This window comes from Camellia sinensis, chromosome 1 (assembly GCF_055761805.1).
Source record: "Camellia sinensis isolate YWXY chromosome 1, ASM5576180v1, whole genome shotgun sequence".
In the NCBI taxonomy this organism is placed as follows: domain Eukaryota; kingdom Viridiplantae; phylum Streptophyta; class Magnoliopsida; order Ericales; family Theaceae; genus Camellia; species Camellia sinensis.
In genome coordinates, this window is record NC_138961.1 from 23,656,003 (window position 1) to 23,716,950 (window position 60,948).

At 33.7% G+C, this 60,948-nt stretch overlaps 1 protein-coding gene, 1 long non-coding RNA gene and 1 other non-coding gene across 3 annotated transcripts; 1 reads left to right on the forward strand and 2 right to left on the reverse strand.

The window, feature by feature from the left end:
* Nucleotides 1–37,999: 37,999 nt before the first annotated feature.
* LOC114323570 (uncharacterized) lies at nucleotides 38,000–40,572 on the reverse strand. Its single transcript, XR_003651262.2, has 3 exons — nucleotides 40,115–40,572; nucleotides 38,606–38,740; nucleotides 38,000–38,253 (listed from the first exon to the last, which is right to left on the reverse strand). It is a non-coding gene; the product is annotated as an uncharacterized LOC114323570 (long non-coding RNA).
* Nucleotides 40,573–45,774: 5,202 nt separating this feature from the next.
* On the reverse strand, nucleotides 45,775–45,846 carry TRNAP-AGG (transfer RNA proline (anticodon AGG)). The gene has a single exon. It is a non-coding gene; the product is annotated as a tRNA-Pro (tRNA).
* Nucleotides 45,792–51,368, forward strand: LOC114312197 (uncharacterized). Its single transcript, XM_028258403.2, has 2 exons — nucleotides 45,792–46,057; nucleotides 50,513–51,368. Exons 1-2 carry the CDS (start codon nucleotides 45,982–45,984, stop codon nucleotides 51,160–51,162), a joined length of 726 nt encoding a protein of 241 aa, XP_028114204.2. The 5' UTR covers nucleotides 45,792–45,981; the 3' UTR covers nucleotides 51,163–51,368.
* Nucleotides 51,369–60,948: the final 9,580 nt, after the last annotated feature.

Here is a 60,948-nt window from a genome sequence, read left to right on the forward strand (position 1 = left end):
TTAGTGAGTTTTGGAGTTATGAAATTACTAAGCCCTCAATAGATCTGTACATGATCTTGACTATTGAGCTGGGCGGATTGACTTTGTAAATTGACTTGTAATAATGTTGCATCATTGGATGAAGTAGCATTTAAGAGTCACATCATCCAAGAAATGCGAGCTTAAATGAATTAGTCATTAAGTGTAAGATGAGTAGCTAGTATGAGCAGTGTTTAGCTCTCTACCCAACTATTGGGAATGGATGGAGCAAAATTTCATGCACTATAATAGTGTGCATTGAAGTATCACTTGAAGTTAAAAGATTAGTGCTTAGTAGCAACAAAATTTATTAACACTAAGTGAAAAGATTAGTGCAAAGTGGCTACAAAATCTATTAGCATTGCCAACTTGTCTAAGCCTAAACACTTACTGTTTCCCCAGTTAAGTGTGAGACATGATGATGTGCTTCTTTACATGATTCCTTAGCTAGGCTAACGTTTTTGAATAACGTTTACCACTAAGCGTAAACGTTGCAGCATAATAATGAAAAGGTCAAGGCTGACAAGGTTGTTATGACTCTAAGAATTTGACGCATCGTTTGTGAGAGCATTGTGCTGAATTAGACTCTTTAGCCTAATTTACGCTTAAGTTACTTCAGGAGCTGTCATAGATTGATAGCTTATTCTCTCCTTCTTGTGGATAGCAGAATTAATTGCAAGTAACTATGAAGTGAGAAATAGAGATGGCAAGAGGAGTATCGTCATCTTTCAACTAGATGCAGTAAAGTGTATGGAGAATAAAATTGACTTGAAGGTGCAGGGGATTAGCACTTACTAGTTAAATTTGCGACTTAGGCGCACTTGATATCTCTATGACATCCTTTTATGATCTAGTGAATATGAATTAGTCATGAGTCATTACTTAGTTGGGTCTAAACCTTTAAAACTTGTCTTCGAGAACTCACACATTAGGATGATTGGAATTAGTTTATGACGTTGGTCATGAACCGGTGGCTTATTATACTTAATCACATTAATGAGATGATGACAGGATGGTTTGAGTAGGCCTTCTCGGGCCCACTCGCTTGTGACATCCTGCTCTTATGTAAATGTATAACTTTGTTCGCAATGGTTGCGAACAAGTAAGTAAGAAAGCCATAGAAGGTCATTTGTATTGGCGCATTTAGTCCACTATGATATTTGTGACTGGATATGTGTAAGGGTATGATAGCTAGCCCCAAATCTCGACACATTTATAGATTACAACACGCATCTTAGTCAAGACTATTTGATCTTCCATAAGTCAAAAAGTTTTAAAATGATTTTTGACATTGCACATATAAGGTCGAGATCAATTAGATAACAGCTTTTATGCTTTTAGTTTTGACAAATGTGGTGAGTATCTATTTGAGTTATTTTTTAGAAAGTTCTGTGAAGAGAAATGGATGCTTGGAAAATTGATTATTCCTAGTACTCAACAACACAATGGAATAGTAGAGATAAGGAATTAAGTATTGTTAATGATAGGTGGATGATGGCGCAAAATGTTTCCCAATTGGGAATTGCACTAGTTTGTTGCCTATATCCTTAACTAAGTGCCCTCCATATCAGATTTTACACTCTATTTGAGTAATAGGTTAGAGAAGAGCCATCTATGGGCGATCTGTAACTGTTAAGCAGCTTATCTTTATTTTACTTCTCATAAGGTTGCGAAGTTAAGACCTAGGATTCTATGGCGCATTATTGTATGCTGTCATGTAAACCCTCCGGGTCATGTGCATATAGGTAAGCAGCTTTGTGGAAGTATAACTAAGTCACATAAAGTTTTCTTAGTAAAGGTGACGTGAATAGAGTTTTGGAACTCTATAAGATAGAGAATTCTAAGCATAGCGCTCTATGTAGCCTAGTTGAGAATGGAAAGAAATTTCCAATATCCTAGAGACAGTGAGAGCGATATGCCTACTAATGGATTACTCCATTAGAGAAGAATACTCTACATTCTTAGTTGCGTGGTAGCGAATGTGAAAACTTTCCACGTCATCACTGGGTGATTGAGAGGGAAACATTCATAATTGCTCTGCAAGATGATAAAAAGCCTAGGATAATGCTGAAGGCTCTAGTCCTCTGTTTTTAGAAAGTGGATCAATGTTGCGCAGTTTAAGACAAAGTCTTTGAGGATTAACCATTTCTATAATTTGGTTGACTTTTCATTATGACGCGAAACTGTTATAAAGTTATACGTAATTTGGATAGTCATTGTTGAGGCATAAGGCTCGCTAAATACCGAAAAGTCGCACCACTGAGGAAGGTGTAGACCATGAGAAGACTTTCTCTTGAGGAGTGAGGTTATTTCGACTTAGGCTATGATTGACATAAGTTTGAAACATTGATTTGTGGACATTGTGACCCAACTTCTCGTTGGAGAATTGGATAAGTAGATTCGTAGAGATTTACCTCCTGCTTTTATGGTGAAAAGTTAGGAGCGCAAAAAGGTTGCTAGTTCCAATAAATCTTTTACAGCCTAAAACAGTTATCCAAATAGTGGTTCTTAGATTTCGTCAAGCCATGATAGGCCAACGATGATCAATGAAGACCACTGAGGCATGATCAATGATCCAAAAGAAGTTTTTCCTTTCTTAGTCATAATGAGCCAGGAATTTATAAGGTTGTCGCCACATAGGGTGCGCAGTCCTCTGTTTTAGATATGATCGACATGGGTGATGTAATTTATATGCTCGGATGTACGATCCTTAGGGATTGTTTTGGTAGAATTCTCGGTTTGTCTTTGATGACTTACATAAGGAATATCCCAGAATGATTCTAGATACAAAATTACAAACGCATTGACTTACCTATTGGTAAAAGTCAGAGCCTTAGCTATTGAGTGAATCCTCAGATTGTCTTTGGGAGAAACAGATGATCTATATTCCTTGATATTTTTTGTTGTGGGAGCCTAAAGTACGCTATGTGGCCATATTCTGCATGATAAGTGTTATCTTTGGTAAATGGTCAACTGAGTAGTTTAGACATTGACCTTGCTCATTAGACTATGGATAGAATGCTTTACTTGTAGTATATTAATTTGCTCCCTGTAAGATTCAATGCGCTAGTTGCGTGCATCTTGAATGAACGCAAATTGGTCACCAAAATATCTTTAGAGAGGTAATTGCGCAAGAAGTAGTGATCTTGAACCACTTCATGTGAGGCGCAAATGGTAGATTCTATTGTATATACTTGTCGCAAGAGGTGCCGATAAAGCTTATGCTTGGAATCTAGAATTGCGTAGATTGTGGTCGTGTTTTTTTTTTTTAAATCGATCACTTATTTATTGTGAGATGATGAGATGTTGACATTATTATGGTTTGTGTCATAATGATTAGTAGATGATGATGTCAGTAGGCAAGATTGGCTCACTCACACGAGCAATCGCCCTTCGCGCTTGGGAGCGAGCAAGGACGAGACTAGTGATTTATCTTTATTTGGAGCCAAGAGAGGCTTAAATTATCTATTATGTATGTCGCCTTGGTTACAACCAAGATGTGGTCGTGATAAGGACCAAACATAGATGTTAGTACCCAGTTTCCATGTTGTGTCTGTTATGATTAGCCAGATGCGAGATCTCATTTGGCGCCTAGAAGGCGAGCAAATAGAGAGTTCGGGTTAGGCGCTAGAAAGCGATTAGACTAATATCTGTACGGTGTATCGAGTATGACGTTACTCTTTTTGGGAAGAGTTACTCCACCGTAACATGTATTCATACTACATGTGCTTGGCGACTGAATAATGAGGTGAGAGAATGGATCCCCGTTTCCTCATCGTATGAGTCTTACGTGTCATTATTGATATGACTTTCATTTATGTACTTTTTTGTGACTTTTGACTATGTCATAAGGTAAGAGGTTGATGTTCTGCTAGTTTGGTATGTTGTCTGCGGTCATGTATGATTCGGCCTTAAGGGACATCACTCGGAAAGCAGTCAATCCTAAACTAAATGGCATGAGGGCAAAGGGAAGATCATCAAGTATTACACCACTGTTGTATATTCATTGCCGGCTACTCACATTGCTCTGTATGAGAGGCGGATTGAGTGTGAATATATTGCAAGAATTGAGAGGGTCAAACATACTCTTTTTGAGGGATTAGAGATGTTTTTTAGACCAGTGTAATTAGATGGGTCTGGGGTATATGTGATACTATTTCTATTCTTTTTGGGTTGATGTCTTTATGCTGACTCATTTTTTAGTTTCTAGTATACAGCTCCCACATGCAGGTGTTCTTAGCGGTCGGACGGTGGATTGGCTAGTATGAGATTGTTCATTTTTTTGGGGAGATTGAGATAGAGATGTGGCAGTGTCATGCCAACTCATGTGCGAGTGGGAGATGTTAGAAATTGGGTGCCCATGTAGCATGACCCATGACCCTTTTGAACCTTATCCATATAAGTTTGAATTTAAATTCAAAACCTATTTGGATAACCCACTCATGATATCTATCTATCATATCAACTGATATGGATAGATGATATACTTAGCCTATATATCTGATACGATATATGGGATATGGGATGAATCAAAGAATGTATGTTTTTTCCTATACTGACTCTCTCCCATTAAAATAACGATTGAGTTTTTTGCACTGTGACTTGTGTGGGTGATACTCATATTGTGGTATCACTCCACTATTGGGTGTTCATTATTCGCATTTTTAAAGCACATGATTTATCCACAAGATTCTTCGCTTCTATCACCTAAGGTATAACTTGAATTCTTTTACCTGGTGCATTTGATATATCTTAGACTCTATTTAGCACCCTTTCTCAAAATGTGCGTGGTTTTGAGAATGCCCTCCAAATATGAGATGCATTATTATTATTATTATTATTATTATTATTATTATTTATTTTTATTTTTTTTAGGAATAATCAAGAAGTTTTTCCTTACAGAGATACGTCTCCTTTAGCACTCCAACCCAAATCCTCGTATTGTAACTTAAGACTTTCCAATTTATGAGTGTTTTGAAAAGTTGGTAAAAAATTAATTTTTTAACTTTTTTAGTTTATTTTATCTTTTTGTGAATAGGTTATGTGAGAAATAATCTAATCCAAAATAAGTAAAAAATTAAAAACTTATTTTTTACTAACTTTCCAAAAAACTCCTTAGACAAAAGGACAAAAGATTTTGGGTTTTGAGTTTTGTCAAATCAAGCCTACCCATGTTCTTCTTGCTTTTAACGTTATATTTGGTTGAAAGATTTAAGAAAAAAATTTAGAAATGAAAAAAAAAATGTATGAAATCAAATGAAATGTAAGTATATTTTATTTATTTATTTATTTATTTATTTCAAATTCATTCTTAAATCTCCCAACCAAACATATCCTAAATAAACTTTTTTACTGTTGACAGTATTTCCCCAAAGAAAATTGTGATTGAGTTTATCAATACTCTTGCAAATGTCTATGGAACATCCAAGGTTTGCATAGCAGAAGAAGGCAACGCAGAAGTGACTGATTGAACAGTAGTAGTTCTACCAGCCAGAGATAGGAGATTAGTTTTCCAACCTGTTAGTCTGTTTTGAATTTTCTTCTATCTAACTTATTTAGTTATTGTGTAATGTTAAGATTGAGTGAAATAATGTGCTTCTCTAATGTAGTGTGCCTTTCATGTTGTCCTGTAGACTATACTATAGTAATGATGATGGGAAATATTTAAACATTTTTGTTATACGTATATAATAAAAAATGAATAAATTATAAATACATTTCAAGTTCAAATTGTAATCCAAAATTATCTGTTCACATCTAATCCGAATTAAACTTGAATCATTAGAATTTTACTACATACTCCTTTATTTTTTTTCTTTCTTTCTTAGTGTAGCTAAATTAATTAAAGGAAAATGCCTGGTAGCTTCGAGCTACCAGGCTCGAAATGGCTCGAGAGGAAGAGAGGGAGAGGGAGAGGGAGAGGGAGAGAAAGAGAGGGAGAGGAGAAAGAGAAGGGAGGGAGAGGAAGAAGGTCGGCGTCGCAGCTCCCCGCCCCGCCGTCGTCGCAGCTCCCGCCGCCGCCTCTGCTTCCTCCTCCGTCGCAGCCCTGCCGACGTCTGCCCAGCCTCCCCTCCTCCTCAAACCGGTTTTTATGGCCCCTTCCCCTCCCTCCTCCTCCTCCTCCCTTCTCTTCTTCTCCCTTCTTCTTCTTCTTCGTTCTGCAAAACCAGGGAAAAAAAAAAAAAAAAAAAAAACAAAATCGACACCAAAACGACGTCGTTTTGGTGTCGAGCCGCGTTTCGAACCGCGACATTCGAGCTACGTAGCATGATCGTTAATTAAAATTAGACTGTACATTTTTTTTCTTTATATGAGTTGTGTTGCGTTACTTTCTTGTGTATATAATAAATTATAGGGTATGGCTTCTGTCCAGTTCGGGATCAGACTGGACCGTGCTGTTGGGTCCGTGGAGATTTACCACGGGTCCCGTTTTGATAATCTGAACCGTTCAATATGTAGAAATCGTCGAGTACTATATGCCTGTAAAAAATCACGTTGATCGAATATCGATAGCTATGTGAAAATAGTTTTTTGTCAACCGTTAATTTGTTTACCGTCTAATTTTTTAATACGAAACTGATTTGATCATATAGCTATCGATATCCGATTAACGTGATTTTTTACAGGCATATAGTACTCGACGATTTCTACACTTTGAACGGTTCATATTATCAAAAAGGGACCCGTGGTGGCCCCCACGGGCCCAACAACACAGTCCAGTCCGATCCCAGACTGGACAGAAGCCATATCCTAAATTATAAATACATTTTTCCTAGGCCTTATTTGGAAATTTAGCTACTTTAGTTGATTTTTTTGGCTTATTTACTATTTTTTTATGAGATGAAAAAGAAGTTGTGTTTTGAATGATTTGTAATTTTTTTGTAGTTGAAGTAGATGATTGTGAGAAATTTTTTTTTTTATTAATTGATGTGTAAGATATAACACTTTATTTTTATCGACTACTTTAGCCCCAATTTAAATTCCCAAACACTACTCTAATATCTCTTTAGTTCTAATGTAGCATATAATATGCTGTAGTGGATGAACTAGACTTTGATTTTTGTCATTGTTAATGATTTGAGTGTACAAAAGAGAAATTATTGAGAATTTGAGACCATCGGGGCGAATGATTTGGTCTTAATTTACATTTAAGTTATTGATTTCGTTTTTTAGACCAATCATCAAACATGTTTCTCAAAAGTGTAGGTAAACGATAAGAGGTTTGGAATTGTAATGGCAAGATTTGAGAGGTTTGAGCTGTGACTTCAGTAAGAGAAAATTGTTAGGTAGGAAGGTAAGAATTGGGGTGGCAATGGAGCAACAAAATGATGGGGAAAGGATTGGGAGCGTGAGAGATGGGCCAAAATGGGTATTGGGGATTGTTTGAAAGGAAAGCATAGAGCACGGAAGAAGATTAATGTTATGGATATCTTGGTAAATTCACAAATATATATATATATATACACTAGTATATCACTCGTGTTATGTACAGAATAAAATAATATATTATTTATTAAAAATATGATAATTATATTTAATTTTTTAATATTTTGTCTCCCGTAAATAAAATTTTATATACAAGTTTAAAGGTTTTGTTTTAAATGTTCATTTACTATGACATATAGTATACATAGATTAAAATTATTGTATTGACAATTAATAATTAAAATTATGCTTTGTTAAAAAGAATGACATAGTTCTAATATTTCATTATTTTAGATTAAAAATATAAGAATTTAAAAAAATTGTCATATTGGTTTTTGAAAGAGAAATAATCAAAAAAAATTAAAAACTTAATGAGTAAGAAAGAATTATCGTAACATGTAAAACCGCTTAAATCACGGTTAAACCAACAAATTCAAACAGAAAATGGTTTAGCTTAATCATTTAGGTCAAAAGACCAACTAGCTTATGCAAAAATTAATTAATTAAAATTTTTTAATTTTATTTTATTAAAATTTAAAATGTCACTAAATATGGAAAGTAATCTATTAATTTCAATTTAAATTTGACACAATATAAATTTAAAATTATAATAATCTATCCCATAATTTATAAGTTTTAAATACAAATTTAAAATTATCATAATTATCTTATAATTTTTGTATTAAGAAGAGATATTATGAGAGTTTTAAAATCTCATACTAAATTATTTTTAAAATCAAAACCTCTATGTGGGATTGTAAAATAAAAGTTAAATAGAAACTAGTCAATCAAAATTTTTTTAATTGTTTAAAATTAAGAAAATCAAAAAAATTAGTATGAGATATTGATTATGGGGTTTCTCACTAAAAATCTCATTTTACTTATATAAATGGGAGCATAAGATTCACTTTATGTAAGTAAAACTATTCACTTTTTCCTTCTTTTTTCTGGTGTGGGATTGTAAAATAAAAGTTAAATGGAAGATAACCAATGGAGATTTTCTTAATTGTTTAAAATTAAGAAAATTCAATAATTTATATAAATGGGAGTATAAAATTCACTTTATATAAGTGAAACAATTCACTTTTTTTTTTTCCCTACATCTCTCGATGTGGGATTGTAAAATAAAAGATAAATTAAAACTAACTAATGAAAATTTTCTTAATTTTTTAAAATTAAGAAAATTTAATAGTTTTAGAATAAGGGTTTGGAATTCCTAGAAATCTTCTCTCTAAAAATTCCCTTTTCCTTATATAATATAAGTGAAATAACTCATTTTTTTCTTTTTTTTCCTGATGTGAGATTGTGTAAAATAAAAGTTAACAATTGTTTGGGTGAGAAATTTATTTCGAATCAAGTAATTTTAGCCATTTACTCTTTAATTAGATCAATCTTTAATTTATTTCGAATCAAACAAATCTATCCAATATATTTTGATAAGACTACTAAAATTGTGGTTAAACTAGCGAATCTGTCAAACCGAAAACTGTTCACCCTATCAGCTAGGTCAAAGGACCAATCAACTTATACAAAAATTAATAAATTAAAACTTTTAAATTTTATTTTAATTTTAAAATTTAAACTGTTTTAAACTGAAACATACACAATACTACAATATTAAAGGGGAACATAAGATTTATATAGTGAAACAACTCATTTTTTTTTTTATTTTTTTCTCCGATGCGGGATTGTAAAATAAAAGGTAAATGGAAGTTAACCAATCAAAATTTTCTTAATTATCTAAAATTAAGAAAGTTCAATAATTTTAAAATGAGGGTTTGAAGCTTCCAAAAGACTTCTCCCTCAAAACCCCCTTTATAAGATTCACTTTATAAAGTGAAATAACTCACTTTTTATTTCTTTCTCCGATGTATGATTGTAAAATAAAAATTAACAATTGTTTGGGCGAGAAGTTTATTTCTAATCAAGCAATTTTAGTTCTTTAATTTATTTCGAATCAAACAAATCTAACCAATATATTTTGATAAAATCGCTAAAATCACGGTTAAACTAGCAAATCATTCAAACAAAAAATAACTTATCTTAATCAGTTAGGTCAAAATACCAACCAACTTACACAAAAATTAATTAATTAAAACTTTTAAACTTTATTTTATTAAAATTTAAATTGTCACTAAATATGAAAAGTAATCTACTAATTTAAATTTTAAATTGACACAATATAAATTTAAAATTATAATTGTTGGACTTATTTATTTTGATGATTTATTTGATTCTGTTTTTGATTTATTTGGAAGAGAAAAGTAGATTGAAAACTTAATTTTTTATTCCATTATTGTTCACCTAATTTCTTATTCTAAATACATTTTTGGAGTATTTAAATTTGCTTAATTAGGTGATAATTTTAGCCCATAGCTGAGTCCAAGTTAGTGCCCAAAACAGCCCAGCACAACAGCAGTTCAAACAGTCTAGCCCAATAGGGACCGGACGTCCGGGTGGACATCCAGCCAACGGCTTTTGACCTAGTTTTGCTCCAGTTCAAATTTGCTTCTCACCGGCTGTCAACCCAACAATATCCTCAACAACCGCGGAAGTCATCCTTGACGACCAAGACCCCACCGGACATCTGGGAGGACATTCGGGCGGACGTCCCTTAAGAACAAAATTTTTTTTTGGACATCTGGGTGGACGACTACTCTGCACAACAACGACTCTTTTTCAAAAGTAGTTGTTATCAATTAGACCATCTTTCAACTCCTGAATATCTGAAGATCTAATCATGTATAGGGAATACAAATTTGAGTAGAATAGATCTTACTCAATCTTCTCCACACGCGTAACAGTCAACGTTCGATGATCTTCCCTTATTAAATAACAGAGCTTCTACTGAACAAATCAAAAAAAGCAAGAACTCAAGCAAGAAAAACTTTTTCTAATCAATCAGCACTCTCATCTTGCTCTATTCTCTGAAGTGTTCTTCATCTGGGTTTCATTTTTCCCTTCAGAAATTTAAGTGAGCTTTCGCTTTAAACATATATACCTTTTAGAATTTTACTGATATAAACTTAGAGCCTCAATATTTGTAATATTTCTTGAGAGAGCGTCATTTAAAGCTTTTTGTGAAAGCAAAACCTATCATTCAAACATTGTAAAGAGTTTAGTACACTCAGATTTCTTGACTCTTTGAGTGTGATTGAGAATCAGCTAAAGAAAGCAAGGTTTTAGACTTGGTATAGTCTTTGTAAAATCTGTGGAGGATTGCTCCATTTGTGAAGAGGTTGCTAGTACCCAGTGAAGCTAGAAGATAATGAAAAATCTCAAGTGAAACTTGAGGAGTGGATATAGCCTTTGTTGAAGCTGAACCACTATAAATCTGTTTGTCTCTTTTTCTTTAATCTTTTTACTTAACTGTTATAACTATTTACTGTGAGTTCATATCTTACTGTTAAATTTCTTTATTAAGCATTGTTATCAACATATATTCTTCTACTACTTGAAATTAATTATCTATTGTGCTAGTTGTAATGTTAATTGGGGTATTATTACTTTCATTTGTAAAAACCTAATTCACCCCCCCTCTTAGGTTGTCTTTTGGATAACAATTAGTATCAGAGCTTAGACTCTTACTTTAGATTTAACCATCTGAGTGTTTTGATCCATGTCAACCTTAGCTAGCATTGGTACTGCTGAAGGACAAGCCACCAATAGACCACCCTTGTTTGATGGAAGCAACTACAACCATTGGAAAGATAAAATGATTCTATACCTTCAAGCCACTGATTATGCCTTGTGGATTATTGTCACCAACGACCCACAAATCCCTACCAAATTAGTAGATAATATTAGTGTACTTAAAACTAAAGATGAATGTGGTGAGAGGGATTACAGATTATTGTAAGCCAATGCTAAAGCCAAACTCACTCTTGTTTGTGGATTAGGCTTTAAAGAGTATAACAGGATTTCGAGCTGTGATTCGACAAAGAAAATTTGGGACAAACTTGAGGTAATGTATGAAGGCACCAACCAAGTGAAGGAATCTCGTAATTATATACTTGTTCACAGTTATAAATTGTTTAAAATGAACTCTGATGAATCTATTTCAAGCATGTTTACTAGATTTACTGAAATTGTAAATTCTTTGAAATCTCTTGGCAAAATTTATACTAACAGTGAATTGGCGGGAAAAATTTTTAGTTGTTTAGCAAAGAATTGGGAAGCAAAGGTCACTGCTATTATAGAATCCAAGAATCTCTCCACACTTGGATTGGATGAGCTCATGGGCTCCCTTATGACTCATGAGATCACTATGAAAGGACATGAGGATGTATTGCATTCAAAGCTTCATCCCATGAAGAAGAAAATGAAAAACTCTAGTGAGGATGAAAGCTATGCCATGTTTAGTAGAAATCTTAAAAAGTACTTCAAGAAAAACTATTATGAAGAAGAAGATCTTTCAAGAAAGAGTACAACAAAGATAACAAGAAAGAACCTATCATTTGCTATGAGTGCAAAAATCCAAGACATATGAAGATGAATTGTCCAAAATTGAAAAATCATGAAAAAAACTACAAAAGGAACAAAAAGGCCATGGTAGCAGCTCGGGGAAAAAGTGAAGATGAAAGCTCAAGTGATGAAGTTGAAAATGAAGTAGCCAACTTGTGTCTCATGGCTCTGGAAGATGAAGACTCTAGTCAAGATGAGGTAACTACTCTTTATGAAGAACTTGATAGTGCATTTCATGAATTACAAGATGAATTTAAAAAAGTTGTGCTAAAAATAATATATTAAAGAAATCTGTTACATCTTTATCCAGTAATATAGAAGAATTAAAGAGAGAAAATTGTTTTGAAAAATGATTTTGACACCATCTTTAATGAGAAAACTGTTTTGAAAAACAATGTTGATGATTTAACGAAAACACTTGAAAATTTTGTAAAAGGTAGAGATAATCTCAACATGCTTTTTGGAAATAAAAAATGTGTTTTCGATAAGGCGGGCATTGGATATGACCTATTAAGAAAAAAAAGAATCTCAATACAATTTTTGAAAAGGCACCTCTCATGACGCACCCTCATATTACTTGTCATTGTTGTAGAAAGAAAAGCCATTATATATCTTCTTGTCCATTCAAAAAGAATATAAACATAGGAATTAAAAAGATTTGGATTGTTAAGGGAACTAACAAAACTAACCAAGAAGGACCTAAGAAATTATGGGTACCAAAATCCAACATTTGCTTGTCATTTTGTAGGTTTGCCTTAAGTCCAAAGCTAAAGAATAGAAGTGGTACCTTGATAGTGGATGTTCTAGACACATGATCGGAGATAAATCTTTCTTCACTACATTATCATCCAAAGATGGAGGATTTGTCACTTTTGGAGACAACAAGAAAGGAAAAATCATTGGTATTGGTAGCATCGGTATCTCTCCTAACCCTTCCATTGAAAATGTTTTACTTGTTAATGAGCTTAAGCATAATCTACTTAGTGTTAGTCAATTATGTGATAAGGGTCATCATGTTATTTTTGATAAATCACATTGCACAATTGATCACAATGCTTTATTTGTTGGTAATCGCCATGATAATGTTTATGTTTTTCATCTTAATGATCTCTATACTAGTGATGTTAAATGTTTTATATGCTAATAGTAATAATAGTTGTTTATGGCATAGAAGACTTGGTCATGCTCATGCTCATGCTCATATAGATTTAATTGCTAAACTTTTGAGAAAGGATTTGGTCATTGGACTTCCAAAAATCAAATTTGAAAAAGATCGACTTTGTGGTGCTTGTCAATAAGGAAAACAAACCAAAATATCTTTTAAATCAAAATCTCATATTTCCACAACTAGACCTTTACAATTATTGCATATGGATTTATTTAGTCCCTCAAGGACATCTAGTCTTGGTGATAAACATTATTGTCTTGCTGTTGTTGATGATTATTCAAGATTTACATGGGTTATGTTTTTAGCACACAAAAATGAAACATTTTATTCCTTTACAAAACTCTGCCATAGAATTCAAAATGAAAAAAGGTTTTCGTATTACTAATATTCGAACCGACCATAGTAGAGAACTTGAAAATGAAAATTTTGAATTGTTTTGTGATGAACATGGTATTGGACATAATTTTTCAGCACCTAGAACCCCTCAACAAAATGGTATAGTAGAAAGGAGGAATAGAACTTTAGAAATACTTTGTGAAAATAATCTTTCAAAATATTTTTGGGCCGAGACCGTTCATATCGCATGCTATATTTTAAATCGTGCATTGATTAGATCTATTCTCAAAAAGACTCATTCTGAACTTTTTCATGATAGAAAACCTAACATTAGTCACTTACATATTTTTGGTTGTAAATGTTATGTGCATAATAATGGTAAGGACAACTTAGGTAAATTTGATTCAAAATCTGATGAAGTAATTTTTCTTGACTATTCGTTAACTAGCAAAGTTTATCGTGTTTCTAATAAAAGAACTCTTGTTATTGAAGAATCTATACATGTGGCATTTGATGAAACTAACATTTTTTCTCAAAAGCAAGTTGCTAGTAATGATATAGATTTGGAACCAAATGTGGAGGATTCAAGTATCTACAAAGAAGGGACCAATCGTGTGAGTTAAACAAAGAGGTTGAACAACCTATTCTCCTACCTCAAGAACAAAGAGGAAACAATGACGATTTGCCAAGAGAATGGCAGTTTGTTCACAATCACCCTAAGGATTTAATCTTAGGTGATCCCACCAAAAGTGTTGCCACTCGCTCTTCATTTAGAAACATTTGTGGTAACTTAGCTTTTCTTTCACAGATTGAGCCTAAGAACTGTTAAGATGCTGAATTCGATGAACACTGGATGATGGCCATGCATGAAGAGCTTAATCAATTTGAGAGAAACAAAGTGTGGGAACTAGTGCCAAAGCCTAAAGATCATACCATTATGGGCACCAAATGGATCTTTCGAAACAAGCTTGATAAATCTGGCACAATTGTAAGAAACAAGGCTAGACTAGTCGTACAAGGATACAATTAAGAAGAAGGTATTGATTTCGATGAAACCTTTGCTCCGATTACTAGATTAGAAGCCATTCGCATGTTACTTGCATTTGCATGTTATAAAGATTTCAAATTTTATCAAATGGATGTAAAAAGTGTTTTTCTAAATGGTTTCATAAATAAGGAAGTTTATGTAAAACAACCCCTAGGTTTTGAAGATCATGTTTTTCCAAATCATGTATTTAAACTCTCAAAAGCTTTGTATGGTTTGAAACAAGCACCCCGTGCATGGTATGAACATTTGAGTAAAATCTTGATTGAAAACGGTTTTACTAGAGAAAAGATTGACACAACACTTTTTGTTAAAACCAAAAATGATGATTTACTTATTGTGCAAATATATGTGGATGACATTATATTTGGTGCTACTAATGAAACCTTGTGTAAGAGATTTGTCAAGTGTATGCCAGGTGAGTTTGAGATGAGCATGATGGGGGAGCTAAATTACTTCCTTGGGCTTCAAATCAAATAATGTAAGGAAGGAATTTACATCAACCAAGCAAAGTACACAAAGGAATTACTCAAAAAGTTTGGTACATATGATTCAAAATTAGCCGGAACACCTATGAGCATATCAATTAAACTAGACAAGGATGAAAAGGGTAAGTTCATTGAGCAAACAAAATATCGAGGTATGATCGGCTCACTTCTCTATCTAACCGCAAGTAGACCCAATATTATGTTTTGTGTTTGCATGTGTGTTAGGTATCAACCAAATCCTAAAGAATCACATCTTAGTGTTGTTAAAAGAATTTTTAGATATCTTGTTGGCACTCAAAATTTGGGATTATTTTATCCTAGAGATGTTGCATTTGATTTAATTGGTTATTAAGTGGCACTTGTCACTTCCTTGGTAACTCATTAGTGTCTTGGTTTAGCAAAAAACAAAATTTTGTTGCTTTATCAATGGCCGAAGCTGAATATATAGCTTCCGGAAGTTGTTGTGCCCAAGTACTTTGGATAAAACAACAACTGGAGGATTTTGCTTTGCATTATGATCATATCCCTATTAAATGTGACAATATTAATGCCATCAACTTAAGTAAAAATCCGGTTCAACACTCACGAACAAAACATATTGAAATTTGACACCACTTTTTAAGAGATCATGTTCAAAAAGGGGATAAGCGATGATCGCTTCAATTTTATTCGTGATGAACTTGGAATGCTGAATTCTACTTAAAAAGTTTTGTCGTGAATGTGAAACTTGAATTTTTCTTAAAATGATGTTTGTTTACTTTTACATTGATATGGAAACTTTTATATCAGTTGAATGCTATCAAGTCTCTCATACATCTATTTTATGTAATAGTGTATTGTTATCAACTTTGTAGCATTTTTTTTTCCTGTTAATCTCTTATGCATCTTGAGATCAATATGAGTTTGCATATATATTGACTTATTTATTATGTTAAAACCTCATCATTTTCTGTAGCTCCAGATTTGCCCTTCCAGCAACACAGTAGCCCTAAAAAAAAAAATGAACCGGTCGTCTAGGCGGACAACCAGGGGGTCAACCGGGCAGTCGACTGGTGCCCACCTAGACAGCTTTTAAACTCCCCAAACCGACTGCTCTGTCCAGTTTATTCCCCTGCTCTTCGTCAATCTGTGCCCTTAGCTCTTCACCATTGATATCTCCTTCTCTTAAGCCTCTCTAAAATCACATTTTTTATCAAGTCTTTGCACAAATCCAAGTAAGTTTTCCTACATTTCTTGTTTTTCCTTTTTTTTTTTTTTTTGGTTTCAAACTGCATGATTTTGCTTGTGTTATAGGTCTATAGTGGGTTTGTTCAAAACTGAAAATGTGGTCATTTTTTCATCATCCTTGTTTACAACTTGAATAATTTGCTTAGAATAGCATAGATTGCAGATGCTTAGTTCATTCTTTTCAATTTGTGCTTGAAATTTCGCTTAAGCCGCATATAAGTTTTTTTTTTTTTTGTTTAGCTGTGTATACCTTGACTCAATATATGTATGCACTTATATATATATATATATATATCTTAGGTATATAGACATTTGTCCTGATATCTCAACATTTAGGATAAATTCATCTTTTCTCATTAATATTTTCCTCTATTCTGCCTCTAATTTTTACACCTCTTTGATTAGGCCCTTGTCATATTTATCAAACTAATAATTTGGCTTTACCATATGAATTCTCATTTTGCCTAAAAATCAACTCTAAAATTGCTTCCATATCCTGCACCTTTTGACTCTACAACTTGTATTTTTTTTTATCAATCAATGCATGAAACCTGATATTTTTTTAACACTCTACATGAGCCCTCATTGTTTTACTTATTTTTGGCCCTTACAAGTTCTTGCAACTAGAATTTTTTTTTGTCAATTACACACAACCTGAAATAATTTTATCTATCTCTATTTATTTTTTTTTGTTTAAATACTCAGTGCCCCTACATTTCAACTTATTATATGTGCTTACCATTGTTAAACTCATTTGACGGCCCTGATCTATTTTTTTTATATACTTGTCAAATGGCTGTTTTGTTTTGTTTTCACACAATTATGGCTCCTCGCACTAAGAAGCCTCGAGCCAGAGAGGAAGGATAGTCTTCACATCCGGCACGCGAATATCCATCTACTGACTTCCTCACCCCAATCCGAGAGCAAGCATTTGGTGTCACGTCATCCCGATCCATCATTACAGGCCGCCGCGTTAATTTTGCCCCATAGTATAATGCTCTCTTAATGACTAAACTTGAAGCAATGGGCAGGCAAAATTTGGTAAATATGTCGAAAAGGTATATCCTCCTCTCCTTGCCTTATTTTATGTACACCTTCAATCTTTTGCTATCGACGAGGAAGTGTACACCAGTAACTCCTATGTGAAAGACATTTTTATTGAGTTTAATGTTAACACTTTGACCACTATTCTCAATGTTGACACTAGTCCTCACCAAATCTATTTCCAAATTGAGGCACAAATGGCTTAAATTGTGGGTAATATAACTGAAGTTTAAACAACCATTTGTGTTAGCAAAACCACCAGGTCCAACCTTCAAGCCAAACACCTTAAACCCCATCTTTGCATTCTTCATTGCTTTTTATTTGAAAATGTCACTCCAAAAGCCAGTCATTATGATGTTGTTCATACTTTTAATGTCTATCTACTTTATTGTTTTGAGATTGGGTACCCTCTTGATTTATGCTACATTATCATGAGGGAAATGGACCTTGTTTCTACATTGTGTGACCAATCATTAGCTTTTGGCACCTTGTTGACAAAGCTCTTCAAACACTTCAAAGTCAAATTTAACAAGGAGCCAGAATTACCTATTGCCTCTGATATCAGTGAATACACCATCAACCATGCTGGAGGGGGTGATGTTCTACTGGCAAGTATAGTTGCTCCTGACATTCCTATAGAGGCTCCTCAAGATCATCCTCCAGTTGCCATGTCACCAACCCACCAACCGCCTCCTGCTTATTGGACGGATTTTTTAGCTATGGAACAAGACAGCTACAACCAACGCCTCACCTGGGAACAACAAATGATTAAGTAATTTGGCACCCTCAACACCCGTGTTGATCATATTGAGGCCTGCGTTGATGCCATCTATCACTATCACTTTCCTCTTTCTCCTCCCGATTCTGAGCAGTGATTTCTATTTTTTTTTTGATAATGTCACAGGGAAAGAAATTGTGGTAATGTTTTGTTTCAAACTGATGAAGAAAAAATTGTTTTTATAATGATGATGTTTGTTTTGGAAAACTGTTATGTTCAAACATCTATGGTTTGCTATCTTAGTCTCATATCATGCCTTTGATTAAATCATATTTATTGCTAATGTGCTAACTTGTGTATCTAATATGAACAATTATTTAGAGGAGTTTGACTTGAGGGGGCGTTTTTCTTACTCCCAAACAAATCAAAACATCATGGTGTTCCATCATCAAAAAGAGAGATTGTTGGACTTATTTATTTTGATGATTTATTGATTTTGTTTTTGATTTATTTGGAAGGAAAAAATAAATTGAAAACTTAATTTTTTTATTCCATTATTGTTCACCTAATTTCTTATTCTAAATACATTTTTGGAGTATTTAAATTTGCTTAATCAGGTGATAATTTTAGCCCATAGTTGAGTCCAAGGCAGTGCCCAAAACAGCCCAGCACAGCAACAGTTCAAGCAGCAGTTCAAACAGTCCAACCCAATAGGGACCAGACGTTCGGGTGGACATTTGGCTGGATGACCGACCAACGACTTTTGGTCCAGTTTTGCTCCAGTTCAAATTTGCTTCTCACTGGCTGTCAACCCAGCAATATCCTCGACAACTGCAGAAGTCATCCTTGACGACCGGGACACTAAACTATATATAAATGAATAAAAATGCAATTACGATTTTTTTAATAGATAAATAAATAAACTAAAATAAAACACAAATAAAAATAAAATAAAAACAACTAAATTAGTATACTACAACTAGTTATAGGCATCGACATTAAATTAACTGTTGAACAACAATACTATTTTATTGAAGTAACTAATGAGTAAATAATTAAAACTAACAGAACTAAACTATTTGAATAAACTAAACTATCAAGTAATGAATGAAGTAATAAAATAAATAAAATAACAAAAAAATAAACAACTAAATAAATAAATAAATAACCTATGAAATAAACAAAAAGCTAAGTAGGATTTTTTTTGTTTTTTGTTTTTGTGTGTGGGCCTCACGTGCGCCGGAGATGGCCGCACATGCGGTGGTCATCTTCTTGACTGCCTATATTTTTTTTTATTATTATTTAAGGATCAACAATAGATGATGACTTGAACAAAAACAAAAACAAAACTCTACTTATCTACTCCTACACCCACAAAAACAAAACCCTACGGTTGAAATTTTTTATTTTTATTTTTGTTTTTATTTTAAGGATGAACAATAGATCACTATAAAATTATCCCTAAATGTCACTACAATGGAAGATTGAAAGAAGAAATATAAAGTTTTAAACAAAAAGGAAGGATTTACCTTTAAATAGTGAAGAAAGAGAGAGAAAGAAGGGAGATTCACCGGAAAAAATGGTGGTCGCCGGAGATTCGACGGACGGAGAGGAAATAGGGTGCCAACTGTGAGATGGTGGTGAGGAAAAAAGGAGGGTAAAGGTTGGTGATGGTGGAAAGAAGAATGAAGAAATGTTAATGGTAGTGGGGCTTGAGTGAAAGAGAAAGGAATGAAGAAGATGAAAAGGTAGAGAGAGAGAGAGAGAGAATATGAGAGGTAGAGAGAGAGAGAGAGACAAAATCTGTGAGAGTGATTGTGAGAAAAGTGGGTCTAGGTTAGATATTCAATTTTTTTTTTCTTTTAAAAAACGAAAATAAAATAAAATAAAATAAATTGAACAGAGAAATCTGAATTTTTTTTAATTTTTTCTGCACCATGGCACGCATCTGCATATAAAGCAGGCGTTGAATTGGATTCAGAAAATCTCCTGCACGTACGGGGCCCAGGTCGCACGTGCGGCGTGCAAGCCGCACCACCCCTGTGCACCTACATTTAAAGCAGAATGCAACTTGTGGATTGAAGTTGTAGCTGCACATGCGGGGATTTTTTTTTTATTTTTTATTTTATTAAAACCATCTGCTTCCTGGCCCAACTTGTACCTTTATTTCACAATCAAAATAAGAATAGCTCTTTGAAAACAAATAAAAGCTCAATAAAAGTATAATCTTCACGCGAAAACCACAGGTACTACTTTTTTCCCCAATAGTGTTTGTAACTTTCCCTATTCTCCAACAGGGTGACAAACTAGGTTGATTCGGTATCCAGAATCAAGGTGCATAAAGCTAACTCGACCTATGAGGCTGCCATACAGAGTTCAAGCCGGGGTGGTTTTAAAACAATCTCCACACCCTTGGGTATTTAAACCAGATTCTAGTCTCAGAAATTCCAAACCTTTGTGTTCTAGGCTTTGCCATTCGAACTCTAGTTTCCACCATCTCAGTTAGTCTCCTTGGAACTCACTACAAACATAGTTAGGTAGCTATATCAGGCCATCAGATGCCGTTCAGGCATGGTAAACACCAAAGGAGTTACACCTTTAAAGGATTTGAAGTCTACTAGACGCAAATAAAGCACAACAAGAATAAAGAAAAATAGAATAGAATATAAAGGAAAGAAAAAAGAACAAGGCATCAATCTCTCAATCATAGTAAAAAGGGTCCATCAAAGCAATAGACTCAATCATATCTCCATTCCCAATCCCCTCTATATATGGCTTCAGTCTTTGGCCATTCACTTTGAAAGTGTGGCCATTCTTTGGATCTTGCACCTTAATAGCGCCATGAATAAATGCCTCTACAACCACAAAGTGACCATCCCATCTTGGTCTAAGCTTACCCGGAAAGAGTCTTAATTTTGAGTTAAAAAGCCACACTATTTGGCCGGGTTCAAAGGATTTTCTATTAATGTGCTTGTCATGAAATTCCTTAGTTTGTGCTATAAAAATTCTTGAACTCTCATATGCATCATTCCGAATTTCCTCTAACTCACTGAGTTGTAATTTCCGATTGAGCCCAGCCGCGGCCATATCGAAGTTAAACTTCTTTATGGTCCATAACGCTCGGTGCTTAAGTTCAACCGGGGAGATGGCAAGTTTTGCCAAACACCGCTCTATATAGTGACATTCCAATGGGTGTCTCATAAGCAGTGCGGTATGCCCATAATGCATCAATCAAACGTTTTGACCAATCTTTCTTATCTGGCCTCACCATTTTCTTTATTATGTGTTTTACCTCCCTATTTGAGACTTCCATTTGACCACTAGTTTGAGGGTGGTATGAAGTGCCCACTTTATGAGTGATAGAGTATTTCTCAACTACCGACTCAAAAATCAGTTACAAAAATACATACCCTGATCATTTATTATGGCTCTAGGAAACCCAAAACGACTAAAGATGTTTTCATGCAAAAATTTGATTACTACTTTATGATCGTTTGTTCGGGTAGCTATTGCCTCCACCCACTTAGACACATAATCCACTGCTAAGAGAATATACTCAAATCCGAATGATGACGGGAAAGGTCTCATAAAATCAATCCCCCAAACATCAAATATCTGTACCACAATAAAAGGGACATTAGCATCATGTCACGCCGAGATATCGAACCCATTTGCTGACAACGCAAACAAGTTTTACAAAATTGATTGGCATCTTTAAAAATGATGAGCCAATAAAACCCGCTTTGTAAACATTGGCGCCCATTTTATGCCCACTAAAATGACCACCACATGTAGAAAAATGACAAAATGTAAGAATGCTATGCATCTCACTCTCCGACACACACCATTGAATCACTTAGTCGGAGCAATATTTAAACAACTCCGAATCCTTCCAAAAATAATACATGACCTGCGAAAAGAATCGGTCTTTATCTTGCTTAGACCAATTTTGAGGAATTTGCCCAATAGTCAAGTAATTCACAATATGAGCAAACCACGGGGGGCTCGCTCGTGACACCACAAGAAGTTGTTCCTCCGGAAACGAATCATGCAAAGTTAAAGGGTCACTATTATACTCAACAAGGACTCGGGAGAGGTTATCTGCCACCACATTCTCAGATCCTTTCTTATCTCGGATCTCTAAGTCAAATTCCTGAAACAACAATATCCATCTAATTAACCTAGGTTTGGTCTCTTTCTTTGATAGTAAATACCGCAAAGCGGCATGATCAGTGAAACCTTGGAGCCTAGGAGATAGGACCAAAATTTATCTAAGGCAAAGACCACAGCTAGTAACTCTTTCTCGCTAGTAGTATAATTCAATTGTGCATCCGAGAAAGTGTGACTAGCATAGTATATAGCATATGGTGCCCTATTGACCCTTTGGCTCAACACAGCCCTGACAGAATAATCTGAGGCATCGCACATGATTTTAAAAGGAAGCGACCAATCCGGGGATTTCATGATTGGGGCGGTAGTAAGGGTCACTCTTAGTGTTTCAAAGGCTTTCAAACATGCCTCATCAAAGATAAAATGTGCGTTCTTAGCAAGTAAACTACACAAAGGACGTGATATTTTACTAAAGTCTTTGATGAACCTATCGTAAAAATCTGCATGCCCTAGGAAAGACCTAATTTGACGCATAGAATTAGGTGGAGGAAGGCCTGTAATGAGGTCAACCTTAGCTTTGTCAACCTTTGTGCCTCGAGGGGACACAATGTGTCCCAAAACTATAGCCTTACGAACCATAAAATAGCTCTTTTCCCAACTCAAAATCAGATTTGTCTCCACACAACGAATAAGGACTTTGGTTAAGTTCTGGAGACATTCCTCAAAAGACAGTCCAAACACGGAGAAGTTATCCATGAAAACTTCTAAAAATTTCTCTACCATGTCAGAGAAAATGGCCATCATACACCGTTGAAAAGTTGTCAGTGCATTACATTGCCCAAAGGGCATACACCTGTAAGCAAAAGTGCCAAAAGGGCAAGTGAACATGGTCTTTTCTTGGTTAGCGGGGTACACCGGGACTTGATTATACCCCGAGTAGCCATCAAGAAAATAGTAAAAACCCTGCCCGCCAACCTCTCAAGAATTTCATCAATAAATGGCAAAGGAAAATGATCTTTCCTAGTCATGGAATTCAATCTCCTATAATCAATACACACTCGCCACGCAGTAGTGGTTCGTGTGGGGACCAACTCTCTTTACTCATTCTCTACAACAGTGATGCTTGATTTCCTAGGCACCACTTGCGTGGGACTCACCCACTTGCTATCCGAGATGGGGTATATAATACATGCATCCAACAATTTTAACACCTCATTTTTCATAACCTCTTTCATGTTGGGATTAAGTCTCCATTACATTTTACGAGAAGGTTTGGCATCCTCCTCTAAATGTATATGATGCATGAACACAGAGGGATCTATCCCTTTCAAATCGGCCACTAACCACCCTATAGCACTCCGATGTGCCATAACAGCACTCATTAATTGACTTTCCTGCTCTGCAGTTAAGTCAGATGCAATGATGACAGGTAAAGTATCTTCAAGCCCTAAAAATACATACTTAAGTGTGGTCGGGAGCGGTTTCAATTCAAGTGTAGGTAGTGTGACTAAGGATGGTATGGTAGGCTCTCTAGACAAAGGAGGAAGGGACTCAAACCGGGCTTTTCACGGAGAAAAATCCGGTGTAGAAGAAGAATTAAGCAAGGCATTCACCTCCTCAACCGACCCGTCAATATCAAAATTTTCAAACCCAAAATGAACTAGACAAGCCTCTAGAGGATCCTCTACAAGAATGGAGGGTAAAGCCTCCTCCACAATCTCATCTACAACATTCACAAATAAACAATCCTCTCTCTCATGGGGTTATTGGGATACTTGGAAAACAATGAATTTCACTTGCATATTCCCAAATGAAACTTTCATAACCCCGGTATGATAATTTATGCATGCATTGGCCATAGCCAAGAAAGGTCGACATAAGATCACCGGGATTTGCTCCCTAGAGTTGGCTACCGGTTCCATATCTAAGACCAAAAAATCAATAGGAAAATAAAACCTATCAACTTTTATTAGTACATCCTCAATCATACCACGTGGCCCTTTGAGGGACTGGTCAACCAACTGGAGAGTAACAGTAGTGGGCTTTAACTCGCCAAGCCCAAATTTCTCGTACACAGAGTATGGTAACAAATTGACACTAGTTCTTAAATCTAACAAGGCCCTATCAATGAAATGGTCCCTTATAATGCATACAATGGTTGGGGCACCTGGGTCTTTAAGCTTAGGGGGTGTGTCATTCAACAAGATGAAGCTTACTTGCTCTGTGAAGATGACCTTTTGGGACACGTGTGTCCTAGATTTACGCTTTTGCGTACAAAGATCCTTCACAAATTTAGCATAGGAGGGTACTTTCTTAATCGCCTCTAACAGGAAGAGGTTGATTTTTACCTGTTTAAAGACCTCCATCATCGCTTCCATGGATGCCGCATTCTTACTGAAAGGGGATGGTGTATCAAGGCATTGGGAAAAGGAGGCCTTAGGCACATATGGTGTCTTAGGCTCATGTGAAGTGCTAGGGATTAAGTCATCTCCCTTAGGTGTTTCTCCCTCACTCTTGCTCTCATTGGGTGGACCACTGTGGTCACCCTTCTTAGCCCTAGTTGCATCAGACGCATCTAGCTGAGGCTCTAGCTCTCCCCCACTTCTCAAAGTAATCACCGCTTGTACCTGTTCATGGTGCTTTCCATTCTCACCAAACCCCTATGCTCCATATTGACCCTTAGGGTTGGCCACAGTCTGACTCGATAATTTTCCCTCCTCTATCTTATTCATGTTGTTAGCCATTTGACCCAATTAGGCCTCTAGCTTGGCAATGGAGTGAGTATGGGAGTGAACTACTGGTGCTAACCTCTTAAGTTCTGAGAGAAATTCAACACCTAAGTCTCAAAGGCCGAGTTGCCTTGAGGAACAGGCGGGGGTTGTGGTGGTCGGTAAGGTTGTGGGGGTCGGTAAGGTTGTGGTGGCCGGTAGGAAGATTGGTTGGCAAAATTGTTAAAATTCCGCCTTGGTGGTGGAGGATTATAAGAAGTGCCTTGTGAAGGAGGTCTCCATGAAAAATTAGGGTGATTTCTCCATCCTAGATTATATGTATTGGAATATGGGTCATTACCCGGGTTGGAGAATCCTTGAACCGCATTCACATGCTCTTGGACTAATTTCGGAAATTGTGATACCGAAGGGCACTTACTCAAGTCATGAGCAGGGCTCGCACAAATAGCACATGCCTTGTGAAATTGAGGCTGATCTTGCTGTGTAGGGGCATGTCCCACAACTAATAATTGGTCCATTTTGTAGGACAATACCTCCACTTGTTAGACTAACTCTAGGCCCGACCTCATAAATGCCCCCTCTCTTCGGGGCTCCAACTACTGGTTGCCGAACTTATCGGGCTGCGGAGGCATGGTGAAGGGAATTATCACTTAGTTTCTCAAACAATTGCCATGCCTCGACGTCACTTTTGGACATGAATGTCCTATTACAAGAAGAATCCACCATTTGGCGGTGAGGCTCAATTAAGCCATAGTAAAATGTTTGAGCAAGTTGCCAATCAGGCACTCGGTGGTGGGGACACTATTGGAGAAGGTCACGAAGTCTCTCCCATGTCTCATGAAATTGCTCGCCATCAATTTGAGCAAAATTGGTGATGGCTTGTCTAAGTTGGTTGGTCTTACCAATGGGAAAATACTTCTCTAGAAACTTTTGCTGTAATTGGTCCCAAGTTGTGATAGAATTAGCAGGTAAGGAGTTCAGCCAGTGTTTGGCTTTGTCTTTTAATGAGAATGGGAACAATCGCAACATTAAGGCCTCATTTGTGAAATCATGAATTCTCATTGTAGAGCAAATTTTCAGAAATTCATTTAAATGTTTATAAGGATCATTATGAGCTAGTCCATGGAATGATGAGAGCATTTGTATGCTGCTGGACTTAATCTCACAATGAGCAGCAGTGGTGTCAGGTAATTGGATGCATGATGGTGATGTGTATGTAGTGGGTGTGAAGTAATCCTTAAGGGTCTAGTTGGGCCCATTTTGGCCATTCGAGTTTTCCATCTCTATTGGTTCAAAGTATGGATATGAATATTCAAGCTTAGGAATACGGGCAGAGGCTCTAAGTTTCCTAAGAGTCCTTTCTAGTTCAAGGTCCAAACTCCACAATTCAAGGCTACAAAAACGGCGTCCGTGCATACACTACTCACACACATACACACACATACACACACACACACATACTATAAGTTTCAACTCTATGCACTAAGTTATGAAAATAGAATATCAAAGGAGAAAATGCTCACAGTGGTTAAACGAAAACGCTTTACTCGTCTTGCGGGTGCTTGACGGGTAGACCGTTGTCTCTAATCCACTTAAGCTCTTTCTTTCTTTTTAGCACTTTGGTGCTCTGTTTGCGAGTATTTGCTTATGTTTTCTTTTTTTTTTTTAAGCACTTTGGTGTTGCGGTATTTTTGTTTAAAACTTGACTGCGCTTCGCTTGCACTTTAGTGATGGTTCCAATTGTAAATATTCTGCACACTTAGCAACACTAAAATATAAAATCCTAAACTACAAATTAAAATAGGAATGTAACTCCAAATTACTCATTTTTGCCAGAAGTCCCCGGCAACGGCACCAAAATTTGATGGGTTATTACACACACCAAAAATAAACACTAAATTATACCAAATTCTTTTAGAATAATGGCAAGTCCAGGTATCGATTCACATGGACAAATGTGAAATTAGACTAATTCAATCGCTAAATTCCCAAATTAATCTTGATTAAAAAGATTGAGAGATTTTATGACTAAACATGAATTAAATGAAATTAAGAAATTAAATTGACAATTAAAATTAGGGTTTGAGATATTTATTTTTGGGAAAAATCCTAGGGCAAAGAATTCATCACTAACCACATAAATGAGATTTAACATCGGCAATCAATTGCAATCCGGTTTCAAATACCCAATATTTCATAATTACAAGTTTGAAATATTGATCAAGAGGGTTGTCGCTTTCAACATACAAGCACGAATCATCCCGAGTAGCACGAGGCGTTTGCTCTAAACTATGGTAGCAACACGACCTGTCTCTCGTAGCATGACTCATCTTTTACTTTGAACACAAACACAAACAAAACTAATATATAGAAAGCATTAAACAATCACAGAGAGTAAAATACTTGAAGAGATGAAAGGAACAATTATTAAAAACTTCTAAATCATTCGTATATTGGTTCAAACCAATTTACAATCAAAGCTTAATCATTCGTATATTGGTTCAAACCAATTTACAATCAAAGCTTATAAAAAATCCCATTACATGGCTAGGGTTTCATCAAAATCCCAGAAAAGAAGACTAGCCACTCATGGAGGTGTGGGAAGAGGATGAGGAAGAAGCCCCCATGGAAGTTGTCCTTCAAGCTTGAAGAGAAATCACCTTTTTAAAACCCTGGCCTCCCTTTCCTTAGAAATAATTTTCGAACCCTAATCCAGCCCCTTTCTTGCTTTTTTATACCTTTGTTGTCTTTCAAACATGTTTAAAACATTGGGCCCATTTTTTGAGGTACGGTCGCACGTGCGGGAAAAGTCAACGCACATGCAGAAAAAGTCAATGCACGTGTAGAAAGCTTTTTTCTCTCCAAATTCTGTATTTTTGCCCATTTTATACTCCGACTATGTACAACCTGATTGACATTAAACAAACATAAAATATATAGTTTGACAAGCAAGTAAAGTTAAGAGATCCTAATTAACAGCCTCAATATTGCACAATTTGGCCTTAATCAGCCTAGTTTTAATCCAGTTCAAATTTGTTTCTCACAGGCTGTCAACCCAGCAATATCCTTGACAGCCGCAGAAGTCATCCTTGACAACCGGGACCCTACCAGACTTCCGGGTAAATGTCCCTCAAGAACAAAATTTTATTTTGGACATCTGGGTGGACAACTACTCTGGACAGCAACGACTCTGTTTCAAAAGTAGTTGTTATCAATCAGACTATCTTTAAACTCGTGAATATCTAAAGATCTAATCATGTATGGGGGATACAAATTTGAGTAGAATAGATCTTACTCAATCTTCTCCACATACGCAACGAAGAAAAACTTTTTCTGATCAATCATCACTCTCATCTTTCTCTATTCTCTGAAGTGTTCTTCATCTGGGTTTCATTTTTCCCTTCAGAAATTTAAGTGAGCTTCAGCTTTAAGCATATATACCTTTGAGAGTTTACTGATATAAACTCAGAGCCTTAATATTTGCAATATTTCTTGAGAGAGCTTCATTTAAAGCTTTTTGTGAAAGCAAAACCTATCATTCAAATATTGTAAAAAGTTTAGTATACTTAGATTTCTTGACTCTTTGAGTTTGATTAAGAATCAGCTAAAGAGAGCAAGGTTTTAGACTTGGTATAGTCTTTGTAAAATCTGTGGAGGATTGCTTCATTTGTGAAGAGGTTGCTAGCACCCAGTAAAGCTAGAAGATAGTGTAAAATCTCAAGTGAAGCTTGAGGAGTGGATGTAGGTTTTGTTGAAGTTGAACCACTATAAATCTATTTGTCTCTTCTTCCTTAATCTTTTTACTTAACTGTTATAACTAGTTACTGTGAGTTCATACCTTACTGTTAAATTTCTTTATTAAGCATTATCATTAACAGATATTCTTCTACTACTTGAAATTAATTATCTGTTGTGCTAGTTATAATTTTAATTGGGGTACCCCCTCTTAGGTTGTTTTTTGGGTAACAATAATATATCTCGTGATTTATAAGTTTTAAATATAAATTTAAAATTATCATAATTATCTCATAATTTTTGTATTAAGGAGCAATAAGAGTGACGTTGAGATTATAAATATATTTATATATTTTACAAAAGAATACTTTTAAGGAGAGATATTATGAGAGTTTCAAAACCTCATACAAATTTTTTTTTAAAAATCAAAACCTCTATGTTGGATCATAATTTTTATATATTGTGACTGAATATCCATGTGTTAATTGACTATGGACTTATATGCACTTTTACTCAGAATGATTGACATATTACTAGCTTCTATCAATTGAACTATCAAGACCATGATTTTGTGAGCATGTAATCTGCAAGGAAAACCCGAATAATGAACATTATATCATGTATAATTGTGAACCTTTACGCCTAGATGTGAGGCATATTTGAGAACCGCTATTTTGAATATGACATGGTACCTATTGATGCGACTTGATATGAACCATTATGTCATGACTTAAATATAACCGTAAGAATTGGTGGACTTAAAATTGTTGTGAAACTGCCAACTATCTATTCAAACAGATTGATTGTGACCTTTAAATGAAACCGTGATTAAGATTGATGGGATATAATCGTCATCTGATTTGATTGTTTATAACAAATGTCCAGAATATATAGCTAAGAAAGGTTGAATTGTCTGACTGCTTGCCTTGACCTTTGAACTGTTAACTGATTTATTTTCTTCTATGAGAGGCTATGAATTGAATATGAACAAATGATCGGATTATGTATGCTGAGGGAATGATCGGATTTGAGACATCACTGTTAAGTTGTATGCAGATTGTCAAGAACGAATTATCTTGCTTCTGACTGCTTGTCTTTATTCAGACTCGATGGTACAAGAATTAGTAACCATGGACTATATTGCTTCTGGATACTACTTGAGAGCAAAAAAATAAAAAAATAAAAAAATAAAAACTTTGAACATCTGAAAGTATATGAATTCGGTACGTTTTGTGATTGATCGCCTCAGTAGCACATTTGTTGTTAAGGGGGATAATCCCTGGATTTACTAGATATTCTTGATGACTATCGGAGAATGTTGAAAGGCAATAATGAAGCATGGAATTGAATGTTGACATGGGCTGCGACCTGTTGATTGGTTAAGAGCATATGTGTGATGTTAGAGATTGATTGTTTCAGGAATATCGCATTCTATAACCAGTATCATGGGAGAGATATGAAATATGTGTGTCAAGTGACTAATTGTTTTAATGTTATACTACCTTGGATGTATACGAAAATTGATCTATCTATAAATCTGATAACTTCTGAGTAACTGCGAATGGGCAACTTAGTGAATTGTTACGTTTGTTTCCTACAATTATTGTTGATTTTAGGGAAGTATGTGAATTACCTGTAACATGTATGAAATTGCTTTGATATTACCGTGACAATTTGATTCAAAGCCTGGTTACCTTCGTGTTACTGTTCTGTGAATGTGATGTTATAATTATTTGGAAATATACAAACTGAGTATGTCCTACGATTGACTGCGTTGAGATTACAGTAGTATGTAGTTAAACTTGTGGAAAATGAGAATTATGGACATCATGTGGTTGCTTATATCAGTATTATATTGATTGCCATGGATTTGCTATATGGATCTACTTTGAATGTTTAATAACTTCTAAATGATTTCACTAATTGTGATGGATCGTGGAACTGATAATTGATTTGAACAGTGAATTGTTGAATGTCGTATAATGTAGACCTAAGACATTTGATTTACATCTAAAATATATGTATAACGTAAGTTTGGAGGACCAAACTTTTTAAGGTGGGAGACTGTGATGACCCAGACTTGCTAATCGTGACTTTAATTAATTAATTAGGAGTTAATTCTAATTGAACTAAGTGCTTAGTAATTTAATTTGTGCATATCTGTCCAAATTGAAAAATTACATGTTAAGGTTACAACATTGGAACTGAAATTGACAATTATATTGGGTGCACAAATTGAAATTGAGTACATGGATGGGCTTATGAGAATTTTTAAAGCCATGTGGGAAATTTAATTGAAAATTTATTCAGTTTACTGAAGTTGTCTGCGATTGAATTGAGCCTTAATTGGAACTATTAATTATGTTCCGACATGTTAATTATGTGATTAAGTGTTATTGATTGTTATGAGATTTATTGACTTGTATTGTTTGAACAAATAGGTTAGAATGAAAATTAAACCTGTCTGATTTGCTAATTTTAACAAGTTAAAATTAAACAATAGAATATGAGATTAGAGCTTAATTCATAATAGTGTGATTTAATTTAGTATAATTAATATCATAGTATGATGAGAATTAATTTAATTTGAGTGAATTTGATTTAAATTAATTTATTAGCCTATTAAATTTAAGCCTAATGTATGTGTAAGGCTATAAATAAGAGCCTAAATCAACAATAGAAAGAGAAAGTTGGTGGCCTTGGTGAGCTATACATGTAGAAAGAGAAAGGAAGAGATTCTGAGAATTCAACAAAAACAAGGAAAAGAAGAAAAGAAAAGAGAGAAGAAGAACATTGAAGAAAACTAATTAACTCTTCACAATTCTTCAAGTTAAGGTAAGATTTTCATTCAATTTCTTGAAATTAAACTTCCCACACTCATCATTTTCTAAGACAAAGGGTCAATTAGGATGAATTCTTGATTAATTGGGAGCTTTAATGTTGGAATTGACAAAGTAGAACATACAAGCTAAGTTAAGAAAGAATTGAAGGAAATTGGACTTAAATTCAACATGCATGGCATAAATTCATGATATCTTTGTTTACATATACATTTTCTTGCATGAACTTCATGAATTCTCTAAGTTTTAAAGAGCTTTCATCAAAAAGTTTGGACCACATGGTTCATAGTTTATAATAGTTTTGGAGTCTTTGATTAACCAATTGGAAGAATTAATTCTAGTTTTGAGCATGCATGATTTTATTGTGTTCATACTCATTTCTTCTTGCATGGGTTTTCAATTTGCAAGGAAGTTCATGGGATGTAAAGTTTTAAAGTTCAAATATGTATGTCTATGTCTATACATTTTATTTCAAAACTTTATATGATTTTTATTAGAAAACTTGAGTTGAATTAAAGTCACACTTGTGTTTGAGGATGGAAGTTTGAGTTTAAAAGTTTACATTTACATGTTTTATGCAACTATATACCCAAGTGAGGATTTGATTTCTTTTCTAGCAATTTGGTTATTGTTTCTAAGTTTTACCTTGTGTTTCATGGACAACGTTTAAGTCCAACATGTTTCTATGAGTTTTTGGGAATGAATTGCATGAAAATAAACTTGTTTTGGCAAGGAAACACACTGCTCAAACAGAGCAGTTTTTTGGACTGTTTCTACAACAGCCCCGTACGTGCGGCCTGGAGCCCTACACGTGCAGCCCTTTTTGGTAAGACCCGGCTTGTTTTTCACTTCCTCTTTTCACCTCCCAGGCCTTCGATTGCATGGTTTTAAAATGTTTGCATAATCATTTGCATCTGACAAGTGCATTAGAATGAATAAATGAAACATTAGAACCGCACGAATAAAGATGAATGGTAATTGAATAAGTAAACAATCGAATCAATGGTATTGGCCAAGGATTGAATGTAATTGTATCATTGTGCTTGAATTTATTTGTCTAGGTTGGTTGCCGAACCAATAGTACGTGTATCAAGGAGCCCACTGTGAGTAACATTGTTGTAAAGATATGTTCAATCGTATTTATTTTCTAATTGATAAATCATATTGTTTTCTGAAATGATACTTTTTATTGATTGAATGATGATCCTATTTTGAACTGTATTCGTGGCATCCATAGCGTATTGTGATTGTTATTGTTATTAACATCGTTATTGTTACAGAGATCTCTGTCAATTCCAAATCTTGGAACTATTGTTATTGTATGATGGCCATCAATTGATTGTTCGGTCTTTTAAGACCAAGTGTATCGTTGCTATCGGATGTACCACGTATAACTTATATGATTATTGATTAATTGAATTGATTGAATCGAACGATTGATCGACAATTGATATTGATAGAAAATGTTCTAATGCTAATCGACTTTTTGAAAGATTGAAGGACATCATTCATAACCTCTTTACACATATGTTATTCACTGAGCTCTACCTCATTGTTTATTATATATATGTAGGTGACCGAGCACCGGATCAAGGCTAGTGGCGTCGACTCGAACCCTTATTTTGTCGAGCCAGCTATTGTGCCTCATCACGAGGTTCTGAACCAACATGTGTCAAGGCTTTTTGGGTGGTTCAAATTCACGCCTTTGATATTAGTCAAGTGAAATGAATGTTTTATGGCTTTTGTTAATATTATTTTCGATAATGGGATTTAATTCCCTACATTGTGTTTTGTCTTGTATATATGAGCTTTATTGACATAAGTGTTTGTGTATATAACTATGTATGTGAAAGTTCATTTCCATTCAGATCCTCACAGCTCATTGGACGATGTATTTTATTATTGGTTGGCTTCCGCCAGCCCCTTTATATTGTATTATTGTCATTATTGTTAAACAGGCCTTCGATAATCATGGATTACTGGTCGGTTACGACGCTAAACCTATAGGGGCGAGTTTGGGTCGTGACAGTATCATATACACTCATCGTTATGATAATTTTTCTATTTACTTATAAATTTTTTGATTATGTCTTATGTGATGTTTGGTTATATATATATATATATATATATTTTGAGTTATGATTTAGCAAAAATAGAGATATGCCATTTTGTTATTTAGTTATAAGGTGCATATTTTTCTTAAAATATATTATCCACTAATTATATAAAGAGCATTGCTATTTAAGACAAAAAATTATACTTAATTTTCACACTCAGTGACAATCAATTATGATATTAAAAGGGGAGCTTTTTTGATAAGTCTTCTTTCTAAGAGTTTTGTTCCATCCAACCTATATTCTTTTTAACTATTCCATTAGATCCTATTTGAGGTAAAAAGACCAAAACACTCCTAATCTCTCATGTCCCCTATTAATGTTGATTGTTATTATGTGTTGGTAGTTCCCATACATTAGGATGTTGGCCGTCATTATATTCATATTAATTTGAAATGAATTTTTGTCATTATGTTGTCAATTATATGATGCGAATATTCACATCATGTAATTGAAATGAATATTCACATCATTATATTCACATTAATTTGAAATGAATTTTTCTCATTGTGTTGTCAATTACATGATGTGAATATTCATACTAAAACATACGAATGTGAACGTTCACATCACTACATGTTGTGAATAAGAATGTGTTGTCAATTAAAAATATAAGATATTGTGAACATTCACATCACTACATTAGATAAGAGAGAATTTTTCAGAAAGGTGTTGTGAATGCTCACATCAGATGAAAGAGAATATTCACATTATTTTTAATGTGTTGTTAATTAAAAATAAAAAGGTTCACATATTGTGAACGTTTACATCACTACATTAGATGAAAGAGAATTTTTCAAAAAGGTGTTGTGAACGTTCACATCAGATGAGAGAGAATGTTCACATTATTTTTAATGTGTTGTCAATTAAAAATATATTCACATCAGATGAGAGAGAATGTTCACATTATTTTTAATGTGTCGTCAATTAAAAATATATTCACATTATATAATAATATAAAATAATAATATCAATATTATTTAATTTGTGTATGAAATTTCTTATACCTTGATCCTCTCCCTTCTCTCTCCACATTAAATATCAATATTAAATATAAGGGCATAAGAGTCTAAGAAAATAATGTAAATAAAAAAAAGGACTTTATGAAATAAAAGTATAAATACATGGAATTAAGTGGGTTAAAAAATTTCTTTATGGACTTCTTGGGTTAGGACAATTCTAAATGGAATTTATCAATAAAAACCCCTATTAAAAGTAATACTTTTTTTTTCCCCATATTTTCTTTAATTATCAGTTAATCAAATCACTTATAAACCATTAAATTTATAAAAATGAATTTAAAAAACAAGTTTGTAAATCATTTTATCTTGCACAATTTTTTACAGCCATGATAATTATAGTAAACTCGAAAAACAAGTAAAAAAATAAATAAAACAAACTAAAACGCAAGCATTTTGGCATATGTTATTCCCTACGGCACTGTTTTCTCAAACTATTGATGATGAAATGCAACCAAACGACTTGGCCAACGTTGTTGCCAGGGAATTAGGATCCCCTTCTTGCATTTCCTACTTGTAGGGCCATTGAGCCCACTTTTAGGCCCAATTTTGATAATCCGAACTGTTCATATTTTAAGATTTGTTCAGTATATCACACTTGTAAAAAATCAAGTTGATTGGATATCAGAAAGCATGTGTTCAGAAAATTCGAACTAAAAATAATTTTTTAAAGAATTTAATAAACAGTTTTTCGAACACATGCTTTCTGATATTCGATCAACTTCATTTTTTACAGGTATGATAAACTGAACAAATCTTACAATATGAACGGTTCGGATTATCAAAATTGGGCCTAAAAGTGGGCCCAATGGCCTGCAAAGAGGAAATACAAGAAGGGAATGCAAGGACGGGATCTTGATTCATTGCGAGGTGGGACCTAGACCATAACGGCCTGAGCCTGGATCCTCTCTAGCCAAAGCCTCCGGCCCTTCCTCCGGTCAAGGGCCACGATATGGCCACGTCGCTTAAATGAAGATCTACGGCTCAGATACAAAAAAAAAAAAAAATGAATTTCTTTCATTCAACCCAGCTACAAAGCTTTGAATAACACAGCCACACAGCCACAAAAAAAATTTGAATTTCTTCAGCTTTGGTGAACGGTGATGGCATCTCGTGACACCGACGATGGCGAATCCAAGTCGACGGCGAACATCGGTGGGCTCTCCCTCTCTCCCTCTGTCTTACTCTGAAGATTTGGACTGCGATTTAAGCCACGAACTATAGTTAAAGGTAAAAAAAAAAATTTGTTGTTTCCCTCAAATAATCTCTTGTCCCTTTCCCATCCTTCACCAGAGATAAAGGAAATCTGAGATTAAGAGACCACCATTTTAGGTTGAAATGTTTAGTGAAATTGAAAAAATCTGAGATGGTTGTTTTCTGGGATTAAAATTTTATCGTCCCTTTAGGTTAAAATGTCCCGTCCTTCGACCACCATTTTAGGTTAAAATGTTTAGTAAAATGTTCTCTTGTGAGTTGTATAGTTTTGCTAGAATTAAAATGGTTGTTTATCTAAGAGCCACTGTGATGCCCCAATTCTAAAGCAAGCTAGTTTTGTCGGGAGTAAAGTGGTTATTTATCTAAGAGCCACTTTCTTTGATTTGTTTGTTAATTTTTTTTTTTTTATTATCATTTTGATTGATGACTTAATTTGTGATTTTTTTTTATTATCATTATGTTTAAATAAATGTGTACATTGTGCATTGAAGGGTGTTTTTTATATTCTATTGATTCAGCAGTGCCAATGTGATTGTTCATGTCCAAACTGAAACATCCATAATGGAGACAAAACTCATAAGCTGCTATATTATGTGTTCATGTGCAAACTCATTTATTGTTCTATTAACTAAAAAAGAATAGTTTGTTTCATTCTCATCTTAAATAGTTTGTTTCATTCTCTCTTCAAAACTAACAGTATTTGATTTGCTTGATGGTGTGAAAACTCTGCTTAATTAATGATATGCTAAATTTATTACTTTATAATAATAAAGTAGTTCCTCTTAGGTGTGTGCAAAACTACGATGACAGTAGGAAACCTAAAGGAGAGTGGAGGGAGAAGAATGAGTATTAACAGAGCTTAACTCCATTTCATCATTTCAAATATTATGAATTTCAGTCCATATTTCAACACAACGATAGGTCACACCTCTTTTTGCTTGTTTCATTGTTATCTTTAAGGGTCTCTCAGGAGATCTAAATACATTATATTTCTTCCACGTTTTTGCTTGGACTTTTCTGAAAAACAACAAATCAATATATGCTATTAGTTTTTTCCTGTTTAAGAAATTTATTGTCATATTTTCAACATCCGAGGCTACAAAAGCTCTCATAGGAAAATTTTTACCCCAGTCTACATTAAATCAATTATTAGACCACTGTTCAAATTAAGTTCAAATCACTATTTAAGATGAGACAAAACTCATAAGTTGCTATATCATGCAACTCAAATTTATTGTTCTATTAACTAAAAAAGAATAGTATTGTTTGGTAAGAGTTCATGAACTCAAACATTTATACTTTTGTAGTGTAAACAAATTTTCGTAAGAGATGTCTTCATGTGCTTTGCTATTTGATAATTTTTTGTAGGTCAATGTCAATGTCAAGCACAAATGCAAGTATGGACAACATGCATGAAGTTAGATTCGACAACCGCATTTGTCGATGTGGCAAAAAAGCTATGGTTAAGATTTCTCAGTGAACGGATAATCCAAATTGCCTTTATTTTGTATGCCCCAATTCACCGAATGGTTGTAAGTTCTTTGAGTGGTAGATCCCTCCACATATGTAGCATAATTTGAAGGTGGTCGAGAATGATATTCTTGAAGAATGCATGGAAGTCTTGTCTACTCTTAGAGAAATAATTATCGTGAATAGGGAGCTCAAAGACATGACTATGAAAAGTAAGAAACAATATAGAGACTTGACAATGGTGATTGAAAGAGTTGGTGAAAAATTAAATTACGCCTTTGCTTTTTTTGTTTTGTTGTTGGTGGTAGTTGTCATTCTAATGTATTTGAAATAGTGTATGTAATGTAAGGTATGATGAGTATGACTTGTATTGTAGGTTGAATGTGTATGTAATGTATGGTGGATCACTACCATTTTGTTCAAGTGGTAATGAATGTAATGGCTTTTTTTTGTTTGATGAAGTGGCAATGATTTATTTGCTTAAGAGTTGAATGTAATGTCTTGTGACCTGCTTGTGAATAAGTATGATTTATTTACCATACAACAACTAAATTGAACTCCAACAAACAACAACAATGCTAATTAAAATGCATTCATAATGGTAATTAAATACTTCAAGTGGTAATGAATGTAATGGCTTTTTTTGTTTGATGAAGTGGCAATGATTCATTTGCTTAAGAGTTGAATGTAATGGCTTGTGACCTACTTGTGAATGAGTATGATTTATTTACCATACAACAACTAAATTGAACTCCAACAAACAACAACAATGCTAATTAAAATGCATTCATAATGGTAATTAAATACTTCAACAAGTTTTGTGCAACATCAACATCAACATCAATGTTAATTACTTCATTCACAATGGTCCAAAGAACAGTTTCACCATTCATGCAAATCTCATCTCAATTAAAATTCATTCATAATAGTCACTACAAAAATTCAGCATGAAATTTGAAGTCACCACAAAGCTTTACTACAAAAACATAATAGATGCATAATAGATGGTGTGTTGTTGTTGCATATCAGAGGCATCTCCTATGCATGAAATTTGAAGTGCCTTCCACCTCTTCATGGCCATCCAAACCCTGAAAAAAAAAAATTTGACAAACAGCAAAAATTCAGCACCAAAACAGTGTTTTAGCAGCACAAAATCAGTACAAAAATTGTATTTCAGCAGCACAACATGACAGTATTTCAGCACCAAAAAATGACCAAAATACAACAAAATTCAGCACCAAAAAGAGCATTTCAGCAGCACAAAATCAGCACCAGAAATTGCATTTCAGCAGCACAAATTCAGCATCAAAAATAGCATTTCAGCACACAATTTCAGCACAAAAATAATATTTCAGCAGCACAAAATTATTGCAGCTACAAGTAGCATTAATTTCAGCACAAAATTCAATAAAAACAATACCAAATCAGTAGCAAAAGTACCTCAGTACATAGCAGCAAATTATTTGTTGGTCGAGAACCTGTCTGTGAGCCTTGAGAATCTTGAAACCCAATGTCATACCCACCTTGAAGTATTGTCATAAATTTTGGTTGACCACAATATGCCAAATTGTTTGCCTACAATTCATTCATATTATATTACGATTCATAACAAGATGCAAATGAAAAATTAATTGACAAAACACAAATTAATTGGCTAAAAATCTGACTCACATTATATGTGGGATATATTAATGGAGGAGGAATTGTATCACCCATGGCAACGAAATGAGGAGGAGGAGGGGGAGCAAGAAGAGGATGAAGAGGAGTAACATTTTCATGAATACTTACATCTCCTCTAATAGATAATGGAGAAGGCCACTTGAACAGGTCACTTTAGTGTTTATTTTTTTTTAATAAAATTACAAGTTTTTTTTTTTTATTTCATTTTACAATGTGGAGCCAATGCCTTATGGTAAACCATTAACTATGTTCATGGACCTCTAACCAGCCATGAAGCACTTCATGTGTGTGCCCTGAGGTGTGTTTCATAGTGTGCTATTATGATATATATTACTAGTTTGGATAGAAGATAGGCTTGATCTCCCATACTTTCCATGCAAAGATGACTAAATCCAAAAATAAATAGACTTTACCAAACACCTAGGAGGGGAGGGGGGGGATTAATTTGACATGCAAAATGAAGTTTAAGACTTTCGACTGCCACAAAAATTTCAGTGACTTTAAAATGCCAACAATCAGATGCAAGCATGGATTTCTACTTGCTTTCTAAAGACGTCAAGAGTACCATTCAATCTAACCAAAAAATAACACATGGAACAAGAAGAAAACAAGTGCACATGACTGGAATAGTTACTTAAGAAAGTAAAGTGAACAATGCATGGAAAGACAAGAAAATTCAAAAACAAACTTGTGTTGTTTAGGTCTATTCTTCAAAATAGAAGGCATAAAAATGAATATGTGCAAACTCTTTTGACAGCAGAATGAATTGGGTATACTTGACATACCTACAGATTCACTTGTTATGAGCACACAATTTAAAATAGAACAACCAGTCTCCAAAGCCTCCAGAAGAAAATTTGAATGCAGACAATATTAGTGATTTTTTTTTTTTTTGGGTAAAAATGTTCTGTTTCCTCTTGTTTTCTAAATATCATGTACATGCTTTAGGAAAGAATATGTGTACTTCTAAATTGTTTCAAGTTCAAAATATTAGTACAAGTGGAAAATTCTGACAAATATAGAAGCTAATAAAAGCTTAGAATCTCAAAAGACGCTAAAAAAAAAATAACAATAACAAACTGAGGATAAAATTACCTCCATAAGCAAACGTAACTGGCAAACCATCAAAAATTATTTGAACATGGTAGGATATTTGGGGAAAATTGCTTTGAACATGGCAGATTGTTTGAACATGGCAGATTATTTGGGGAAAAATGCTTTGAACATGGCAGATTATATGGGGAAAAATTAAGGAAAAAAAAATATTACCTTCAGTTTGATGATGAAGTGCAGCTCTGGTTCGCAGGGTCGCCAGAGCTTGTTTCACCGTTGATGTTCGCCGCCGACTTCGATTCGCCACCGATCGTCGTCGATGTTTGCCGTCGACTTCGCCAATCGTCCTTCGCCAGAGCTTCAATGAGGGAGGGAAAAAGAGCTTCGAAGAGGGAGGGAAAACGGACTCGTGAATAGGAGGGATGCTGCTGCTGGGTTGAATGAAAGAAATTCACTTTTTTTTTTTTTTCTTTCTTCTTTTTTTTTTTTTTTTTTGCATCTGAGCTGTAGATCTTCATTTAAGCGACGTGGCCAAATCGTGGCCCTTGACCGGAGGAAGGGCCGGAGGCTTTGGCTAGAGAGGATCCGGACTCCAACGGCCTCGGCATCACTCCTGCACCAATAGTCCGGGACGGATACAGGATTATATCTTTGGGGGGCTATTGTATAGTTTAAAAAATTAGGAGGGCTACTCTATATAATTTTGAAATTATTTACAAAAAATTTCGGGGTGCGAACTCCTATAATTTGAAGTTATTTTAAAATTTTTAATATAATATATGATATTTTTCAAAATTTTGAGGGTGCGGTTGCCCCCCTAGATCCATCATTACCAGTAGTAAGAGTGACATTGAAATTATCAATATATTTATATATTTTACAAAAGAATATTTTTAAGGAGAGATATTATGAGAGTTTTAAAATCCCATACAAAATTATTTTTAAAATCAAAATCTCTATGTGAGATTGTAAAATAAAAGTTAAATGGAAGTTAACCAATGGAGATTTTCTTAATTGTTTAAAATTAAGAAAATAAAAAAAAATTAGTATGAGATATTGATCATAAAATTTCTCACTAAAAATCTCTTTTTACTTATATGAATAGGAGTATAAGATTCACTTTATGTTAGTGAAACAATTTACTTTTCCTTTCTTTTTTTCCGATTTGAGATTGTAAAATAAAAAGTAAATGGAAGTTAGCCAATAAGAATTTTCTTAATTATTTAAAATTAAAAAAATTTAATAATTTTAGAATGAGTGTTTAGAGCTTCTAAAAGATTTCTACCTAAAAATCTCATTTTCCTTATATAATATATAAGTTTACGTTTATTGCAATTAAAACATGTGAAATGTTACTATACACATGAGTGTATCATATACGCCCCTCGTTATTATAATTTTTTGTTTACTTATAAATTTTTTAATTATATTTTATGTAATATTTGGTTATATATATACTTTTTTTTGGAATTATGACGTAGAAAATATAGAGTTATGTCATTTTGTTATTTATGAGAGGTATATTTTTCTTAAAATATATTATCCACTAATTATATAAAAAGATTGTTATTCAAGATAAAAAAAAAATTAAACTTAATTTTTACACTCAGTGACAACCAATAATGATATTAAAAGTAATATTTTTTCTCATATTATTTTTAATTATTAATTAACCATATTACTTATATATCATTAAATTTATAAAATAAATTTAAAAAACGAGTTTGTAAATCATTTTACCTTGCACAATTTTCTATAGCCACGATAATTACAGTAAACTCTAAAGACAAGTAACAAAAAAACAAAATAAAAGGCCAACATTTTGGCGTGTGTTATTCCATGCGACACCGTTTTCTCAAACTATTGATGATGAAATACAACCAAACGACTTGGCCAACGCTGTTGCCAGGTGGGACCTAGACCACAACGGCCTTCGCATCACACCAGCACCAGCTCCAGCACCAGCAGCCTTTCCTCTTCCTCTGCCGCCGCCGCCGCAACCAGCACTCGACACCATCTCTCCTCCCTCCGGCATCGGCGGAATCTTCATCGGAGGTCGGTTCCCCTTCCTCTTCTTGATTTCAACAGCATCCATCTCCGGCTTAAACTTCATCGGTCCAAACATAAACATCTTCCTACGCGACTGCGCAGACATGGACGTAATAGCGCTGATATTCACCTTCTGAACCGGCGATCCCTGCTTCGAATAATTGCTCAGATCCAAGAACGAGAACCGGAGCGAGATCGACCGGTTCCTATTCACCGTCCTTCCATCTCTATCCTCTCCTCCAACACGCGGTTTATGAAACGACGCCGATTTCACCCCCAAATCTCGCTTCCGATACTCGATCTCACGATAAACGTTGTTTCCGAAGAAGACGACGCTGTTGTTTCGGCTCAATTCAGAGTCCGTAGCGCCGCAGAACTCGAATCGGTCTTGATCGGAGGAATTGCTTCGGCGAGAGGGGTCCTCGAACTTGTAGCCTTGAATTGGGAGGTTGCAGAGAGAGATATCGTCGTCTGCGTCTCCAGAGTCTAGAGACAAGTCTTCGAAAGCAGGTTTGTGCATGTCTTCCATTGTTGAAACGAGAGAGTGTAGAAGAAGAGAGAGAAAATGAAAGATGTGAAGAAACGTAGCTTAATGCGGTTATATATAGAAAACTAGAGACAGAGAGAGAGTGAGAGGATGGTAGCTTTGGAGTCACGGCTTCTAGAGAGAGAGAGAGAGAGAGAGAGAGAGAGAGAGCGGGGGGTGTTGATAGAGACTTTGGAGAGAGAAGAGATCGGAGAGAGGGAAAAGACAGAGGACTGGTAAAGGATTACTAGAAGAAACAACTAATCGTCAAGAAATGTAGAGACAATTTAGGGATACGTAAGAAAAATGCAGTCACATGCTAATATAATAAAGACTGTATATTGACATGAATAAATTACAAATTGAATTATAATTATTATTATTATTATTTATCTAGAGTTTCTTTCGCCTAGGACAATTACTAATTCTCGAAAGTTTTGAAATTTGTGACCACATTTTTTTTCATTTTGGTTAAACTAAAAGTTTTGGTGAGGAGAGGCAACCTAATTAGGCCAGTACAAGTCGCAACTCTCAGCAATGATTTACATTAAATTTATAAATTGTTTATCAAAGAAAATTGCTGACAATAAGAATCGAACCTAAATCGTGACGGTGAACTGTTCCCCCTTTACCAATTTAACCAACCTTCATTAGCATGACCAAATCCTTTGGAAGACATGAACTTCATACTTTAACTTTTAGAAGGAATAACACACCAGTGAGTGCAAGAAAAATTATTTACAAAAAAATAAAAAAAAAATTATGATTTCAAATATTAATATTTATACTTCTCATATCTAACTTCATTTGTAATTTTCTATTAATTTGCTTCTTATATATAATGATGTCATTATTATACTAAATATTTGTTGTTAGTGAAGAGTTCAATAAGAAAAAAGTATACCAACTATGGCATTATTAGTTGTGTTGCAAATTGAATTATTATTATTTTCTTCAATGTGAGTGAATTATTACAAATATGAGAAGTATTACATGAAACTGATCATTAGTCTAACAATAATTAAAAATCAAACTTCTGTTTATGGAAGTTAAACTTGAAACCTTACATTTTAAAATAGTGTTGCATAATTATTAGACCAAAAGCCTTGATTAATAAGTAATTAGAATACTTACTGTGAATTTTATCAAAAATTTAAATATATAATGAAAATTTTATTTGATGTGCTGTGAATTACATTTAAAGTAAATAATTTTTTTCAATATATAGTATTTTTAAAAATGCTTTTCATCATTTTTTTTTCAGGGCCTCGTTTGGGAACAGGATAATTTAATAATTTTTTGACTATTTGACTAAAATATGAGCTAAAAAAATTAGTATGTTTGGGATGACTTTTTACGAAAAGATGTGCAAAAAATAAAGAGAAAAGAGAATTTTTAATTTTTTTTATATGTGTTATTGACTTTTTAATTTTTTTAGTGACTTTTTAACTAAAAAAATTGCTTGCCAAACGTGGCCTCACACTCACTTCCACATCTCCAGTTGGTATGCTATGCTCTGTGATATTTGTCTTCTATCCGACGTATTTATTTATTTATTGTGTAATGTTAAAATTGAGTGAAATAATGTGCTTCTCTAATGTAGTGTGCCTGTCAAGTGGGCAGTGATTGAGAGCGTTGAACTCCCAGCGGTGTTTTAGGAAGTTGGTAAAAAATTAATTTTTTGATTTTTTTATTTTTTTTTTTTGTAAAAAAGTTGATTTTTTTGGGTTCGTTTGTCACGAAGGTTTGGATTGGGTTGGGTTGGATTGGGCTGGGACTATTTTAATCACAAAAAGATAAAATAAGCTTTTTAACCTAATAAGATAAAATGTCATATCCAAATCATAATCATTTTATTTTTTCTCTCACAAAAGTCAAAAAGCCAAAAAACTCAAATGAGACTTTTTAACCACAGACTAAAATAGTTAAAAAATTAAAAAGTCAAAAAATCAACCCACATTCCAAAGGAAGACTTTGTAGTTTTTTGTGTAAAAAAATTAAAAAGCTAAAAAATTAGCTTTTTTAGCTTGATCTCAAAACCCCTAAATGGAGTTCTGTACATATGGCATTGAAGAGAAGAAAAATAAAAAATATAAAAAATGTCAAAACATCACATCAATAGATAGGTTCCATCTCCTAAAACTCTTTTAGAGCTCCCAAACATTTTTGTTTATGTTATCCTATAGACTAGTAATGATGATGCAGAACATTAAAACGTTATATATATATAATAAAAAGGAATAAATTATAAATACACTCCATGAATTGTAATTCAAGGTTATTTATCAAAATCCGACCTGAGTTAAATCCGAATTTTTCGGATTGTACATAAATTTTATTTATTTATTTTTAGTGCAGCTAAATTAATTAATTAATTAAAACTATACTATATTTACATTTTTTTTAATAAAATATATCATTAATAATATCAAAACAAATCATTTATACAATATAAGAGAGATGCCACTATGATGGTCTTTACATAAGTTGTGTTATGTTACTTGTGTATATAATATATATTCAATATGATTTAACAAACTAAATTACTTTAATATCATCAAATGATTAATAATTTATATATATATATATATATTTAATATTTTATATACATAAATCGGGTTTCAGGTTGTTTGATTTCTTTATCCAAACCCGTCGTAATTCGGGTTTCTAAATTTTTTTCTATACCATACCAAATTTTTTTTTTTTGGATCAAGCCTAAAAAAAAATCGAACTGGGCTCGAGTTGCTTGAATTAAACCTATCCAAGTTGCATCCGTAATTGAAATTGAAAGGATCATAGTAAGTCATATCATTCCGTATAAAAATTTCATTTATAATCGCTTTATTTGGTTTCATTTATAGAATATGTTTTAATGTTAAACATTTAAAAAATATGAAGAAAAATTTTAAATTTACCTTTTGCACAAGAAAAGAAATTAGTATGAAAATAATATGTTTTAATTTTAAATCGAACTGGGCTTGAGTTGCTTGGATTAAACCTATCCAAGTTGCATCCGTAATTGAAATTGAAAGGATCATAGTAAGTCATATCATTCTGTATAAAAATTTCATTTATAATCGCTTTATTTGGTTTCATTTATAGAATATGTTTTAATGTTAAACATTTAAAAAATATTAAGAAAAATTTTAAATTTACCTTTTGCACAAGAAAAGAAATTAGTATGAAAATGATATATGTTTTTTGAGTTTTGCAAAAAAAAAAAAAAAAATTAAATTAAAATGAAAATGTATTATAAGTTTTTCATTATTTGAATAAAAAATACGAAATAAAAGTAACGTTAGGGGCATTCCGAGAATTGAACTCGGGACCTCTCGCACCCTAAGCGAGAATCATACCACTAGACCAAATGCCCAATTTGGCATACGTGTCCTACTATTAATTATTTATTGAGAATAAAGAGCTAAACCCTAGTAAAAACTCAAAAGCGATTCGAAACCTACAAATTTTACGCACCATTTTCACTAGTCGAGAGCTCTGAGATTCAGAGATGGCGAGATCGGCCCTCCTTCACTTGGTTCGTTCGCAGACCACTCATCGTCTCAAGTCCACAACCTCACTCTCTGGTTCTCTCTCTCTCTCTCTCTCTCTCTCTCTCTCCTCTTCTGTGTATGTATATATGCGTTTTCATGTATGTGTCTGTGTAGATATAATTATACTTACATGTTGGAATTGTGAATGCAAGTAAACTATGTAAATTGTGGACGTTGGATATGCAGTGTGTTTCTGTTTGGATATGGTAACCTTTCACCAAAATTTTCATCTAATTTGATTCCAAATTCGAGTAAAAAGTTTGATTTGACATGAACTAATCCAATCGTTTTATCAAATTTTCATTAAAATCATTTTTTAAAGAATTTCCCTCTTATCCTAAATTTCCCTTTTCATCAAATTTGATGAAAAAACAAATTCATCTCCGATCTTTTTAAATTTTTATGAAATTCAAATCTGATGAGTTGTCAATTTGATTATAAAAAAAAAAAAAAATGATTTGATGAACATTTGATGCTCTTACTGTAGGATACAATTGGTTTCTGTTTGTTCAGATCAAACCTAGACACTTCTGTGTATTGATGGTCTAATATGTACTTTGGATCGTTTATGGGAACTTGGGTTGTGTTTGTGTCTTTTGATTTGTGAGAGGGAAATTAGGGCCTTTTTGGTTGTGTTTTTGTTTTCTTTGTTTTTGTGTTTTCGAAAACGAAAATAATGAAAGCTTTGAAAACACCCATCACCATAGTTTTCATGTGGTTTTCAGAGAGAAGATACGCGCCCAAGGCCGAGCGCTTCCCCCTTGAAAGGAAGGGGTGGCGTGGTATTTCCACGAGAGAGGTTTTCATAAAATTCGTGGCGCACACTATATTGTGCGATGGGCGTACATTAGATCGGGACTCCATGGCCGCTTTGCTGCTTCAGTTTTGCAGCCAAAGCGAAGGATTGCCCTACATTCTCTTTCTCTCTCTCTCTCTATCTTTCTTCTCCTCCTCCTCATCATCATCCATCACTCTTATCCTCTACTCTTTCCAATTTTTTATATTTTTATTTATATTTTTTTATAGAAATTTCTGATGCCTGTGAACACATTTGCCTATATATATATATAGTATTTGAGGCCACACGATGCGTGTGCTATTATTTTTTAAATCAAAATGAGATTGATATTGATGGTTGAACAGTAAAAGTTTTCTTTGAATGTGGACATTGACTTGATATTACATATTGCCCCTTTTGTGGTGAAGAGAAACAAACAGAAAATATACATGAGATTTATCGCATGACATGGGCATTTTGGGGAAAAAAATACCATGACAGAGGGTAGGCTACACCAAGTCTAGTCTTCACATATAATAATTTTATATAGTATATATATGTACTTATGCTTGCCTTTGTATGTGTCTCTGTAGCTATTATTCTACTTAGATGTCCAAATTTTGAAAAAAGTAATAAACTATGTAAATTATGTACGTTTATGTTGCTGTTTGGATATGCTTATTGTACAATACAGTTGGTTCAAACCTAGATACTTCCGTACATGCATAATATGTACTTTGGATTGTTTACTAGAACTTGTGCTGTATTTGGGTTTTGGATTTGTGGAGGGAAAAGAAAAATAAAGATAAAAGAGGGAAAAGAAAAATTAGGGCCTTCTTGGTTTTCTTTGTTTTTGAAAAACAAAAATAATGTAAACCCATCACCCATAGCTTTCATGTGGTTTTCAGAGAGTAGAAACACGCCGAAGGCCGAGTGCTTCCCCCTTGAAAGGAAGGGGTGGCGTGGTATTTCCACGAGAGAGGTTTCATAAAATTCGTGGCGCACACTATATTGTGCGATGGGCATACATTATATCGGGACTCCATGGCCGCTTTGCTGCTCTAGTTTTGCAGCCAAAGCGAAGGATTGCCCTACATTCTCTCTCTCTCTCTCTCGCATCATCATCCATCTCTCTTATCCTTTTCTCTTCCCATTTTTTTAATAGAAATGTCCGCTGCCATAGAACTCATTTGCCTATATATATATATACCAGTATTTGAGCCCACGCGATGCGTGTGCTATTATTTTTTAAATCTAAAAGAGATCAATGTTGACGGTTGAACCAGTAAGAAGTTTGCTTTGAATGTGGATATTGACTTTACATATTTGCCTCTTTTGTGGCGAATAAATAAAGATAATAGAGGGGGAAAAGAATTAGGGCCGTCTTGGTTGTGTTTTCGTTTTGTTTTGAAAACAAAAATAATGAAAAGTTTGAAAACACCCATCACCCATAATTTTCCTGGAGATAAGTAATTTGGTTGAAAGGGATTCCCAGAGCTTGTAAGTTGTGTGTATGACACCTGTCTTTGCTTTAGCACATCACATAGCCACTGGGTGTAGCTCCGGGTTCGTAACTTTGTATGGTGCCAAACCTCAACACACTGGTCATTCCCTCAGATTTCTGTAACCTAGAGATTTTCAAACTTGAAAAACTAGAAAAAGTAAGTTTCAATTCTATAGGCATCAATTTATTTGACAATTTTGTATCTAATAGATGGACTATCATGATCGGGGATTTTTATTCACTGGTTTGTATGATGACTTCGAAAGAGTTGTGGACTGGGCATGTTGGTTTCTTTGCTTAGATTCAGAGTGAAGTCTCAAAAATGTTGTGAAGATTGAAAAATGTGCTTGGTATAATGTTATGTTGTGTAGTTTATGTGACTAGACATAGTTGTAAAGCTCCAAATTATTTATTCTTTGTTTGGAGTCACTATTATTTCCCTTATCCTAATTAAATTAAAAGTAAATGATGTTTGTACTTAAAAAGTGAAGCTCATACAAAAGCATATGATTCATTATTATGGTAGTTTATATTGTATTATTGTTCTATTTTTGCTAATAAATTTATCGTTCTATTTTTTCTAATAAAATTATCTTTCACAATTTTTGATATAGAATTCATGTCATTCACTTACGACTTAGCCTCTGTTGCAAACCTATATTTCTTTCCATTAATGCTTTGTAACATGCATAGACACACTTCTCCTCATAGACCAGAAGGCATCCACACCGTGTTGCATTGATCTTTCAAGGTCTTAAGGTGTCCATTTTGGCAATGTTTTTTTTTTCCCCTGTGCTTTTTACATGCTTATGTGTGAAAGTGGAGTTGGCAAAGAGGTTGTCATTCCGATCAAAATGCTAGGGACTTGTTCCCTAGGCCACAAAATAAGAAATAAGATTGGGTTTTGGGGCCATGGTATTGTACTTGTTTTGCGGAATACAACTTTTGAAGAAATGCCAAAAGTTGTCCTGATTGTGCAAACAAAAATTATGTACTTCTATGTTTCAAATTACTCTTAGTTGCATCTAAAGAGGAAAGTCAAAATGCTAGAGATATTTTCTCATAACATTTGATATACTGAAGTCTTTCTTTTCAGTAGAAGATCTTGCACCTATAACAAAAATTAAAATGGAGTTGTAAACTGTTTGACACCTTTTTCACATGCACCATTGAATTTGTATGCCGACAAGCAAACCTATATGTCTTGTTAGTTGACTTCTTACGTTATTCATTTACATATAAGAGTTGTATATAAAATATCAATACAAACTCTTCTCTGCAAGCAGTTATGAGAGTGACAAACAATTTTACTATTTCTTTTATCAAAATTTTAATTGCATCTCCTTATTTAAGATCAGCCCTACATATTGTGACAAGTAGTGAACCACACCAATTTCATTTGGAAATGCAAATGCAAGGTCCAATTAATTCCAATTTTTTTTTGACAGCATATAATGAGAACTTCGTTAGATGAGCCTTTTATTTTTGTATTGCCCATAGGAACTCTGTGATACCACACATTATATTGGCAACTGGCAACACAGTGTGGAACATATACATGTTCAATGCCCATGGGGATTATATAATGCCGCACATGATGCTTGCAAAGGCTTTGTGTGACACTATCACTACCATTTCATATAATCTTGTCTCTCTATGGAAGAATGTAAATGTCGATTCATTTGCGGTTATGACTTTTCAAACTATGGATTTAGCCACACATTGGAAGCTCCAGACAAGTTGTTTAGAAAAAGTAAGAAATCCCAGTTCGATGAATTCTTGAACTAGGGGCTATAATACCAAAGTCACTTTTTGTTAACACTTTTTACTGCATAATGATGTCCTTCATAAATAGTTAAATTGTTATGTATTACTTGTATACGTTGATGTGTTAGTTCACCAGCACGCTGTAGAAGCTTGACCTTTGGTATTTTAAAAATTACCACTCATGTTCTCTAAAGTACGCAAAATTCATGCCTCTTGGCTTGCTTGAACCCCTTGTATCTTGATTGTGCTGACTCTTTAGGCTTTCCTCCAGATACAAACTCAACTACAGATTGTTGGCTATTGTTGGTTGATTACCTTTTCCATTTGAGTAAAAAAAATTTCCTTATTAACTCAACGTGGTTGTCAGTGAGCTTTTTGGCTTGGAAATTCAGAGATGCACATTTTTAAGGTTACTGTTAACAGTTTTTTGCTGCTTCAGGTTGTTATCCCCATAAGTTCGGAACATGGTCGCCACACCCTCCGAGTTCCAATACCAACCTCAACTCTGCTTCACAGTTTGCCATTATGCAAAAAAGATGGGCATCTCAATCCCCAAGGGAAGATGACAAGATCAGCATTGGACCTCGTAGAGGAGTAGAAGCTGGGGATGATGATAAGGATACAGGGGTTGCTTATTATGGTCCGATCTCAAGTACTATCAAGAAAGTGAAGCTCCTCTCTCTTTCCACCTGTTGCCTATCCGTGTCTTTAGGACCTGTCATAACATTCATGACATCTCCTGACTCGAATGTGATCCTAAAGGGGGCAGTGGCTTCTTCGGTTATCTTCTTCAGTGCTTCAACCACCGCTATTCTTCACTGGTTCGTGAGCCCTTATATTCACAAGCTCAGATGGCGGCCTGGTTCAGACAGCTTTGAAGTCGAGATGTTGTCATGGCTAGCAACATCTATTCCGAAAACCATCAAGTTTGCGGATATCAAGCTGCCGGAGACAAACAGGCCTTTTGTGACATTTAAAGCTGATGGAAAATTTTATTTTGTTGATGCCGACCACTGTCACAACAAGGCTTTGTTAGCTAGACTGACCCCACAGAAGGCAACGCAAGAGTCGGCTTTTAAGAATTTGTGACTGAGAAGATTTTGATGAGAACTTTTTAGTTTGTATGTTTTGGCTCAAACTATTACTATGGCTTGTAATGAACAAAATGATCAGAGCTTTGAGCTTATTATGGGATTTTTATCTGTTTTCGTTAAAATTAACAGGATTATCCATATTTTGTTTTTTTGGGTCTTTTTGACAATCAATAAATTGATGTATGAAGTTTTACACCTACACATTCAATTGGGTGAGTTTGAAGTTTCAGAATAATGATCCACTTTTCAATGTTGGTTGAGCTGATAGCCAAAAACCCCAAATAATGTTTTATCTGTTATTTGCATCTTTGTATCTTTTTTCCTTGTTTGACTCTCTCAAGTACTTATCGGATATTTCCTTTTGCGGAATTATGTTTCACTTATTTCTTGGATGAATTACATTTTTCACCTCTATAGTTTAATTTTAATTTTATTTTAATATTTATTTTTGCAATTTGAACAATTTGATGTCTACAAGTTATAGTTAAGTTTTAGTTTGGTATTTTAGTCCGAATTTTGGTTAAATTTTTCTACGTGTGAATCTAAAAAAAATTAGCAAGTATATCAAAATCATTAATTTTTAACTTTTTTCCCCCCTACAAGTCCAAATCCAAATACAAGCATAGCAACAAATCTCTCCACAAATCTAATATCAAAAAAGACCTACTTCCACTCTTGTATGAACTTTATGTCAAACAATATCCATTTAGATCTATCAGAATGCAGGCAGGCAATTCATGAATTAAAACAAAATCTAGATATTATATGAAAAGAAAATGTCAGGACAACACAAGTGTTGGTATTTTTTTTTATAATAATATTAGAAAAATATATAAAATAAAATTAAATAAAAATGATAAAAATAATAATTATTATTTTTATTAAAGAATAAAATAAAGAATAAACTACATAATTAAAAATACAGAAATGAATTAGATTATATCATAGGACATATTAAAAGACGGATTCACATAGACATACAAAATAATATACAAGAAATAGTTTAAATCGAAAAGTTTAAAGAACAAAGGATAAGAGACGCAAATCTAAACCTACGTGATATCATAATTTCCTCAAAACAGATTCACCGCCTCTCGATGGGTGCTAGAGGTACATCGATGTCTGTCTCCTAGGATACGATGATCAAAACCAGCTCATGCAGAAGCACATTCTAAACAGCTTTAGTGAACTTAACAATGACAGCACACTCTCTCTAACAAGAACCAAAGAAGGAGTTAACACAAAGAAGATAAAAAAAATTTCCTTGGTATAAAAATTATTTCTAACTTTATTATCTCAAAACACCATCTCATTTTCCATAAAAAAATCTCTCAAAAATTCTTCTACTAAGTTGGAAGGAAAAGCCTCTATTCATATTTGTAGGAGAGAACCTTAGCCATGAAGACTAATATCAATAGGGTCATCCAAGTGCCATTAACCAAAGCTATCAACTTTAGCCATTAGGGTTAGAGTTACAAAGGTTAAAAACTTATGACCACTAATATGATCATTAACTCCATCATCAAAAGATGAGAGTTAAAAAGGTCTAAAAATTTTATGTGCTTAATATATACAAATAAATATGTATATAATGATATTTGAATAATTCAAACAGATGGGTTGCAAAACGGATACGGGTGTTGGGTCAAAACCCGATCCAAGCCCAACATCAAACACATATACAAGCTAAACCTAACACAGCACAATTGAGTCCAAGTTCAAGATTAAGTGCAACTCCAACTCCAAGACCAAGATCAAACTCAGCACAAGCACATGCACAAGTACAAATCTAAGCCCAAGATAAAATAGTGTTGTTACAGATATATAATGTGAGCATGTTGTTGGCCTTTTTGTTGGCTGCTGTTGTTTGCTTTGATGCCTGGTGTCATTGTTGCTGGTGCATGGTGCTATGGCTGGTGTTTACTGTCAACAGTTTGCCCACAGTTTGCTGTTGTTTGCTGTCTTTGGGGCTATGGTGTCTGTTTTGATCATTTTTGAATCAAATTGTCTCTATAATATGGTCTTTTGGGTTTTGTTTCTAGTTCCTTTTGTTGTTTGAATCTTTTCAGTGTAACCAGGTTATGTTGCTCTTAGGTTTTTTTTTTTTTTTTGTCTTGTTTGCCTTGTTCTTGCTCTCATTTGCTCTTTGCTTATGTGGTGTGTGAACATGATGGTTCTCGCTATTTAGATTGTCTTTTTTTGTGTTTTGGTTTATGTGTCTTTGTATAGTTGGTTAGCTCCTAGGGTATACCCCTTGTATCTTGTAGTTTTTTGTCATTTTATTTATGACTGATTCCCTCCCCCCCCCCCCCAAAAAAAAGCATAGCCTACAACCGCGGTTAATAACCGTCGCTATAAATAAAATTCAAAACGAATTCTCTGGCTATAGCAACACTGTAAAACTGATGGAATAGAGTCAAAATATAGCAGCGGTTCACAAAATGTCGCAAACGTGAAGGATATAGCGGCAGTCGACCCGTCGCTATAAAGTTAGCAAGTAATTGGTAAATTCAAGATATAGCGACATTTATAATTGTCACTGCATCAACCGTCGCAATAAAAATAACTATACCAGCGTTTGCAGAAAACGTCACTATAAGGATATGTCGATGGGGCTATTGCGGCGGTTTGGTCGTCGCTATTGCAACCGCGGGTAAAAGTATTCTAGTTTTTAGCGATGCTTTTTCTTGCTTTTAGCGACAGTTTTGGCCGCTACTAAATCTTGATTTTTTTGTAGTGCCACTTTATGAGACAATTCTCATTCGCAATCTAATAGTTTCAGCTCATTATTTTTATATTGTAATATTTTCACTTAAGAGAATACAACCTCACTCGGACCCACCTTAATCGGCTGTTGGATCCTACTTTAATTTCGAATTAAAGTTGCTGAAAAACCATTATTTTCCAACAATCCTCCATATGAATAAAATTTGGCCAAATAAATAAAAATGGACAACGCTTAGCAACAAATACTCGGAGAGAGAGCACACAAAATAGCCTTGCATCAGAAAAGGTAACTATTGCCTTGAACCTTTCGTAGTCAAAGCCTATCGGATTTACTAGTTGACCAGTGAACGTGATGTCTTGAACTGTTCTGCCGTTTGTGTAAATCGAGACAATAGACCTCACACAGGAGTTACTCCAACTGTTGTTTTTGTTCTCACTAGTGTGTCAAGTTTGGCCCTGAAATACTTGTCTAGTTCAGTGAGTGTTTTTAAAGAATTCGGCCTTGTCAATTCTTAAAGAAGCGGCCTTACTTCGTATTCACATAGGTATCTTGCTATACCACAATTGACTATTCAAAAAACACAAGTCATTAAAAGCATCAGTTTGACCTTCTACCAGAAAGGGTATCATTGTATAAAGGAATGGCCAGGAGGATTTATTCCACAGTGATTCACCCATTATACGTAATTAGGTTGTTCCTTTGAACCTAGATCTTGGGATTTCTAGTCAATTACATTAGGTTTTTCGTTCCGATAACATTCGTTAAAGACCTTAATCCCATTCATCTTGACGACTTCTTACTAACTCTCGATTTAACCTTTAGGTTAATGGATCCATAATATTGTCTTTAGACTTTACATAGTCTATAAAGACAACACATGAGAGCAGTCGCCATATGGAGTTATGTCTTTGATGAAAATGTCTAGAGCTTTCATCATACTTATTACTCTATGCCCTACCTATACTTGATTGGTAGCCGCAAAGTATGCAAAATTGCTAGCACAAGTTTCGATCAACATAGAATATCCTCAAGAAAACGGCAAAGTCATTCAGCTATTTCAGTAGCTTTATCTAAATCACTGAATTCCGATTTCATCATTGATCTAGTGATACACATCTACTTGGAAGATTTCCAAGACACAGTTGCACTTCCAATAGTGAAAACATATCCACTAAATGATTTTTAATCTTTATATCAAATATCTAGGTGACGTCACTATACCTTTTGGTCATGTTTGATTCACAATATTAATAGTGAAGTATTAATAATCCTATTAAATTAGTGTGGTATTCATTATCCAATTGGATTAATATCCATTGGATTAATAATCCCACCCCTACTCCATTACTAATAATCCTACAAATTTGTTGGATTAATTATCCATTGGATTAATAATCCTAAATCAAAATATTAACACAAACATAGGATAATTGGACCGATGGATTAATAATCTCAATCCCATGCTCTAATCCACCCAATCAAACATGCCCTTTTGGTACAATTGGATATCTAGAAAAATGCAATCCATAATCCTAACTTTATCGTAAGTACCTTAGTACCCACACAAACGCCTTTTAAAGATAGGCATTGGGATTACTCATGTATTTACTTAACCTGCTGACTGAGTAGGTTATGTTCGGCCTTGTACAACTCATCAGATATATCAACCTTCCAATGACTCAAGAATATTCTATTATTCTTAGTTAAATGGAGACTCAAGTCTACTGATATTCTCGACACACTTGTATCTAAAATTTTCAAATATTTTATCAATATAATGAAAGCAAGCAAGGCAAGGCATGCTCACGAGTCTGGCCATCCTTGGAAATCCCAGTTTCAAAACCTCCAAATGGTCCTAGAATAGGGGAAAAAAAAAAGAAAAAGGCATATACTCCAGTCTTTCAACACTTCTCACGTACATTTGATATTTGGATTGCTCATCACTTATTACAAATGGTGCAATAATCAAAAACAATATTTTACAATTGTGTCCATCTGTTAGCATACCAAGAATTGCCTACACCAAAATCTAAGATATAATATTGGCTTCAAGCTCGTTCATTTGGAAAACAATAGACATTATAAATCAGGACATAAACAACAGAACTGACAAGTATTTTATTTATTTATTTATTTATTTTTTGTGTGAGTGTAATAAAAATTTCATGACCCAATTCCAATCAAGAACAACACAGTAATTAAACGAAACATATAATTGCAGAGAGTGATAATACCAGGACAGGTAACAGAAATTTTTATTGGTTGGTTCAGGAAAGCTGAAGCGAGTGAAAAGGTAATGCCCATGTTAGATTTACACTAATTATTTTATTTTATTTTATTTTTTTAACAAGTGTAAACTAAACATTTCTTAACAATTTTTAAATGACTATATATTATTTATTACACGTACGTTGAAAAAAAAGTGGACAATAATTTTAAGCATGTTAACAAATGTCTTTAAGGGCACTAGTTAGAATTCATTAAAAATTGGACAAATTGATCATTACATTGGTTTAAAGATTTCCACCATTCATATTTATTATTAATACAGTGATGATACATAAAATGATAAATATTTATGAAATACAAATATGATTATTGTAACATTTTTATCAAAGTAAATTTGAAATTATAAATTTATAGCGTCAAATCTTATAGTACAACATGTTTCTAGAAGTGGTTGTGAAGTAGAAACTAATCCAAGAATTTGGCAAGAATTTTGTGAAGTTAAAAGTAAAAAAATTGATAAAGTGAGTAAAATGGATCCGTATTCTCTCTAATATTCTTTCCATCTTCCAGTAGTTAATCACAGCTAATAATGATGACTAACTATGTTAGCCGTAGTATTTGAATCAACTACTGAACAATAATTAGATAAAAAAAATGTTCGAGATGATCATCTTCCATATAAAATAAAATTAAATCTCTCTCCACAAATCCCTATTCATTTTTTTTTTTTTTTTCCAGACCGTATCTAAAAATTTAAGGAAAACAATTGATGAAGATTGAGGAGTCACTAGTTAAAGGACATGAAAATTTGGCGACAAGTGTCAACCAAGTAAGTTAAACGTCGTTGTTGCTCTAGAAAGCCTTCCGTCTCTGCATGAGAAAGTTCTGTGGAATGCAGATGATGGTATTTCATTGTGGTGGGTTAGCCCAGGGCTGCCATCTGATCTGAAATGGACTAGTCTTCATGTGGACCCAACCAAATTAAGACTACTACAATAAAACAAAAACGAGTTTGAATTTCCATTGAAATTGAATAAATTATTCTTCAGTTTTTTGGTTATTCAAATTTTTTTATTATTAAAAAATATTACATGGTAAAAATTTATCATCTAGAATGAAGCCATTTATATTTGTGTAGGTTGTTTATTCACTTTTTATAGGATGAAGTCCTATGCTTACGTGTAACAGATTTTATTCAAGGTGATGGTTCTATATTGAAGTTAACTCAACAAAAAAAAATTAAAAAAATGAAATTATTCAAGTTAAATTTAGGTTCCGTTTGTTTTTACATAAAATGTTTTTGTCAAAAATAGTTTACTCATTTTCCTTTGTTTGCTTGAACAAAAAGTAAGTACAGTATTTTTTAGAAAAAATATTTTTGCATCATTTTTTCAAAAATAACTTATCTTTAAAAATTTCATAAGTCAATTTTTACAAAATTGACTCTTACTCACCAACTTTTTAATACATTTAGACTTTTCAAATAAGTATCTTGACTAACTAAAAAGTCATAAATGATACTTTATTAAATCAAAATTTCTTTTTTAGACAAAATTTTTTTTTTAAAAAAATGTCAACCAAATACCAAAAAATAAAAACAAAAACATTTTTTTTATAAAATTAATTTATAAGAAAAATATATATATATATATATATATATTTTTGTAAAACATTTTTTACGTTAAAATAAACGGAGATGTCCAAGGTCTAGAAGTGCAGGACCAATGAATTTGAATTAGATACATTTTTCTTGCTTGTGATACAATTGGTTTTACTTTGAGAGTGGATTGATAAAACTCAAAGTAAAAATCTACCTTCAAAGATGTTATTTATTGACAATTCACCAATCAATTGCGGTGGTGATAGAGAGGTGTCTAAATTGAGCTCTACTTATATGGTAATGAGGAAAAAAAAAAAAAAAAAAAAGAAAAAAAAAATCAAAACATCACATCAATAGGTAGACCCCACCCATTAGAGCTCTTGATTTAAAGCTCTCAAATATTTTTGAATCAATAATTAATGATGTCATAGATGATGTCAAACAAATTATAGATGGCGAATTTCGGTAACTTTTTAATCCTTTTAATATGTAAATTTTGATTGAAGTGTCGTTTATTTTAGTTTACTCCTTTAATTAGGGTAGATTTGGTTAGATTTCAAGTTTTTGTCCTTATATCACCTATGTACTGGCATACAACTTCAATTTTTGATTTTAATCTTTATTTCTATTTGATTTTGAATTTTCAAAAATATTTTTTTTTGTGTTTTCAATCTGTTTTATTTTGTTTTTAATATTCTAATCATGTTTTAAAACTTTTTGAAAATACACTTAAAAAGATAAAATTTGTAAAAAAAACTTTTAAAAATTCATTAAATAGAAAAAATCTTAAATCTTCCTATCTTGAAGCTTAAAATGAAGCTAAAAATTATACCCATTTTATTCTCATGTTCACATTAGAGTTTTATTTACTAATTCATTTTTGTACAATAGAAATTCGATGTGAGTACATTGGAACAACACTTTCATGTACTGAAAAACAAATAATTTGGCACCACCTTAGAACAGTTTCAACAAGAGAAGCATTTAGAGTATTTAAGACTTTTTACGTATTCTTATCGCAAAATATATCAGCAACACGATGATTTTTTTCTCTCATCTTATCTTGGCTAACTATATTTGAAGTCTTAAAAACAAAGAAAACCAATTTTAAAAATAGAGAGTGAGTATGTTTGGTACAATTTATTGTAAGTTAAAAATACCTCTTTCTCAGTTTCTAACCTAAATAATCATTTTTTCAAATTATTTAAATTATATAAGTACAAATTATAATAAATAGTTTGATATAAATTTTAAAAAAATTTATAAATAGTTGAGATAGGCTAAACCAAACAACTTGAGTGTCATTGGATAACACATCAAACAAAATAATTGGATAAAATACAAAATATATCTTTTTATATTATGGAAAATGATTTTCCCCCCGAATTTTTCTTTCTCGAATCCCCTGACTGTCCAAAACGACATCGTTTTGGGTAGTTTTTTTTTTTTTTTTTTTTCTTCTCCTTATGTCTGAAACATAGGGAGAGAAGAAGAGGAAGAGGGAGAGAAAGAGAAAGAGAATGAGAGGAAGAGAAGAGAGGGGAAGAGGGAATGGAGTCGCCATCGCCGATCGCCTCCGCTATTGCCTCAGCCTCCGCCTCCGCCTTCGATTTTTTTTTTCCAGCCTGTTTTTTTTTTTCAAATCGATCGTAGCCCCCTTTTTTTTTCTGAAAATGTTTTGATGATGATGATGTTGATGAAGATGGTCGATGATAAAGATGTTCTGGATCTGAATGGTTGATTATTCTTCTTTTTTTTTTTTTTTTCTGGATCTGAAGATGATTGTTGATGATGATGTGGATGAAGATATGAAGATGATGATGATGATGTTGTTGTTGATGAATTTTTTTTTTTTCTCTCTTTCACTGCTACTCTCCTCTTCCTCCTTTTTTCATTTTTCTTCTTCTTCTTCTTCTGCGTTATTGGGGGAAAAAAAAAAAATCAAAACGACAAAACGATGTCATTTTAAATTCGGGAGAGGAATGATTCGAACTACGTAGTGTTACTGTTATATTATATTGTTAAATAAAATATTTATTAGTAGTGGGCCTAAAAGATTCGGGCCGGTGAGAAGGAGACAAGGACTGGAGTCGCAAGTAAAAAACGTCCAAGTCCAAGGCGGCAAAAATTCCGCCCACCGTTAATTTAGCCACTCCCCTCAAGATAAATGGGCCCCTAAAATAGCTGCTACTACATATATGTGGGACCCAAATCTAGAAGAAGAACCCCGAATCTAGCTCCTCTCCAGCCATGCTGGACGTCCAATATGACCCCTAGAGTTTGTTATTATTTGCACAGGTTCTTTGATTCACACTCTTATATTACTATTATTATTTTATATTTGTTTGTGGTTTATTATATGTTATTTTTTATTTATTATTATTTTTTTATACTTGAGATATTAAATCTAATTGTTGTTGATAATATTTAATTTCTAAAGTTATTCTATCAACTCTTTTTTTTAGTAAGTTTTATTATGACAATTCGTTTCAGGTGACCACTCGAGTGATGAAAAGACCGCTTGAACGGATATGAGGTACTTCCAATAGTTTATTTTGCAGGTCGAGGGATCGCTCGAGCTGTCAAGTGGTCGCTCGAGCGAAGAAGAAAGGGTCCCTAGTATCTCGTTTTGTAAGTGGAGATATTGAGAGTTCTCATTCATCGCTCGAACGGTAAAAAAACCACTCCAGCGGTCTGTACCCTCAATTTTGAAAATTTAAAAATAATGTGATGAAATGAAATTGATCCTTAATTCTTTAAAATTGATGATTGGATTATGATATTAAAGTGATATTTGAATATAGAATTGTGAAATTTGAGATGTGCTTGAGATTTTACTTGAAGATTTTGGGGATTGTTTCTCTATTTTGTCTCACTTGCTTGAATGATGAGAAATTGTTTTACTTTCTTGAATGCATAAACATTTGGAAGCTTTAGAAATATTGTTTAAGAGTGAGATAAATAGGTGTCAGTCCGAGTAAAGAGTCGGTTTTGAGAAAGTGTTATGTATTGTTGTTACCCGCATAGAGAAGTTTGGGCTCCATTAAAATATATATTTTAAGTGTAGAATTAATAAAATAGTATTAGAAAAAAATAATTCGGTTAAGTTACTTCGCTTTGAATTAGAAGGCGAATAATCAAACAAAAAATGATGAAAATCGGAAACTAGGGTTTTAAATGATCAATCTATAATTAGAGAGTTAAATAATTAATATTAGAGTTTT

Excerpts from the sequence above, each read along its gene's own strand:
- LOC114312197 (XM_028258403.2), top strand. The coding sequence starts at position 45,982 with ATGGCGAGATCGGCCCTCCTTCACTTGGTTCGTTCGCAGACCACTCAT. Across the intron at positions 46,058-50,512 it reads GTCCACAACCTCACTCTCTG|GTTGTTATCCCCATAAGTTC; the intron begins GTTCTCTCTCTC and ends TTGCTGCTTCAG.